General features: G+C 41.3%; 1 protein-coding gene across 1 annotated transcript; it reads left to right on the top strand.

Moving 5' to 3' along the window:
* Window positions 1-7,490: 7,490 nt before the first annotated feature.
* On the top strand, window positions 7,491-51,744 carry LOC309832869 (acyl-coenzyme A synthetase ACSM1, mitochondrial-like; the record flags this gene model as incomplete). Its single annotated transcript, XM_082670883.1, has 13 exons — window positions 7,491-7,682; window positions 18,180-18,390; window positions 20,656-20,863; window positions 22,411-22,551; window positions 23,327-23,486; window positions 25,419-25,498; window positions 27,744-27,867; window positions 30,101-30,181; window positions 30,721-30,822; window positions 46,917-47,044; window positions 48,138-48,237; window positions 49,809-49,928; window positions 51,415-51,744. The coding sequence occupies 13 exons, from the start codon at window positions 7,491-7,493 to the stop codon at window positions 51,499-51,501; spliced, it is 1,734 nt and encodes a 577-aa protein (XP_082527009.1). The 3' UTR covers window positions 51,502-51,744.
* Between the last annotated feature and the right edge of the window lie 339 nt (window positions 51,745-52,083).

Here is a 52,083-nt window from a genome sequence, read left to right as displayed (position 1 = left end):
AGACATTGGGGAGAACTTCCTAGAAGACAGTTGAGTCTCATGACTGTGTGATTTTGAGACATTCAGAAATACCTTTTGCAGGGGTATTTAAGAAAGGATGGATACCTTTAGGACTGGAGGGGCTAGGTGGTGAAATTCTATGAATTTCTCCAGAAAGTGTCTGGAATTCTTCCCAGGACACAGCTGCTGCTCTACATAAACAGGTTTCTCAAGCGTATTATTTCTAGGGTTGCCCAGAGAAAAGCAAATTGCTTCGGGTATCCTCTCCAGATATATCTCTTCTCTTGTCTCGCCAGACCCTGGACCCTGGCTTCTAGGATCTTTAAGCCCTTCTGGCTTCCCTAGATGTCCCCTAACGTGGGTCTCTGTCACTCGTGTCCTCAGCAATTAGTCACTGCCAGGTAACCGGCACCCTCGTCTTGCCCCCGGCCGGTGAGCCTCCAACAGAGACATCTGTTTTTAGGAAGCCCCCATTCCTGCCTGTCACGGGGCTCTTTTAGCAGCTGCATGGCTGGTGGCCAGCACGTGGAAGGAATAACTCTCTAAGAGTGGGCACGGGGTGCAGGGGAGCGGGCGGGAAGCGCTGTGGCATCAGGGGTCCTCTCCCCATCCGCGAGGATACAGGAGCCAAGGTGGCCTGAGATGCTTTTCCTTTGGTGGGTGTTCCTGGAACACAGTCTGTCTCAGCAGCTTAGAGCCCTCTGATTTCCAGCTCTAGTCTTTGTGCCCGAGAATCCACTGTAAGTCAGCAGCCTGGGCATGAGCCACCCTTCCGGAGGCTAGGGTTCCAGGCCTGGGCCGGAGACTGATTTTCTGTGTGGCCTTAAGCAAGTTACTGTTCCACTCTGAGTTTTTATATTATCCACTCAATGATCTGGAAAGGGTTTTGTTTTTCTGACCCTGTGACTCAAAAAGAGCTGCGTAAGAGGTAACATTCACTGAGATGGCCAAGGGGGCAGGCGGAGTGGGATGCTTCGCTGAGGGGGAGAAGATCAGGTGCTCAGCTCTGGACAAAGCATGTTTGACAGGCCTGTTAGACATCTGAGGAGAGAGGTCAAGCTGATTAGGGTGCAGGAGAGAGATCCAGGCTGGAGACACATGTACGGTCATCGGCAAGGCAGCTGGGGTTCAAGCTACAATACTGGATGAGATCATGTATGGAGTGAGTGTGAGTAAAGGAAATGAGGAGGAATCATTAAAAGAGACTGAGAGTAAGAGGGAAATCAGGTGGAGGAAAGGGCTAAAGGAAGTGAGAGGACAGGACGTACATCAAGCCAATGTGAACTCTGCTTCTCCCTTCCTGGTTGGAGCATGAACCTACTGGCACTAACCAATCTTTAGAAGTCAGGGCTAGCAAGGAGAGTGACAGTCCACAGGGAAAAGCAGTCTGCCATCTCTAGGGGCCGAGACAGGTCTTCCAGGTCTTAGTGCTACAATTATCTGTAGATAGAAGGAGGAACTTACCCTGAAAAAAGATAGTCACCTCACTTGCATTCAATATTACCTCAATATCAGGTTCAAGTTGTGCAATGTCAGAAGAGGTGGTCGTTATATCACATGATAAAAAGTTTGGACATTATCTGGACAGTAATGAACTCAGTCAACAATTTATTTCTAAATGATTAGCTTGGTAACCGAGTGGTAAATGTATTAAAGGAGAATTTGAGAAATGCTTAGAAGAAGAATTCCTTCTTCTTGGAACCTGGTAACTTAGTGACTAAGTAAGGCAGATAGGGTTAAGGCAAGGAGACACAGAAGTGTGATGTCTAGGTGTTTGACTAAGTAAACTGGGAGAGGTGGTTGTAAGACTCTGAGAGGAATAAGTTTGGAGGCAGGAACACAGAATTCAATTGTGGTCATGATAATTTATCTATGCTGTCTATGAAATACTGAGGTTAGTGTATATTTAGTAATCAGCTGCATATTTAAGTTTGAACTCTGGGGGAAGTAAAGATTTTAATGTGGTTAGGAAATTATTGAGAGAGAGAGAGAGGGAATAAATGGAATGAGAGAAACTGTTGGGTGTGCATGAGTCCTTGGAGAACAACAATACTTTAATAGAATAAAGAGGAAGAGAATCCAATAATCAATATTGAAAAGAAGACTCAGAAGAGTCTGATATAAGTGACTCTTATAAGTGATAACAGAAAGGTAGAAGAGAGCAATGAAAGGGCTGATTAACTTTGCTGTTTAATTTTAGCTACCCTTAATTAAAACTTCAGTCCACCAAAAGAGCCAGTCTGCCTACAAAAGGAGAGAGAGGGGGAGGAGTGAGCAGGGCAGGGGCATTTGCTCAGAAGAGCAGGTATATTTTCAGACTCTAAGATCCAGCTTTTTGATGGAGTCATGACTTTTTTCAGTCATTCTTCTCTACCCACCCATGGGCACCATTCTATCGTCCATGTCCCTCCAGGGCCCAGGTACTCTGAAAAGAAGAGGGTCCTGGGAGAAGAGAAACAGAGACCCCTGGGGCTGTGAGCTGGATATAGAGCCTGTCCCACAGTGGGTTTGCGAGGTCCAGATGTCCCAGCAAGCCCCGCAGAAGGTATGACAGAATGTGATATCTGAAACGTGTAATGCAGAAAGGGCCCTACTAGGGTCTATCAGAACTAGGCTGATAGGATCTCTGCCATATTTTGATGCTACTATCTCCCCACACAGTTACCAGGACAATTGAGGCCGGAGAAGATTAGAGAACTCATACCAGCTCTTAAATGACCTAGACCAGGAGTGACTTGTGTCACTTCCACCTGCAGCTCATTGTCCAAAAGTGGAATTCAATAGCCTCACCCTCACTATAGAAGAAGCTTGGACATGAGAGAGACGTGCACATGGAATCTTTAGAGAATTCTACTGTCTCTGAGGGACGAAGGGAGAATAAACTCGCTCAGTGTCCCAGAGCTGGTAACGGATAAAAGCTAGACTGAAACCCAGGCTGCCTGGCCCCAGAGCCTGTCTTCTTGACCACAATGCTGGTATTACAGTTCCACACGGGAGATCTACTGAGATCCAGAGGGCACCTCATGCACTGATCCTCCTGTCCCCTTTCTCTTCTCAAAAGTGACTGCCTCCTCTGCTTGAGTAACAGGGTGTTTTGTACTCCATAATCTTTAGCTCACTATGGCCAGTCAGTCAGCCCTGCCTTCTTACTTGCTCCTCTCCATAAAATAAGAGTCTGTCCTGAGCAAGGATTCACCATGAATGCATCGGCCAGAAAGAGCAAGACCCACCCCTCAGAAGCCCGGCTTGCCCCTCAGCCCTAGCAGGGGTGTTCTAGCTGTCTCCAGCGGTCTTTGGTGGTGGCTTTGCGCAGAGGTATTTTTCTCCCTGGTTCAATGGAGGTTGGGAGGCAAAAGGTGCTGGGAAAGTTGCACCAGGATACTAGACATCCCCCATCCCCTTACAACTCCCCAAAATGGCTCTAGAAGAAAACGAACAGTACAAGCCACTACTTGTGACGATCTGGACTTATCCAATGCAACATCAATGTCAACCCAGTGTCTACATGCGTGGGCCAGGCACGCTGCAGACTTTACATTGTGCAAACCTTTCAGAGATCCCGTGGGACAAATCTTATTAACAACCACCCACTCCTCCACTTTTCAGATGAGAAGACAAAAGTTAGAAGAGGTAAATGGCTTGCCATGGGCCATCTTATAAGTGTCTGTGCCAGCACTTAAGCTCAAGACTTTGGGATTCCAAAGACCCTGCATCTTGCCAGTACACCACACTGTTCCTCTTAGAATTCCACGTTAGTACAAACAGCCAACATTGATTACGCCAAGCACTGTGTTATGTACGTTTCATGAATTATTTCATCTAATACTAACAATGACAACAACAAAGAGCAACCATAGGAAATAGGTGTCACTCTTAGCAATCCCATCTCATAGATAAGGAAACTGAAGTGTAGAAAAAGGAGGTCCACGAAAGTCAAAGAGAGCGTAAGCGGCAGACCTAACGCTTAAACCCAAATCTCTCTGCCTCGGATCACAGGCTTTAACTACTAGGCAACGCTGCCACCTGACTGTCATTGAAACGAGAACATTGGAGACCTGGGACTGGGAGAGGGGAGCAGGTTGGCTACAGAGAACTTGTGAAAGTGCTCCATTTGGCTGTATCTGTTCATTCACACTGCAAGGCCTCCCTACCATAACTGGAGATTACGTTATATAGTTTTTCTAACCGATTTTCTCTCCATGAGGGCTTGTGATTGCTTTCTGACCTGTTATACGTGAGCATCTCCTCCCCCTTCTGAATCATTCAATTCCTGCCAAGTTCTCCACCCCAGCTGTGGCCAGGAACCAGGTTCTGTTGTGTGCACAGAGAGAACTGAACTTCTGATCAGAGAGAACTGAACCCGCAAAGTCCCCATCCAAGACCTAACCCCAGTGTTTCCTAGACAGTACCAGGTAAGATGGAGGTGAATGACAGCTTCTTTGGGTGGGTGGGTGTTTATATGTGTGTGTTTATCTGCCACAGGGCAGTAAAGTATATACTGAACTTAAAATCTGAAGACCCAATTTCAAATTCTGGCAGTGCCACTTACAGACCTCGAGCATATCTTGTAACTTCTCTGACACTTCTTTTCCTTTACTGCAAAATGAGGATGGTGATATCGAGAGAGAGGGCTCAATGGGAATATATATGTGATATGCCTAGCACCGTGGCCGGCACATGGGTGATTGATTTAATGTTAGACAGCTCTGAATGTGGTGGGCTGTGGGAGGAGGGTACCGAGAGGGGTAAAAAAGACCCAGAAGTTAGACACTGGAAAGAAAACTCCATTATGCAGAAGTTTGTTTACAGTATATAAGGTGAATGCCTTTTATTAAAAAATATCTTTTTTATATCTAACATGGAAGGGGCTGGCCTCAGAATTTGCTGGGAGTTAGAAGGCACCTCAGCATTTACTGAGCCCTTATTCTGTATCAGACTCAGTGCTGGCAAAGTGATTTATATTGACTATCTTGCTAATCCTTGTGGAAGCCAGATAGTGGGTGTTACTACGATGCCCTCAAGTTTGGAGACATGAATGGTGGTCAAGATCACTCAGCTGGTACCCAGTGGAGCCCAACCTGGCTCTGTAGCTCTAGGATCCCCTATAACACGCTAAGGATGGTGCCTCATAAAATAAACAGCGTTTCAGTCCAAATGCTTGTGAAATCAAAGCTCTGTTGCAAGAACTCTTCAAGGCACTGTGCACCAGTCATATGGGATTAGGGTCCATATAATGACCTCGTTTTAACTTCATTACCTCTTTAAAGATTCTATGTCCAAATACAGTCACATTCTGAGGTATTGAGGGTTAGGACTTCAACATATGAATTTTGAGGGGACACAATTCAGCCCATAATAAAGGATTAATTAATTTCCTCATTATTTCTCTTGGTGTTGTTTTGGTTTTTAGCCACTTATTAAGGGGTTGTTTGCACTGTCCTTGAGTATTTTAAGGAGGATCCTGCAGTGATGTAAACACCTGTGTATAAAAATAGCAACTGAGTCTGGTTTCTTGCTCTCAGTGAGCTCATGCCTGTGTAGAGAGGTATGTGTTGGAAAAAATAGCAGGAAAAGCAGGTTTTAGAACTAGCTCTGCTACTAAACTTGCCTTGAAACCTTGGGGAAATCCCTGTCCCTCTTGGCATGTTGGCCTAGAATGGGGGTTTTAAGCTCAAATGTCGACAAGAGCTGGATAGGTACAGTAAGGGCAGTAGCAAGTAGCTGTAACAACATAGGGAGTAGTGGAAACCCTGTTGAATTGGACAACATTCCATTTAATTTTCAGCTCCAACCAGTTGGTGCCAGGTTGAAATAAAGGCCCAGTGTTGCCAGGCCTTCTGAGTTTTCAAGAGAAATCTTCAATTCACATTTTAAATGAAATCTCCCAAATTTTAAATATTGGCAATTCAAATTTTTTCCTCCAAAGGATGAGGGTCAAACGTCTGAGCCAGCTGGTTATCTTAGGGTCTTTCTTCCCTTAAGTGCTCTGAGCAAAAGACAGTACTGTTTATTGACAGGCAATAAGAAGGAAGGGGACATACTTCAGTTCATGTGGTCTAAGGATGCACACAGACAAGGAAACTCTAAGGGATGAAGCTTTCCCATTATCTGTCCTCTTTTCTGCAGACAGTAGCAGGGTTCCGAGGGCAGCAGCAGAATTAATTGGGGTTTGGTTATTGCGTCTAAACAGGTTGAAAATAAATTGAGTCAAGTTTTATTGATCTCTTTTATGGGTCTCTTGTCAAACAGTATTATCTTATTGCTGAAACGGGGAGGAGGCTTAATTGTTTGCAGTGATGAAGTGCTTGAACCTCAGAGCTATCTGTGAAGTGGCTTTCTTCTCACAAAACAGAAGTTCTAGCTTAAGCCAATTTTCACAGTCAAACTTCAAGAAGCATCCTAATGAATGAGCGTTCTGCTCCCATGTTAGAAGCATTTGTTGGGATCTGGAGTGGCAAAGAAACTTTATTTCACAGGTCAAGTGATGGATTGGTAATAGCTACCTGGAATGCTGTCCTGGGGAAAACCCCGAGGCCAGATCCCAGTCCAGTAAGGAAGGTGCTGTGATATTAGCCTCCTCTGTCCTGAGTGTGCTGGTGCATATTTGTCAGTATTTTTAGAGTCTCACGTGACAGAAACCCAATCTCAGGCAGGAAAAACTGTTGGCTCATAGAATTCAGGACAGGATATTACCAAGACAGGAGTAGAGATGCAGACGGGCCTCAGGAACAATAGTTCTGAACCAGAGACTTGCATGCCTCTGAGATACTCTCTGCCCCTTATTTCCATGTCTCTGAAATCTTCCTTGTTTTCTTCACTCATGCAGAGCAGTTATCTCCACATGACAGGAATTATAGCCACCGACAGTTTCCAAAGTGTGCATTTCGTGGCTTCCACTAAGGCGAGACTGCCTTATATACCCTTTGGTAACAAGCACACACACAGATTTTGGAGAGGGATTATGATTAGCCCAGTTTGGATTAAAAAATCGTGGGAAATGACTGCTCAGCTCTGGACCAGTCAACTTTGAACAGGGGGTGGAATCATCTAAAAATATGTCAGTTTCCATGAGAACCATACATTTGGGCTCGGTGGGAAGAGAGGTCTCCAGAGCAAGGATAACATGAGGTACAGGACTTTCAAAATGGTGAGTTTCTACCAGAAAGGGGATGACCACATGGCTGCCATCCCAGGGGGTACAAAAAGAGAAGGAGACCCTCAGAAATATGTGCCACCCTTACCTGGTAGCTATAGCCCCTCCCCATCATTTTTGGCCTCATCTGGGAAGAGAAATCCCCACCTAAATCAGTAAGTTGTGCCTTCCAAATTCCAGTGAGCTGAAACAAAGTTATCACTCTAGCAGTTAACCAGGAATGTGCCTTCATTTTGTGGAAGAAGTTCCTGCTCTAATGACCGACCTATTAGCCGTCTCTTCTCAAGGCAGGTGGTAGCCTGAAATTCTGTGCCTGCTTCCTGAGGACTGCTCCACCATGCGATGGCTGATGAAATTCCGGGTCCTCTGGGACATCCACAGATCCCGCTGTGGCTTCTACCCTGCCCCTCAGTACCTGCGTTGCCAGTCTTTGTCAGGAGCTGGAGCCCCAAGATGGAATGACTGTGATACACCTGAGGAATTTAACTTTGCAAGTGATGTACTGGACTACTGGACTCAAATGGAGAAGGTAAGGAGGCACCCATGCTGGGGGGTGAGAACAGGATTAACTTCTTGCTCCTAGTAGGTTGAGGGGCACAGAACTAAGAATGGCTTCTGGCTAAGCTTACAAGTATCATGAAAAGCTTATGTTTTGGGCTTCAATTCTCAGCCTGGACACTTACTCAATTCTCTGAGCCCCAGTGGTTTTATCTGTGAAATGGGGATAATCTCATTTAAGAAACAAGACAGCAGGTGAAAGTATCTGGTACACAGTCAGGCAACTGTGACCAAGTGTCAAGTTCTAATCACAGGTCAGCAAGTTGATGTTGGTCTGGATTCTCACCTTCAACTACTGGAACTGTGAGTGTAACTAGAATTCATCTCATCACACTTGGGCTTGACTTCAGCCTACACCGAGAGGGAGGGTACAGGCAACCTGACTGTGCACATGAACATCTGACCATGTAACAAAATTATGTCATCTGTCTTCCTATGAGGATGGCAAGTACATCTGGAATCTTCCCTATCAACTACCTACTTGAGCGTGTGGCTTTAGGGTGTGTCCAGAGAATCCTGTCCCTGTGGTCTCTGCAGAAAAATGCACGTTCTTGGTTTGTCTTTTACCAAGAGACAGACCAAGAGGGGAGCAGTGGTGACACTAGGAGTTGGGGCAGACAGTGGGTGGTGTTCCAGCTACTAAGTCCCAGCAGGTAATGTCCACATTGTGAAAACCCACTAAACACTGTCTTTGTACAGAAGAAAGAATTCACCTGAGATGGAGTCAGAGAGTTGATGTATTTTTAATTTCCCATGAACATACATTCATATGTTAGTATTCAAAGCTTACATGCCTTTCATAGGGACTTTTTTCCTACCTCCATCTTTTTCCTTTTTCTGAATTTCCATAATAACTCCAAGGAAAATAGAGCCCTCAATTATGGAGAGCCCTTTTTCATGTGCCATGTCAAGCACTTTGCACTTATTATTCTGCTTAGATGGACACTTTAATTATCCCCATTTTCCAGTTGAGGAAACTGAGGTTCCAAGGGGTCAAATAACCTGCAGAATTCACAAACCTAATAAGTGAAGGAGCAGGATTTGGGTCCAGGCTGTCTGATTCTATAATCCACTGTTTAACCTGGTCTCACAATCTGATGACGTCCAAACAGCTCTGCCTTCAGACTACAAACTGACTTTCATCATTGCCCAGACCAAAACTGAGGTTAGACCTTTTGAATCATGAGAAATGGCTGGAGAGGCCATCATTTTTTTTCTGTTATTTGTCTTCATAAAGTCCTTATTAGTTCACACATCAACCCCTGGAGATTATCACCATGTAAATATTTGCCCAGGGAATGCCGCGTCTTTGTTGGGTCATTGTCAGTTCCTCCATATCTCCAAACTTCTCCTACCCCCAGCATCTCCACCCCATTTACATTCATTCTCACAACAGTTCTGATCTCTCTGTTTCCACTTTTCCAATTGCCTTGATCATGATCAGTGTCTCTCTAGTGACGTATGGTGTCTGACACCTAGCAATCCCTCAGTACACCTTTGTGGGATACATTAATTTTGAAACTTGCCGTATGAGCTCTGTATGGATTGATGTTGCTCCCATGGAAGACCTTCTAGAGGGCACGCCACCATAGTCCACTCTGGCTTTCTGGGCCTCCCCTTACAACTTAACAAGTGTCATTCAGAAACTGATCCGTAGCCTAATCAACAACACAACCCAAACCATAACAAATAGAATTTATTTTGACTCAATTTTCAACACATTTTACTTATTAAAAATGTTAAGTTAGAAATCCAACATTTTAATGTAACTTTTTTTTAGCATAAGCCAGGCAACATACGTCCAGGGGTGGAATATAGTCACTCATTCAGGCCACCAATTTATAACCCCTGACTATCCTTGGGAATTAAACCCTATATTACTCTAGGCTCCAAGGATACTACACTCCAACTGATTCATGGAGCAGTCTCCCAAACCTATTCATGAGAGGTCACGTTCATGTCCAGAATCATTCATTCTGTCTCTTTGATACTGCATTCATTCATTCAGTTAGGATTTAATGAGTACCTTACATGTGTTTTCAGGATACAAGTTTTTTACCTCTTCGGTTAGAATTACTCCTAGGTCTTTTATTCTTTTTGATGCAATTGTAAATGGGATTGTTTTCTTAATTTTTCTTTGTGATAGTTAATTGTTCGTGTATAGAAATGCAACAGAACCCACACATTTCAAACCTGTGTTGTTCAAGGGTCAACTGTATTTGCTTTATGCATTAGGTGCTCTTATGTTGGCTGCCTATATATTTACAATTGTTATATCTTGTTGGATTGATTCCTTCATCTTTATGAAATGTCCTTCTTTGTCTCCCGTTATGCTCTTTGTTTTATTATTTTATTTCTATTTTTTAAAATTTATTTTATTTATTTATTTTTGGCTGTGTTGGGTCTTTTTTGCTGTGCGCAGGCTTTCCCTAGTTGTGGCGAATGGGGGTTACTCTTCGTTGTGGTATGAGAGCTTCTCATTGCAGTGTCCTCTTGTCGTGGAGCATGGGCTCTAAGAGCACAGACTTCAGTAGTTGTGGCTGTGGGCTGCAGAGCGCAGGCTCAGTAGTTGTGGTGCCCAGGCTTAGTTGCTCTGCAGCGTGTGGGATCTTCTAGGACCAGGGCTTGAACCCGTGTCCCCTGCATTGGCAGGTGGATTCTTAACCACTGTGCCACCAGGGAAGCCCTGCTCTTTGTTTTAAAGTCTATTTCGTCTGATATGTGTATTGGCACACCAGCTTCTTTTTTTTTTTCACTTCCATTTATATGGAATACTTTTTCCATCCCCTCACTTTTTCAGTCTGTGTATGACTTTAGATCCGAAGTGAGCCTCTTCACAGGATATAATGGGTCTTTTTTTTTTATCAATTCAGCTACTCTATGTCTTTTGATTGGAATATTAATCCATTTAGATTTAAGTAATTATTGCTAGGTATGTACTTATTGCCATTTTGCTGTTTTCTGGTTGTTTTGGTAGTTCCTGTTTTGTTCTTCTTTTTTTCCTCTCTTCCCTTGTGATTTGATGACCATGTTTAGTATTATGCTTGAGTTTCTTTCACTCTTCTGTGTGTGTACCTATTATAGGTTTTTGGTTTGTGGTTGTCATGACATATATATATATAGTTTTTTTTTTAAGTTGATGATCTCCTAAGGTCAAATGCATTCTAACCACCCTATATTTTTACTGTTCCTCCCCATGTTTGTTGTTTTTGATGACATATTTTACATATTTTTCTTTTGCATATCCATTAACTACTTATTGTGGGTATAGATGATTTTATTTCTTTGCCTTTTAACATTCTTACATAAGTGGTTCCTGATCTTGGAGAAGTGGCCTAATGTAGGAGATGTCCTATGGGCCCAGCAGCACACTCCCCTCTGGTCACCAGAGTTATATGCTCTAGGGTTATATGCTCCAGGGTCCCCCCCTCTGTGGGCTACGTGGGCCCTTCTGTTGTGGCATGGCCAACTACCGTGGGTGCACTGGTAGTCAAGGCTGGCCCCCAGACTGGTTGGCTGACATTTCCTGTCTCACATAGTGGTTGCCAGCCTGTAGCCAGGGATGGTTCCTGATGTGGCTGGCCATGTGGCCTGGGATGTTCCAGGGCTGATCTTGGCCCTCTGATGGGTGAAGCTGGATCCTGGGATAGCCGGCCATGGGGTTGGGGCACCTGGAGCTGGGGTTGGCCCACTGGTGATTGGGGTCATCTTTAGATTTAATTTAACCCTGAAATTCCTTATTTATATTCCAGAGTTGTTGTTTTTTATTTATTCATTCAGTACATATTCAACAAACATTTACTATGTACCAGGTGCTATTCTAAGAGCTTTAATAAAGAATTTAAAAGTTATCACTTTTTTTTATTGTTTTATTGAGTTATAATTAAAGTATAATTATCAGTGTTTTCCTAAAAAAATAAAAACCAGCAGTTTTTCAGGTCAAACTCAGCATACTAGCATGCATATCGAAATATTTAGACATAAAATCTGGGGTTTTCATTGCAGAAAAGCTTTTAGTAAAGGATTTAATTTTTTTTAATAGATAGGTTATTAAGATTTCTATTCATCAACTTTGGAAAGTTAAATTTTTTTAGCAATTTGTTCATTTCATTCAAAATGTCATAAAGTTATTTTTTGACATAAAGTTATTAATATTTTTATTATTGCTATTTTAATGTCTGTAAGATTTGTAATAATGTACACTTTTTATTCTTAATATTTTTAATATGTTATTCTCTTTTTTTTTCTTGATAAGTCTTCCTAAGAGTTTACCAATTTTATAAATCTTTTCAAAACCAGTTTTGGTTTTACTGATATTCTCTATTGTGTATTTGCTCTCCATTGATTGATGCCTACTGTTATCTTTATTATTTCTTTTCTTGTATCCTCCCTTGATTTAATTTGTTATTCTTTTTTTAGCTTCTTGAAATGGAAGCTTATGTCCTTACTTTTAAGCCTTCCTTCTTTTCCAATATATGCATTAAAAGTATAAATTTCCCACTGCGCACTCCTCTTAGGTACATTATACAAATTTTGATATGTCATATTTTATTACCATTCTGTTCTAAATATTTTTTATTTGCCTTTTGATTCTTCTCTGGCCCATAGATTACATAGAAATGTATCGGTTAGTTTCCTGATAGTTGAGGTGGGTTTCTCATTGTCTTCTTGTTAATGATTTCTAGCTTAATTCCACTGTGGTCAAAAAGTATACTCTGAGTTTTGAAACTTCTGGAGGTTAGTAAACATTCCAAATGCAATGGAAGAGAATGTGAGTTATATCATTGTTGGGGAAAGTGTTTTATCTATGTCAATTAGGATTTAAATTCTATGAAATCTATCATATTCTATCATTAATTTACAGAAATTATAGAAATTCTACTTGTATTTCATTTTAATTAAAAATAAGGGAAATTCACATAAATTCTTATGTGTTTTAACATTCAGAAAGAATCATCTCATTCATCAATCACATGAGTAATTGATCTACTTTTCCAATTTTCCTTCTTTATATTTTAGTTAGAGATTAACAAGGAGTAGCTATGTAGGTTTTTGTTTATTTAAATCAACTGTATTTATCTATAATTTACCTAGAATACAATTCACACACTTTATATGATAGTTTAATAAGTTTTAGAACATTTCTACCACCTCAAAAATTTCCTTTTGTCCTTTCCTAGTCAATACCCACCCATCCCCACCCTGAGCCCCAGGTAGACACTAATTTGCTGTCACTAGTCATTATACTTCTCTTTCCTAGGGTTTCATAGAAATGGAATAATATAAGATGCACTCTTTTGTGTCTGGTTTCTTTTACTCAGCATGTTTTTGAGATTCATTCATACTGTCTTGTGTATTACTTCTTCATTCCTTTTTACTGCTGACTTAGTGTTTTATTTTTTAGATCTATTTCTCAATTTTCAAACCTCACTGCATAAAACTTTAAATCTCATATCCAGTTTAAAGGTTGTGTTTTATCTTTTGAAAACATGCTAATCTTAATATCACATTATCAGATTAATTCTGAGACCCCAAACCATAAATGCTTAAGCAATATCTTCTTCAAGTTGCAAGAGTTAGGAGTCTAAACATTTGTCTGAATAAAAACAAAAATTATTTTTACCTTGATACGCCAAACTTTCTATCATTTTGTAAACTCATACAGAAATATTATATAGTCTGTTCCCCTTATATAGACAGTGCACAACTAGTCATTTATACTTGCTAACATTCCTTAATCTGTTGGAGAATATTTCTTTTCATAGCACTGATTTTTCCATAGATATGAATATATGTATATACATATATCTGTGTGTGCGTGTATGTATGTATATATGTATATAATTCTTATCTCAGGTGAGACACACTCTTTTGTTCCAATCATATGAGGCAAAGATGGTAGGATTATGTTTGCACATATGTGGGAAATAATTTCTGGTAGATTATACACCAAACAATTATCAGTGTTGACCTTCAGGGAATGAAAGTGTGATGAGAAACTTGAAGAAATTTTTCTGTTCAGAAGAAATTTTTCTGTTAGTAAGATTGTGCCTTGTGTGAACTTTTACTCTGAACATGCTTTGTTTGGGGAATTAAAAAAACTTTAAAAAATCGTTTTACTTGGGGAAAATAAAAGACTTGATTTAAACCAGAAAATGAAAGTTGTCCATAAACATTTAAAACTGTTTACATACATGTGTATATGTATGTCTTGTTCACCATTGTATCCTTTTGGTCTAAGAACAGTGCCTAAGAAATAATGAGAATTTGGCAAATATATATTGAATGAATGAATGGATACTATTATATAAATTTGGTTTTAATGTAAATATGGTGTTGCTTTTCTAAATTGATATTGTATTATAAGATTTCTACTGCAAAAATATTCTGAAAGTTTTCTTGATTGGTTTTATCATATTCCATCACATGGAAGTAACAATTCTGTCGAAAGCATATAGTTGAATTCTGGGTTTTTTTATCCATTTTGCCAATCTAGTTCTTTTGATTGGGGAATTTCATTCACTTACATTTAAAGTAATTACTGATAAGGATGACTTACTATTGTCATATTGTTAATTGATTCCTTGATGTCACAGTTTTTGTGTCCCTCAGTTCATCCCTTACTGCCTTCTTCTGTGTTTAGTTGATTTTTTGTAGTGATATGTTTTGATTTTCTTTTCGTTTCCTTTTGGGAATATTCTGTAGATAATTTCTTTGTGATTACCGTGGGGATTACATATAACATTCCAAATTATAACACTTCATTTGAAACTAATAACAACTTAACTTCATTCACATACAAAACCCTACTGTTTTCCGGTTCCCTTGCACCTTTCTATATTATGTTATTGATTTCACAAACTATATCTTTACATATTGTCTACCCATTAACATAGATTTATAATTATTTTTTATGCTTTTGTGGTTTCCATACAGTGAAAGAATAAAAAGTGAAGTTATGAACCAAAATTATAAAAATACTGTTTTTATATTTGTCTTTGTATCTATCCTTATTAAAGAACTTTATACTTTTATATTTAAGTTACTCTCTAATATCCTTTCATTTCAACTTAACTCCTTTTAGCATTTCTTGTAGGGAAAGTCTAAGGATAAAGAACTCCCTCAGTGTTGTTTTTTTTTTTTAATCTGAGAATGTCCTAATTTCTCCCTCATTTTAAAAAATTATTTAATTTATATTGGAGTATAGCTGATTAACAATGTTGTGATAGTTTCATATGCACAGTGAAGCAACTCAGCCATACATATTCTCCCTCATTTTTGACGGACAGTTTTGCTAGATATAGAATTTTTGGTTGACAGTTTTTTTTCTTTATCACTTTAAATATATAATCTCACTGCCTTCTGGTCTTCAATCCACTGGTAATCTTATTGAGAATTTCACCTGATGAGTCACTTTTCTCTTGCTGCTTTTAAGATGCTCTCTTTGTCTTTGTCACCTGTAGTTTGATTGTAATGTCTCTCTGTGGGTGTCTGGGTTTTCCTACTTGGAGTTCATTGAGCCTCTTGTATTTGTCTCTCCATGCCTTTCCTCAAATTTGAGAAGTTTTTAGCCATTATTACTTCAGATAAGTTCTATGCTCCATTTTCTCTCTTTTTTCTCCTTCTGATAGTCCCATAATGTGTATATTGGTCTATTTGATTGTGCCCCATAAGTTTCTTAGGCTCTGTTCATTTTTCTTCTTGTATTTTTCTTTTTGCTCTTCTGACTCAATAATTTTAGATGACTTGTCTTCAAGTTTATTGATTCTTTCTTCTGCCTACTCTGTCTACTGTTGAGTCCCTTTGTGAAGTTTTCAATTCAGTTATTATATTTCTCAGCTTCAGAATTTCTGTTTGGATCTTTTTGTAATTTGTATCTCTTTGTTGATATTCTCATTTTGTGCATATATTATTTTCCTGATTTGCTTTAGTTCTTTGTATTTTCCTTTAGCTTTTTCAGTGTATTTAAGACAATCATTTAAAAATCTTTGTTGGGGGGCTTCCCTGGTGGCGCAGTGGTTGAGAATCTGCCTGCCAATGCAGGGGACACGGGTTTGAGCCCTGGTCTGGGAAGATCCCACATGCCGCGGAGCAACTAGGCCCGTGAGCCTAGTTGTTTTGATTTTCTTCTCGTTTCCTTTTGGGAATATTCTGTAGATAATTTCTTTGTGATTACCATGGGGATTACATATAACATTCCAAATTATAACACTTCATTTTAAACTAATAACAACTTAACTTCATTCACATACAAAACCCTACTGTTTTCCGGTTCCCTTGCACCTTCCTATATTATGTTATTGATTTCACAAACTATATCTTTACACATTGTCTACTGAGCACGTCTGGAGCTTGTACTCCGCAACAAGAGACGCCACGACAGTGAGAGGCCCATGCACCGCGATGAAGAGTGGTCCCTGCTCGCCGCAACTAGAGAAAGCCCACGCACAGAAACGAAGACCCAACACAGCCAGAAATAAATAAATAAATAAATAAAATTAAAAAAAAAAAATCTTTGTCTAGTAACTGCAGCCTATGTCTCTTTAGGGTCAGTTCCTGGAGATTCAAGTTGTTACTTCAAATAGGCTGCTTCTCTTTTTCTTTGTAGACCTTGTGATCTGTTGTTAAAAATTGCATATTTAAAAAAAATAGCCTCCTCTCTCAGTCTTTGCAGCCTGGCTCCATGCAGGGAAAGACCTTCGATAATCTGCTCAGTATGAAAACTTAAGGTCTTCTCTGGCATGTGTCTTTCCTGGTCCTGTGCATGTGCTTTTTTTTTTTTTTTTTCCTAGTTTTGTCTGCTGTTTAAAGTTTTAATTTTCTTAAAAGTCTCCTTAGGGGGCTTCCCTGGTGGCGCAGTGGTTGAGAGTCCTCCTGCTGATGCAGGGAACATGGGTTCGTGCCCCGGTCCGGGAAGATCCCGCATGCCGTGGAGCAGCTGGGCCCATGAGCCATGGCTGCTGAGCCTGCGCATCCGGAGCCTGTGCTCTGCAACGGGAGAGGCCACAACAGTGAGAGGCACGTGTACCGCAAAAAAAAAAAAAAAAAAAAAAAAAAAAGTCTGCGGCTTCTGGGGGACTTAAATATTCTATTCTTTTTTGTCTGTAGTCTCTAATCCCTAGGTAACCACAGGTCTGCAGTTTCCACACACTGTGACATTTGCCACTGTTTTAAGATACCTCCAATATGCCATCATACCCATCTGAGCTCCAAGTCAGTCAAGACAGAAACCAGTGCCTAAGGCCGCCTCCAGACTAGCCAGAACGTTGCACACAAGTTTCAATCTTTTTCATCTATCCCAGGGGAGGGGCTGGGAATTGGGTGGCTTCCTCTGACTACACTGTACCACATCAGAGAGCGGGTGGTGCAAGAATAAGCAAAATCACCACAAAATTTCTTACCATTTTGATTATGACTTTTTATTGTTTGGGCATTTGTTGGTTGCTGTGGGTTTGTGACTCTTTTCTAAATTCCTACAAAGCCATCTTAGTCTATTGTTGTTTACTTGATGTTTTTGTGAGGGGGAAAAAGGCCCTGGAGCTTCCAAGACTGACTTCTTGCACCTCTTGAGGTACCTAAATTTAAAAAATAATTTCCCGGCTTCCCTGGTGGCGCAGTGGTTGAGAATCCGCCTGCTAATGCAGGGGACACGGGTTCGGGCCCTGGTCTGGGAGGATCCCACATGCCGCGGAGCAACTAGGCCCGTAAGCCACAACTACTGAGCCTGCACATCTGAAGCCTGTGCTCCGCAACAAGAGAGGCCACGATAGTGAGAAGCCCGCGCACAGCGATGAAGAGTGGACCCCGCTCGACACAACTAGAGAAAGCCCTCGCACAGAAACCAAGACCCAACACAGCAAAAATTAATTAATTAATTAATAAAAGGTGTTGTTATTAAAAAAAAAAAAAAAGACCTGGCACAGCAAAATAAATGAATAAATATATTTAAAAAAAATAATAATTTCCCCAAATATTTAGGAATTAAATTATCCTCTTTTATTTTGTTGTAATAACAATAACAGCAGTAATTTTATTGAGCACCTACTATATTCCAGGCACTGTTATACACACTTGACCTTTTAAAATAATTAATTTGAACTTTACTACAGGCTAGGTAGTATTATTATACCCTTTTCATAGGTGAGAAAACTGAGGCACAGAGAGTAACCTACTGTCCATGTGGAACTAAGACAGACACATGGGGAATAAAATTGTAAGTCTTCAATAAGTAACATGAAGGCTCTTCATGGTTTTATGTGAACTAAGACGAGGGGGTTACAGTAGACCAGAAGATGTTGGCTGGATCACACCTCCCCCCAACTTCTCTTGGCGCTATAAATGCTTTAAAATGGGATCTCAGACCTTGAGCTACACTCACAGTGGAATGTGACTGTGGTAGTGGATTGGCCACATTAGTGCCCCTTTCCTTTGAATCAGGAAATAACATGTAGCATATGATCCTAACCAGGAAGGCAAGAGAGGTCCAAACCCAGCCCTGTGGTGGGTGAATAATCAAGGGGATGAAGTGAAGTGGAGTTTCAGAGAGATGACAGACTTAACCCGTCGTGCAGCCAACGTCTTCACACAGACCTGTGGCCTCCAGGAGGGAGACCATCTAGCCTTGATTCTGCCTCGAGTGCCTGAGTGGTGGCTGGTGATCGTGGCCTGCATCCGAACAGGTCAGTGACCCAAGCAGACCTTTGGGCTCACCTAGAGCCACTTTGTCCTGAAATGCTAGGTGTTTTCTCTTCCCCCCAATTTTTATTCTTAACAGTCTTTCTTTTTCTCAGACTCACTCAAATATTATTTTACTCCTTCTCATCCACTCTCTCCCTTATACTCACACCCTCTCAAACACAATGTCATAATTCTCGCTCTCTCTCTCTCACACACACACACACTTTCTCTTACACGGTCTCAGACACTCTTGCTTCTTTATAAGATTCATCAATTGTTAACGTTTTGCCATATTCGAGCCCTCTCTCCCAGTGAGTCATTTAAGAATCAGTTGCAGACACTGTAACACCCATAAACACCAGATAAACACTGCAGCATGCATCTGCTAAGATCCAAGACATTTCCTTCACATAACTACAGTAGAGTTATCACACAAGAAGTTTAACACTGATGCAATAGAGTTACCTGATATACATCCATCATCAAAATTCTTCGATTCTCCCAATAATGTCCTTTATAGCATTTATTTGGTTTAAATCAAAAATCCAATGCATTGCATTTAGTTGTTATATCTCCCCCGTCTCCTTTAATCTAGAATGTTTCTCTACATTCTACGCTGTCTACATGACGATGCCAATTTTGAAGCGTCTAAGCCAGTTGTTTTGCAGAAGGTCCATCAAAATGTGTATTTCTGACTCCTTCTTCATGATTATCTTCAGGTTAGACATTTTTAGCCCAGGTACTAGGAGGGCACTATTGTGTCTTCCTTGGTGCCTCACATTGGGGATATATAAAGTTGGTTTGCCCTAATATCATTGATATTGTTTTATCACTTTAGAAAGGTAGTATCCACCTTTGTAGAGGTACCTTTTCCTTTTGTAGTAAGTAATCTGTCGTATAATATTTATGGGACTGTGTGAATATCCTGTTCCCCAACTGTCTTTCCCTTTATGGTTTGAGAATCCACTGATGATTCTTGACTGAATTGAATATTTTAATGGTGGTCTTTTATTAGGATTTTCTATTTATATCATTCCCTCTACATTTATTAGTTGGCATTCTTCTATAGAGATTTTCCTTTCCCTTTTAATTGCTTATCTATGCATTAATCTATACAATCAGTATGGGACTCATGGATTCTTTTTCGAATCACTTCAGTTGTTCTATAATGCATGCTCATACAACAATGTGTCGTGCTCTTGGTCACATATTCTCTGTCTCACGTTTTCTCACAAAGAGTTGATTAATCCGTCAAGATCAAGAATTAACAGCAGTGGCTGAGGGAGTATAGAGAAGCCATGCCATCTGTATAGTGAAGAGATGGTCCATGAGAAACCCAAGACATGACTTGAGACCTCTGGGATAAGAAGAATTAAAGAGGAGTAGAAGCAAAGGACGGAAATTCCAAGAATGGTCATAGCACATGGAAATGCTTAGAGTCAGGAGTAGCCTATACGAAGAATGGTCATCTTGAAATGGAGAATAGAGTTGTGCGAGAGAAAGATGGAGAGTGAGCAGTGCACTCACAGTCAGGATGGGGAGTGTGGTGTATTCCTGGAGAGAGGGTCCAGGTGTTAGTGGGGAGAAGAAATGTGGAGGGGAAAAAGTCAGTGCTCTCTGGAACTAAGCAGGCTAATAATACGGAAGGTGGGTAGTAGGAAGATTCAGGACAGGGCATCTGGTGGAGAAATTAGAATGCAATAGGGGCACACAAAGACTTGAGCTAATTGTTGGTGATGGAAGATGGAAGGGAAAGTAGAAAAGTTCAAAGGACATTGTAGCTAACTTTGGGTATGACGAACGAAGGAAAGAGAGGAGATTCAAGATGACACAAGGAATGATGACAACAGATGACAAGAGATTCACGATGACAGAGAAGGAAGTGAGAGGAGAAAAATGGGGGCAGGGAGGCAGAGTCAGGGACACTGTCCTACTTGTATCTTTCCCAGATCCTGTGTAAATTTTTATAAAGAAGGACTCACCTGTCTACTGGCTAGATCCATTTAGAGTAGAAATTATTAGGGCAGGCTTTTCAAATTTTAATGTGCATAGAAATCCCTTGGAGACCTTGTTAAAATGCAGATTCTGATTCAGTAAGTTTGGGGTGGGGGGTGAGATTCTGTGTCTTAGGGGGTGTTGATGCTGTGGACCATCCTTTGCATACCAAGAAGTTAGGGGATGTCTGTGCAGATAAACCAGATCTGACAGCCAAGGTTGTGAGGCTGTGAAAGAGATACCAGAACAGGCAGTTTCTTTCTCATCCCTAGGGATCGTCTTCATGCCAGGGACCACCCAGATGAAGGCCAAGGACATTCTCTACCGACTACAAGTGTCTAAAGCCAAGGGCATCGTGACCACAGATACCCTTGCCCCAGAGGTGGATTCTGTGGCTTCTGAGTGTCCTGCTCTGAAAACCAAGCTCCTGGTGTCTGACCACTGCCGTAAAGGGTGGCTGGACTTCCGATCACTGATGAGGTGAGTTTCTGGTCTGATGAATGTTCTTTCTGAGGAGTGGCAGGAGAAAGCCACTCACTGCCTAGTGCTGGTACAGAAGCAGCCAGTGGGAGGAAGCTCACCAGGTCTGAGCTTCTCTTCACAGCTATGTCACTGATTTGCTGTGCAACCTTGGGCAGTTCCTACTCCTCTCTTCGCTGCAATTGTTTTATGTATAAAATGGGGAAATTGAACTTCTGTGGCTCTCTCACTAAAATATAATCACCCCTATGCAAAGGAGATGTGTAAAGTCAGAGGGTTATTGTGTTGCATATTCCTTGTAGGTGGGGAATCTGAATATTATTTTTATGTAAATAATAAACAATTAAAGAAGCTGAACAAAAGGTTCAGATGAATTTTTAAGGTGAAACTTGAGACTGAGAAAAAAATGACAGGCAGCTTTGGGAGCAAACACTTTCCATGTCCTAGGGGGTGGGTGTCTATAGGGACGCCTTGAAGGAAAAGTCAGGGAAGTGCTAAAGGTAAGAAAGACCCCTCCATCTCCAAAACTCTGATTCTGCAAGTCTTCAGGCATTTTTCATATCACACACAAACCATGCTGGATTTGTTTTCTTGAAGTAATTCCACAGTTTTTAAAGCTCTTTACTTCAACCCCCAAGGGCAAATATTACAGTGAAATCACATCTTATGCTAGATTCTAAAGTCGGAGAATTAGATTAAAATAGCTTAAACAAAGAATACTCATTAAAACTCGCCTAAATTTCCCAGACTCAGTATGGTATCATTTCTCCACAAGAGCCAGGGCTCCCTCCAGCACTGGGATTGCTTGCAGCCTCTCTGACTGAGTACTGTAGGAAGCTTGCATTTACAATTGTAATAGGCCCAAGAAAGAGGCTCTCAGCCAAGGAGAAGCTCCCCAAGAACCGAGGCCGACGGAGGGAGCTACGAATTCTACCTTCCACCTCTAGCTCATGCTAGGGCAGATGTACATGTATACATTCCTTACACTGTCGTTCTCCCTAGCTTTCTCTTTCCCACCCTTCAACACCAAGTTTATGAGGTTAAATTCCCGTGAAGCTAGTCTGTGTAAAATACAAGGTTAGCAGTGTGACTAAAAGCATAGTATATGGATCACACTGTCTGAGTTTGAATCCTGGCTCTGCAACTTGCTGGCTATATGTCTTCAGGTAAGTTACCTAACCTCTCTGAGCCTCAGTTCCCTCATCTACAAAATGGGCATAAAAGCAGTACTTGCCTCTTAGGGTTGCTCTGAAGATTGAATGAGTTCTTATTTGTACATCATTTAGAGCATTGTCTGGAATCATTGGAAATACTATTTCAATGTTTATTCAATTAAAACTAATACATCATATTTTCTCCACTTTTTAAAATGAAGAAATGTCAGTCCACCTATCCAAGTCACCCATAAACTTTGTTTGGTGCCTAATACTGGGAGTTGCAAACCCCAGTTTTCTGACTCCAAGACTCATATTGCTTCTTTTGCTTCCCCAGAGGATGGAAAAACAGGCAACATGACTTCTGTCCTTTTGTATTGAATCCCTTTGCAGATCAGAATCCCCAGTTCACACCTGTATTAAGTCAAAGACCCTGGACCCAATGGCCATCTTCTTCACCAGTGGGACCACAGGCTTCCCCAAGATGGCAAAGCACAGCCATGGACTTGCTTTGCGATCCTTCTTCCCTTCATGGTAGGAGAGAGGGCACCAGCTTAGAAGCTGGGCCACGGATCTGGGGTGAAGTGTGTATGTATATGTGTATGTGTATGTGCTGGGAAAGGAACTCTTGGTGGAATTGACCCCGTGCTGTTTATCCTTTCTGCTCTCTTTGGTTCAGACCCCTAAGGGTGTGAGAAGTATAGGCTGACAGAGGCATCTGAATGACAAAGGAGGCACATTTGGGTCCTGCCTGAGCACCTTCACAGGAGGAATGGAGGAGATGTGGGTGGAAAAAGCAGGCATTCTGCAAACCACACAAATGACAAGCCCCTGTGTTCCTGTCAGTAGTTCCAGGGTTTGGTGGGGAAAGATAAAATGCTCCAGCAATGTGACCTTACGTGACAGGTCCTCTCCTCTCCTTGATTGTGGACAAATCCGGCATAGAGTTTCCCAGTCATGAACTGTTAGGGAAAAATAATACCTGGAACTAAGCCACTCCAAGCCACTGCCCTAACCTGGAACAAACATAGAGGCTGAAACTGGATTAGCCATTTAATTGGTTTTAAACCAAACTCTTCTCCCTTCTCTCCATCCCCCAACTAGTAATATTCAAACCAGACCACGTTCTATATACTTTGTACCTTATTAACCAGACCAGGGGGACAGAGAAGGCTTTTTGTAGATAGTTGGTATCTGTGCTAATGATAACAACTGAGTAGCAAAATCCTGGAGGAATGCGGGTGGAGAGAAGGGAAGGATAGTATAATAGTCAGAATAGTATCTGAGGCTAACTGTATTTTGGAGTTAGCAGGAAATTACTGCAGCTGAAGACGTCTGATGTTCTCTGGTGCCTGTCAGACACAGGCTGGATTCTGGCTGTTGGAGGGTCCCTGCTTGAACCATGGACAGCGGGGTCTACAGTCTTTGTCCATCATCTGCCCCAGTTTGACCCCAAGGTCATTGTACAGGTAAGAAGACGAACCTTTCGATATCAACAAACTCCCGGAAAAAACTCATTTCGAGTTCAAAAACTGGATCCAACTGAGAAAATACTTGATTAGCAAAGAAGCCTCTTAGTATAACTCTTAGCATAATATAACCCTGGCTCTGCGTTTCTCAAAGTGTGAAGCACTGAATCAATCATCGTATCAGAATTACATCAAGAGGTAACTTTGAAGAAAACACATATTCCAAACCTTTCCCTAGACCTATGGATCAGACTTTGTGGACCTGGGAACCAGAATATACATTTTGAGAAATGAAAGCAAACAGAACAAGCTCAGGTCTCCTGGATCCTGGATCCTGGCTCTACCAGGGCCGGGTAGCTGGTGTGTGAATGTTGTATTTGTGTGGCTACTCAATTTAATGACATATTTAGAAACAAAGGCCTTGGAATATGACAGATCTAGTTTCGTATCCCATGATTGACATTTATTAGTGGTTTGCTTACCACTCTGAGCTTCAGTTTCCTTATCTGTAAAATGAGACTCCTAATGGTTACTATCGCCACAAAATTGTTGGGAATATTAATGAGACGACATAGGAAAGGTGTGTAAAGGGCTTAGCCCTGAGACTAGCCCAGAGCGAACACTCAGTAAGTGGTAGCAGTTGCTGGTATGCATACACCATGATAATAACTGAGGTCACCTGCGTGAACTCCTTCAACGTATTTCTCTTCACTTAAAAATTGTCTTTGTGTCTCCGCTCACTCCCCTGCTTTGTCTCAGAGGCAGACCTGCCCCTTCACCTCTCAACGTCCAACTCCCTCCCGACACCTGCTGCCGATCCTGTTCTCTTCCCTGCCCTTGTGTTTGGAGCCCCTCTCTATTAATCTTTAACTCATTAAACCTTTTCTCCTGTATTTGCAATCTCTCACTTTTCATTGACTCTACTCCCTCAGTCCATAAACATATTCAAAGTTCCTCATCCTAAGAACACCTGCCCTTCACGCTGGTACACCTCGGACCAGCCCCGTCTCTCCTCCCTTAAGGTCAGATTGCTCCACAGAACATTCTCCACTTGCTACAGCTACCGCCTGTTCCCCCAGCTCACCCCTGAACACCGTAGTCATCCAAGGCTCTGCCCTCAACTTTCCCTCCCCTCTAAGCAGCTTCCTGTACTTCCATTTCTCCAGCAGGTACGTCCACTCGGGTGGCTCCCAAAACTGTCCAGTCCTCCCTCCAGGCTAGTTTCCACCTGTTTTTCTGCTGGTTGGTTAAGTTCATCTGCTCATCCCTCCAGCACCTGAAACTGTACCTCCCACTTCTCATTCCCTGCCCCTATGTCAACATCTGCCTCTCCGTCATTATTTTCTGCCTGCATCCTGCCGGTCTCTGAGGCATAAAACTGCACAAACCACAATGAATCCACCTCTCTCCTTCCCCCACCAGGTCTAATTCTCCTTCCCCTACAAGGGGTGTCCCCACAGTCTCAGTGTATTTTAAGCTTGAATTATTTCAAAGAACTGAGTCTACAAATTTACCCCAAACCCTGCATTTGAAAGTTCAATTGTTTAATTTACTTTACAATTATTACTTTCGTGTATTTTTAAAAATAAACTTTTTAAATTACTTGGTTTCAGTCTCTCCTATTGAAGATGGGAGATGATGACTAAAACGAAAAATGTTAAATTAAAATTTTACCATTCAAATTCACAAAACAAAACTTTCCCTTCATTCCCTCCCTACCCATCCCCTCAACTTAGACTTTCTTGTGTTGCTCCAGTCGTACCTGACAAATGCCATGTACGGAATTCATGCTCAATGTAGGTATACTGAAAGAATTAACAGATGAATAAATGGGCTCTCCTAGAGGAGAGGTCAGAATTTAAATGCTAATAACAAATCTATGTTTTAAATCTTAATTGCAAAAATAAAATTTTTTCTCTCCTAACTTTCTAGACTTTATTCAAATACCCTATTACCCAATGCTTTGCTGCGCCCTCTGTATTTCGAATGATTCTGCAGCAGAATTCCACCAGGTATGGTAGATGTGGTTGCGGTTGGTAACAGGAATCTTCGGGTAGGATTTTAAGTAATCTGATGCACTGTGGTCTGACTGATTTTAGCTATGGTTCTTTGAGGATACTGTGTGTGTGTGAGTGGTGGGGGGTAAATGTTGGTGGTGATATTTAGCAGCTAGTCTAATTGGTTCTTTAAACAGGATTCAGGGAACCAAACGAAACACTGAGTGAGCCTTGCATCATTGTGGGTTTTTACTTTTATAAACATTTTGTTATGAAATAAACATACAGAAAACTATATAATATATACATTTACAGATTAATGAATTGTTGAAAATAAAACAGCTATGTAACTGCTCACCGAAGGCCCAAAAATAGGACATGGCCAGTGTCTCTAGAGACCTCCTCATGCCTCTCCATGTCCACTAAAGGAATCCACTGTCTTGGCTTTTATGGTTCATTTCCTTATTTTCCCGCATAGTTTACACAGGAAATATCCCTAGGCAAATTACTTTACTTGCTTTTGAGCTTCATGTAATCGTACATTATTCTGTAATATCTGCTTCTTTTTTCAACATTATGTTTCTAAGAAGTGTCCGTGTTGTTAAATAATGCTGGAGTTAATTTTCATTGCTGTATAACATTACATTTTATGAAAGTAGCACATTTTAACTCAGTTCTATTATTGGGCATTTGGGTAGTTTTCAATTTGGGACTATTGATGATTAATGCTGCATTGAATTTTTGAACATGTACATAAACACGTAAACACATGTTGCTGTAGATCTTCTCTGGGAGAGGAATTGCTAGGTCACACTGACATTGCACCTACTACCTTATTTTCCAAAGTTTTGAACCAAGGTATGCTCACCCTAGCAGGGTAGGAGAATTCCCATTGTTTCACATCTTTGGCAATATTTGTTTTTGTCCAAGTTTTAATTTTTGCCAATCTGATGGGCATGTAGTATCACACTGTAATTTTATTTTTGCATTTCCCCATGTTTGTGGATTAATTTTTAGCTCACCTGAAATCTGCTCTTTGAACCTTATGGTTGTTTATGTATCTTTTAGCGACTCTGAAATTGAAATGGCTACCTCAGAATCAGAGCTAACATGTTTTAGACATAAAAGACTTAAAATACCAAGGAGTTCAATTTATGAAGATAACTGAAATACAGCTTGATTTTATTCATGAACCCTCAATCTGACAGAATTATGTTTCCAACTGTATTTCAAAGCTCATATTACAGCTACTTGTTGCAACGTTCTTGAGATGGTGAACAAACCCCATACAAATTCAACCAGGGCATGAATATTACCTCTATTGGAGACTCTGCCCATTTTATGTACTTTGGATAAAGCTCAAGAAGAATGAGGAACATACCCTCAATGAAGCCAGCCCTGCTGTCCATCACTACAGGCTCTGTATATATGAGGAGAGGGTGACAAGGGATTCTGCCACCTCCCTCATCCCTACGAGCTGGCTCAGCTCAGCCCCGTGCAAAGTGGTACTAAGACCCCAATCACTTCTACCCATCTCCTTCAGGGAATCCATCATTATTTTGTGATGGTTTTTGTATTATTTATGGAAATCTTCATGGGGAAAATAGATGAGAGGATTTACATCGCACAACGTACCTAGCAAACTCCTGCAAATATTCACAGCAGACTTTTCTGTTCTCTCCCAAATTCCTGCTCTCAGGCCTATTACCTGTGATCCTTCTTCTCTTTACTTACATGAATCCCGGTCTTCCTTGATGTCCCGAGCAATTCATTTCCAACCCCTAATTTGCGTTCTCCAGCCAGAAACACAGAAGGCCTTCAGTTCACATAAGCCCACTCTTCCCAGAAGGCGGTACAGTTCTATTACCATCCTAGCATATCCTTGGGGTCTTATCCCTCAGCCCTTATGGTTTACAAAAATATCCCTCTTAGCCACATAGAATGCTTAGAATGTGTTCCAAGCACACTTTTCTCCATCTTGTTACATCAACATCCATATTCAATCCTGATCTCCCTGATTTAACCCATTAGCCTCACCACCACCACCACCTACCCCTGCCAGGTGAGTTAACAGGTACCAACAGGAAATGATTCCACTTGGACTTGACCACCAGGAAAATGCCCAGAAGGCAAGTAAGAAAGCGAAGAAGCAGAAGGATGAACGATCCAGATGACAATGCTCTGAGCTCTCCCTGGGCCTGGGGCAGAGCGCCCAAGCCCAATCTGCAGAGGCTCTGTTGACACCTTGCCTTCCCCTCAGTCTCAGGTTCCCCACCCTGGAGCACTGCTGTACTGGTGGGGAGGCCCTGCTGCCCGAGGAGCAAGAGCTGTGGAGAAGACAGACAGGCGTTCTGCTCTACCAGGCCTACGGACAGTCAGAAACGGTAGGTGAAGGGTCCCTCTGGGCCAGTCAGGATGTGCTCGTCCACTGAGCCCAGCAGATGAGCTGAATCCTGCTATGAGTGTGTGCAGAGCACACAGTATTGCTCAAAGCCAGTGGGAGGCTCCAGAGCTCTAGGCTTATTTGTCCCAAATAAATTTGCAGAAAGGACAGTTGCAGCTCATCAACTTGTCAAAAGACCCATGTGATGAAAACTATTGGACAAAAACTTAGAAAGGGGTCTAAGGACATGGTGCCACTGTACCTGTGATAATTAGTTATAATTAAGGGAGCCCAGGAGGGGCACTGGCATAGAAGGCACTCTCCAGAGACATGGAAGCCACCACTGCAAGTCCTGTCCACTTCACCGTCCCTTCCTAGGCAGCAACCACAGGAGCAGGCCGGAGCTAGCCCCGGAAGTTCACTAGTTCATTTCTGGGTGTTTATGAGGAGAGCACACAGCTTTGATGGTGAGAAACTAGCAGGAGGAGAGATCTTCTATATACACGCCACACACACACACACAGACACACACACACACGCACAGACACACACACACACACACACACACACACAGACACACACACACACACACGCACACACAGTGTGATCCCAAAGAGGATCACTGACCAGTCAGGTGGGCGGGGCATCATGCATGTCTTGAATCTCAAGGACTTTATCCATGATAGTGTGGGCAGGTATCTCACTTCTAACACATTTTCAATGCATTTCCGATGCTGGGCAGAGCCACTTTCCCCTACTTCCCTATCATCCCTTTAGCTGACAGAGGTATGATTGTCTTCTCAGGGCCTGTAGCAAAATAGCCGTTTCAGTCTCAATTGACATACTTGTCTGACATTATTTTGCATAAATAAATAAAAAAATAATCAGTTACTGGGTCTGCTTCCAGTCTTGAGAAATGTTAAGACTCTAGGACTGTCCTTGCTGGTCCACAGTTTGCATTCAGACAAGAAGGGTGAGGTTAGAACTATGCGCTACACCCATGACGCCAGTCCCTTCGCATTAACTACTTGTAACAACAGAATACTCCCCGATACCCGGATGGTGCTTTATTTCTCCAAACATTTTCACACCTATTCACTCATTTCTGCAACATTTTCCACATTAGAGTGTGAGCAGTGACATAGCAAAGGGGAAAGTACTTCCTCTCTCAGGAGCTCAGACCCCAGTTCACATCTCAGCCTTGCCAGTTATAGGCTTCGAGACTGTAGGCATATCACTGAATCTTGCAGAGTCTAGCTTCCCCATCTCCAAAATGGAAATATAATGACAGTCTTGCAAGGTTATGATAAGGTAAAAGAAAGAAAGTATACAAAGCTCTGGGCACAGTGTCTAACCCCTATTGCAGCTATGGTTGTCACTGTTGTTTTTAGGTAGGTATTGTGTTTAGATGCTGGGGGTGCAGAGATGGATGGGACAATCTCTATTCTCTGAATGCTCATTATCTACTGAGGGAAACAGACAAGCAGGAATACAAGTGTGGGGAAAAATATCACAGAAAGAGAATCTCCCAACTTCCATTTATTAGGGCTTGAATGATAGCTAGTAGTAGTTGTTTACTGAATACTTGGTGTGTGCCTGGCACACACTCACAAGCACTCTGAGCGATAATGTTATAATTACCCCCATTTAACAGAGGAGGAGATCAAGGGGGATTACTTGGTACATAGCTAGTGAGTGGTGGAGTCAGGATTCAAACCTTGGTCTCTCTGTGTGTAAAGCGCTTAACTTTAGGAAAGTGATAATTTAGAGAACCATAAAGAAGGAATAAGGTTCATCAGGAAGACATGGGGGTAGGGGAACAACGTGAACAATCTGAATAATCTCAGCACAGCTCTGAGAAGCAGTTGAGGCAGCTACAAGTAAATGGTTGTGAAATATACTCATGGCCCTCCCCGGCACAGGGACACATGTGTGGCATACAGTGGGCACTCCACACCCTATGTTACATGCCCACAGCCGGGCTCACTCCTCTGTTTCTTCATGGCCTCTCCCACTGGACTCTGTAGCCCCAGCACCGGGCTCAGGCCCAGTCCATGTCAGGTGCAGCAAATGTCTGCTGACTAGAGTCGGGTCGATGCCTTCTAGCTTCCCCATGAGGGCTCTTTAAACAGCATCAAAATGACATCTGTGAGCAAGGATGCTGTGTTTGATTCTTGCTGCTTTGTGATTAGCCTGGAGTCTTGGCCAACCACAGTTCTCTTCTTTGCAAACAGGGAACAACTTGTGGCACTCTCCGGGGGATGAAGATCAAGCCGGGTTCCTTGGGGAAGGCCATCCCACCCTACGATATTCAGGTCTGGTGGTAAAGACATTGGCAGACATTAGTGCTCGGCTGGGGTTGGACCACTGTGTGACACGAGGTGACAGAACCAGTCATACCTCCAGATTCCCCCTCCTCTTCTCCGCCTACTTTTCCTCCAGTTTCCTGGGGAGTTTTCAGTTGAGAACTGCAATGTCCTGGGCGTGAGCGCAGCTTGCCAGGACAGCCAGAGGCCTCATGCACCGAGCCTGGGAAAGAGTACTTGCAGTAGCACAGGCAGCTCTCTCCACTGCTGGTGCCTTTAGTTTTTCCTGATCCGTGTTTTCTCGCTTGAAGACACATTTGTGATGTCTATATATGCATGAAACACATAGACCCGTGGCTTGGGTTTTACCATTTGCTGATTTCAAAGACTTTTGACAGTTTTATTCTATTTTCTGACAGGGCTCCTCTACCACAACCCCCTCCCCCAACTACCCCCACTGTGTCACATGAATGAGCCAGGCAGTGTTTGGGTGGGGCAGGAGTGTTGGGGATCCCTGCAGGGTCGGATTCACAGGTCTCTTGCTCCAGATCATTGATGACAAGGGCAACATCCTGCCACCCAACACTGAAGGAAACATTGGCATCAGGATCAAGCCCACCAGGCCCATAGGCATCTTCATGTGCTACGAGGTAAGGACACCCCATCTGCCCCCACACAGCCCAAGAATCCTTGCAGGGAGCTGTGTAGGTGCTAAGGGACTGGACTCAACTCTGCATCTTGAGACTTCTTCCTTCTTCCTTTATTCACTCCAAGTCAATGAAACCTGTTCTAATTAATCTCAAAGCTCATAGTGTGTTCCCACATCCCTTTCTGTCATAACCCATCTGGCACTTATGGGCTGACTCCTGGGGTAGAAAACAGCCTGGCTTCAGAACCACCAGACTTGGGGTCCAGTGATCTCTTGTGGTTAAGAATGCTGGCTTTGACTGGGTTCACATCATACCACCGCACTTACCAACAGGGTGCAAACAAATCTATTATACTCGCTGAGCCTCCAGGGGCGCTATTATCCCCACTTTAAAGAGGAAGAAACTGCAGATTGGAAGCTTAACGTGTCTTTCCCATGTCAAATAAATGGCAGGCCTAGGATTCAAAGTGGTGTGTTTTGGACCCCAAACTCTAAATGAGAAATCCAGGGACTACAGAAACCTACAATAGAGTATAAGGAAACCTGCTGTAACTCTTCATCAGACAAACCCTAGCTAGCAGTGGCCACTAAGAGGAAAACCTCAGCTTCCAAGATGGACCGTAGAACGGTAGACAGACCCTGAAATTGATCTCAGACTCCATCTCCTTTCTACAGAGTCACAGCCACTGGTGTCACTGTTGTGCTCACACTGTGGCCTTGGGTGGGTGGGTGGGGCCCTGTCCCCCTGTGGTACTATTGTCCAGAAGCAATCATGCAAGCCTTAGCCTTAATTCTCAGTAGCACAGTGTAAAGGTTGGATAAAAGGGAAAATGAACACAGAGTAACAGGTATCTAGATCAGCAGTTCTTAATACTGCCTGCACGTTAGAATCATTTGAGGGATTCTGTTTTTTTAAATACTTGGATCCAACCACAGAGATTCTCATTAAATTGAACTGGGATGGTCCAAAGCCATGACTTAAAAAAAATTGTACATAACATATTTTATTTAGCACAGATGTCTTCACATATGGCCACACTGATTTCCTTCATTTCACATGTTCTCATGGCATTGAGACATGTCACTCTACCTTTGAGATTTGTGGGCTTATATTCTGTTCTTTTATTTTCTTTTTATTGAGGCATATATATATATATATGATATAAAATTTACCCTTTTCACCATTCCTGAGCATACCGTTAGCTCAGTAGCACTGAGTAAAATTTACAATATTGCACAACCGTCACCACCATGCATCTGCAGACAATTTCCTCCATCCTCAGAAGCAATTCTGTTCCCATTAGACAACAGCTGCCTAGTCCCCACCTCCCCGCAGCTGGTAACCTCTAATGGTACTTTTTGTCTTTAAGAACTTGCCTATTTTAGTTACCTCATATAAGTGGAATCATACAACATTTGCCCTTTTGTGTCTGGCTTATTTCACTTAGCACCATGTTTTCAAGGTTCATCCATGTTTTAGCAAACTGTCATCTTTTGAGACTGAATAATATTCCATTGTATGTATATACCAAGTTTTGATGGACATTTGGGTTGTTTCCACCTTTTGGCCTTTGTGAATAATGCTGCTATGAACACTGATTGTGCAAGTAACTGTTTGGGTCCCTGCTTTCCCTTCTTTTGGTTATATACCCAGAAATGGAATTGCTAGATCATATGGTAATTCTGTTTAACTTTTTGAGGAATTGCCATACATGTTTTCCACATGCACAAGGCTTTTCATTTCCTCATATCCTTACACTCACTTGCTATTTTCAGTTTATTTTTAATAATGGCCATTCTAATGGGTTTGAAGTGGTAACTCATTGCGGTTTTGATTGACATTTCTCTAATGACTAGCATCTTTTCATGTTCGTATTGGCCATTTGTATATCTTCGGAGAATTGTCTATTCAAGTTCTTTGCCCATTTTTAATTGGGTTGTTCATTTTTCTGTTGTTGTTGTTTCTAAGTTGTAAGAGTTCTTTATGTAGGCTGGATATTAATACCTTATCAGATATGCAGATTATATGCTTTGCAAATATTTTCTCCCATTGTCTTTTCACTTTCTTGATAGTATCCTATGACATACAAAGTTTTTAAATTTGGTGAAGAACATTTTATCTATTCAATATTTTTCTTTTATTTCCTGTGCTTTTGATATCATATTCAAGAAATCATTGTGAAATCCAAGGCAAGATTTTCCTCTGTGTTTTCTTCCAAGAGTTTCATAAGCTCAGCTCTTACATTTAAGTTTTTGATCTATTTTGAATTAATTTTTGTGTATGATATAAGGTAACTTCATTCTTTTGCATGTGGTCATCCACGTTTCCGAGCACCATTTGTTAAAAAGACTGTCTTTCCCACTGAATGGTCTTGGCACCCTTGCCTAAAATCAATTGACAGTATATGTGAGCGTTATTTTTTGGGTTCTCTATGCTCTTCCAGTGGTCTGTATGTCTCTTTTTATGAATGTATCACATTGTTTTGATTGCTATAGCTTTGAAGTAAGTTTCTGAAATCAGGAGTGTAAGTCCTCCAACTTTTTTCTCCTTTCTAAATGTTGTGTTTGCATTTTGGGATCCCTTGAGATTTTATGTGAATTTTAGGATGGGTTTTTCTATGTCTGCAAAAAACACCACTGAAATTTTGATAGACATTGCATTGTATCTGTAGATAATGTTGGGCAGCACTGTCACCTTAATATTGTCTCAAATCAATGAATACGGGATGCTTTTCCATTTATTTATGTCTTCTTTCTCTTTTTCAGCAGTGATTTTTAATCTTCAGTGTACAAGTCTTTCACCTTCTATACTAAATTTATCCTTAGTATTGTATTCTTATTGATGTTTTCTTAATTTTCTTTTTGGATTGTTAATTGTTAAGATATAGAACTGCATCTTAAGTTTTGTGCATTGATTTTCTTTCCTATAACTTTGCTGAATTCCTTTATTAGCTCTAACAATTTGTGTGTGTGAGAGAAAGTTTTTTAGGGTTTTGTACATGTAAGATCATGCTATCTGTGAACAGATCTAGTTTTAATTCTGTTTCATTTTGGTGCCTCGTTTCTTTTTCTTGCCTAACTGACCTGGGTAAACTTCCAATACTTTGTTGAGTAGAAATGGTGAGATCAGGCTCTCCTGTCTTGTTCCTGATCTTAAGAGAAAATCTTTCAGTCCAGTGAGAATGATGTTAGCTATGCTTTTTTTTTAAATATATGGCCTTTGTCATGTTGAGGATGTTTCCTTCTATTCCTAGTTTATTAAATAAACAGTGTTTTTATCATGAAAGGGTACTGAATTTTGTTAAATGCTTTCTCTGCATCAGTTGAATAGATATGGGGTCCCCCAGCCCCCACTGTCATTCTATAGCATGGTTCATTACATTGATTGATTTTCATATGTTGAACCAGGAATAAATCCCACTTGGACATGGTATATAATCCTTTTACTATGTTGCTGAATTCTGTTTGCTAGCATTTTGCTGAGAATTTTGCCCCAATTATTCATAAGAGTCTGTAGTGTTCTTTTTTTGTAGTATCTTTGTCTGGATTTGGTGTCAGAGTGATGCTGACCTCATAGATTGAGTTAAGGAGTTTGTTTCTCCCCTTCAATTTTTTGGAAGAGCTTGAGAATAATTGGTATTAATTCTTCTTTAAATGTTCGGGAGTTTTCATCAATGAAGGCATCAGGTCTGGGGCTTTCTTTTCAGGGTGGGGAGGGATGAGAGTGTTGATTACTGATTCAATCTCCTTACTAGTTATAGGTCTATTCATATTTTTTATTTCTTCATGATTTATTTTTGGTAGATTATGTGTTTCTAGAAATTTGCCTCTTTCATCTAGATTATCCTGTCTTTTGGTGTATAATTGTTTTAGTGTTCTCTTACAAACTTTTCTTTTTTGGAATGTAAAATGGCTAGTAATATCTCCTCTTGCATTTCCGATTTTAATAATTTGAATCATCTCTTTTTTTCTTAATATAGCTAAACATCTGTCAAATTTTGATCTTATCAAAGAACCAACTTTTGGCTTTATTTGTTCTCTCTATTGTTTTCCTATTCGCTATTTTGTTATTCTTAGATCCAAACTTATTTCCTTCTTTTGCTAGCTTTGGATTTAGTTTGCTCTCCTCTTTCTTGTTACTTAAAGTGTTAAGTTATTGCCGTGAGATTTTTTTGTTTCCTAATGTAGGTGTTTAAAATTCCTAAGCAACACTGCTTTTGTTACAATCACAAGCTTTGGTATGTTGTAGTTTGGTTGTTATTTATCTCCATGTAATTTCTAATTTCCCCTGTGATTTCATTTTTGACTTATTGGTTGTTTAAGACTGTATTGCTTAATTTTCTACATATTTGTGAATTTCTCACTTTTCTTTTTGTTGTTAATTTTTAATTTCATTCTATGTGATCAGATAAGATACCTTGTATGATTTCAATCTTCTAAAATGTACTAATCTTTGTTTTGTGGCATATTATGTGACCCATCCTGTAGAATGTTCCATGTACATTTGAGAAAAATGTGTGTTCTGTTGTTCTTAGGCAGGGTATTTTGTATATCGGTCAGATCCAATTGGTGTGTAGTGTTAGTCAAGTCCTCCACTTCATTATTGACCTTCTTTCTGGTTGTTCTATCCATTATTGAAAGCAATATATTGAACTCTCCAAGTGTTATTGTAGAACTGTATATTTCTCCCTTCAATTCCATCAATGTTTATTTTATATAATTTGGAGTTTTGATTTCTCCCTTTAATTCTGTCTATGTTTGCATCATATATTTTGGCACTATGCTGTTAGGTGCATATATGTTTCTGAATGTTATATAGTCTCAGTGAATTAATCTTTCTTTTCAATATATAATGTCCATTTATTGTCACTTGTGCCAGTATTCAACTTCAAGTTTATTTTGTCTGATATTATTAGATAGCCACCGTTTTGCCTCCTATTTGTAGGGAATGTCTTTTTCCATCTTTTCAACCTACTTGTGTCTTTGAATCTGAAATGAGTCTCTTATAGACAGTGTAGAGTTGGATCATGTTTTATCATCTATTCTGCAAATCTCTGCCTTTGGATTGGAGAGTTTCACCCATTTACATTTAAAGTAATTATTGATAAGGAAAGACTTACATATGCCATTTTGCTATTCATCTTCTGTATGTCTTAATGCTTTTTTGCCCCTCATTTCCTCCACTACCATCTTCTTTCTTATTTAGTTGATATTTTTTAGTGACATATTTTGCTTCTCTTCTAATTTCCTTTAGTTTATATTCCTTAGATATTTTCTTCATGGTTACTATGGGGATTACATATAACATCCTAAAATTATAACAATCTAATTTGTATTGATACCAAATTAACTTCAATTACATACAAAAGCTATACTTCTAAGCATTATGGTGGTGTGAGACAATCCCTTTGTCTCTCTCCTTTAATCTACAACTAGTAAAACATCCATAACACGACACCGGTTCCTCTGCTCAACACACCAGGACACAAGAGAGATCTACACATCTGTAATCTGAAGGTGGATGGGTTGGAACACACAGAAGAGGCAGAACCAGTGCCCATGATACTGGCCTCCTGGCTATCATGGCTGAGCCACAGCCCCAGAGAATCCAGCAGCAGCAGCAAAGGTGACACACATGACTCTGGCTTCCAGCTGCAGCAGTGCCCATGGCCACAGAGAACTGGGCAGCAGTAGAAGTGAGCCCCATGACCCCAGTCCCTTCAGCCACAGGAGCACATGAAACTCCAGACCCCTGCTTGTGGTGGTGCCCATGAACATGACAACCTCTGACCCCAGCTTCTACCCCTCCCTCCAACTACCCCCACTGGGGCAGCAGTGGCCGCAACCTAGGCAACCCCAGACACAGCGGAAACTTCTCCCGTATCAGTGCTCCTGGTGGTGATGCCAGCAACAGAAGTGACACCAGCAACAGCAAGGCACCAGTGACCCCAGGAGCACAAGAAGCAATTATGAGGGCATGGGGCCACACCTTCCACAGAGACAATGGAAGATGGAAAATGCAGATTCTCAAATAACACAAGAGGCAGCTCTGGAAAGACGAACCAAAAACCTGGACATGAAAGGAACCTAAGTGTCCATCAACAGATGAATGGATAAAGAAGATGTGGCACATTGGGCTTCCCTGGTGGTGCAGTGTTTGAGAGTCCGCCTGCCGATGCAGGGAACACGGGTTTGTGCCCCAGTCTGGGAGGATCCCACATGCTGCGGAGTGGCTGGGCCCATGAGCCATCGCCGCTGAGCCTGCGCGTCCGGAGCCTGTGCTCCGCAACGGGAGGGGCCACAACAGTGAGAGGCCCGCGTACCGCAAAAAAAAAAAAAAAAACCCACAAGAAGATGTGGCACATATATACAATGGAATATTACTCAGCCATAAAAAGAGACGAAATTGAGTTATTCGTAGTGAGGTGGATGGACCTAGAGTCTGTCATACACAGTGAAGTAAGTCAGGAAGAGAAAAACAAATACCATATGCTAACACATATATATGGAATCTAAGAAAAAAAAAAAGTCATGAAGAACCTAGGGGTAAGATGGGAATAAAGACACAGACCTACTAGAGAATGGACTTGAGGATATGGGGAGGGGGAAGGGTAAGCTGTGACAAAGTGAGAGAGTGGCATGGACATATATACACTACCAAACGTAAAATAGATAACTAGTGGGAAGCAGCTGCATAGCACAGGGAGATCAGCTCCGTGGTTTGTGACTACCTAGAGAGGTGGGATAGGGAGGGTGGGAGGGAGGGAGACGCAACGGGGAAGAGATATGGTAACATATGTATATGTATAACTGATTCACTTTGTTATAAAGCAGAAACTAACACAACATTGTAAAGCAATTATACTCCAATAAACATGTTAAAAAAAAAAACTTGTGCTGTAGTGCCACCTACTTAAAAACAAAGGAAAAACCTCTAGTTACCAATTATTGGTTTGTTAGAAACAAAGTAAGCAAAACTTTATCTATTAAGAAAGGTGGTGGATACTTCAAATGCACTGGCACAGGAACATCTCATCAAGCACCATGAAAAATGACAGCAATGCAGTATACCAAAAAGGAAATGACAATTCTCCAGAAACCAAAGTGAAAATCACGGAAGAGCATGCTTTAACTAATGGAGAATTCAAAATAGGTATCATGAAGAAACTCACTGGGCTACAAGAAAACTCAGAAAAGCAATTCAATGAGCTCAGGAATAAAGTTGATGAACAGAGGAATACTTTACAAAAGAGATTGGTTACCCTAAAAAAGAAACAAACGAATTCTGGAGCTGAAGAACTCAATAAAATGAGATAAAGACTGTACTAGAAACCACTGGAAATAGAGCAGACCATATGGAAAGGAGAATTAGTGAGCTCAAAGATAGAAATCTAGAAATGATTCAGGTAGGGGAGAGAAATAAGGTTTTAAAAAATGAAGAAACTCATTAGAAAACATAACATAAGGATAATTGGTATTCCACAAGGAGGAGAGAAGATGAGATCAGAGAGCATATAAAAAAATAAGAAATAATAGCTAAGAACTCCCCAAACCAGGAGAAGGAACTGGATATATGACTCCACAAGCTAACAGAACACCTAATTATCTCAGTGCAAACAGACCTTCTCCAAGGCACATTATATTAAGCTATCAAAATCAATGATAAAAAAAGAATTTTAAAGGCAGTGGGGAAAAAAAGACATTGTCCTGCAAAGGTACCCGCATTAGCCCATCAGCAGATCTCTCAGCAGAAACTCTACAGGCCAGGAGAGAGTGGAATGACATACTCAAATTGTTGAAAGATAAAAACTGTCAGCCAAGACTTTTCTAACCAGCGAAGTTATCCTTCAGATATGAAGGAGAAATAAAGGTTTTCCCTGACAAACAAAAGTTGAGGGAGTTCATCGCCACTAAACCTGCCTTACAAGAAATGTTGAAAGGAGCTCTTCTACCAAAATGAAAAGACAAAAGTACACAAAACTTTGAGTAAACAGATAGAATCAGAAAATTGCAACTCTATATAAGTTGTTAAACAGTTATAGCATAAAAGGGGGGAAAGCAGTAAAAATAACTAAGGTACTTCAATCTGGTAACACACTTACTGTATAAGAGAAGATAATTTGAGGCACACACGCACCAAATATAAAGGGGGAACAGGAAAACGATGGAACCTGTATAGGCAAATGAGATAAGATGTTATCTACAGAAAAAGGGCTGTTTTATTTATGAGACATTTTATACAAACCTCATGGTAACCACAAAACAAAACATAAAAAAAGAATAAGCTGAAGAAAAACAACATAGAAAACCACCAAACTAAAATGGCAGAAAGAAACACAAGGAAAAAAACAAAACAAAACAAAACCCCAAAAAAACCCAAAACAAACAAACAACAAAAAAGTGGCAATACAGAGCGACCAGAAAACAAAAGATAAAATGGCAGAACTAAGTCCTCATATATCATCAGTGATCACCCTAAATGCCAATGGATTAAGGTCACCCATCAAAAGAGACACAGTGGCTGGATGGATTAAAAAACAAGATCCAACTATATTCTGCCTCCAGGAGACTCATCTCAGCTCTAAAAAAAAATAGGCTCTGAGTGAAGGGATGCGAGATGATACTGCAAGCAAAGGGCAGCCAAAACAATTGGGTGTAGCTACATTCATAACAGACAAAAGACTTCAAGCCAAGAAAGGTAAGAAGAGCAAAAGATGAACATTACATAATAATAAAGGAGATAACCCTTCAAGAATATATGATATTTATTAATATATATACAGTCAACCCTCCAGATCTGCACGTTTTACATCCACAGATTCAACTACCTGCAGATCAAAAAAAATTCAGAACACAATTCCAGAGAGAAGCAAAAAGCAAATCTAACTTTGTTGTGTGCCGGCAACTATCTGCATAGCATTTACATTGTATTAGGTATTATAAGTAATCTAGAGATGATATAAACTTTACAGGAAATTGTTTGTACGTTATATGCAAATTATAAGAGACTTGAGCATCCTCAAATTTTGGTATCTGCAGGGGTTTCTGGAACTAACGACTGTATACACCTAACCTAGGAGTACCAAAATATATAAAGCGATTATTAACAGACGTAAAGGGAGAAATTGATGGCAGCACAGTAATAGTAGGGGACTTTAACACTCCACTTACGTTAATGGGTAGATCATTTAGACAAAAAGTCAACAAGGAAACAATGGCCTTAAATAAAACATTAGACCAAATGGCCTGAATAGACGTATATAGAACATTCTATGCAAAAGCAGGAGACTACACATTCTTCTCAAGTGCACATGGAACATTCTCAAGGTTAGGCCATGTGTTTGGACACAAAATAAGTCTCAATAAATTTAAGAAGACTGAAATCCTTTCAAGCATCTTTTCTGAATATAACGGTATGAAACTAGAAATCAACTACAAGAAGAAAGCTAGAAAAGTCACAGATATGTGGAGACTAAACAACATGGTGCTGAACAACTACTGTGTCAAGGGAGAACTTAAAGGAAAAAATTAAAAATACCTTAAGACAACTAAAAATAAAAGTATAACATACCAAAATCTGTGGGTTGCAGCAAAACTGGTACTAAGAGGGAAGTTTATAATGATGCAGGCCTACGTCAAGAAGCAAAAAAAGTCTCAAACTATTTAACCTTACACTTAAAGGAGCTAGAAAAAGAATAGGTGAAGCCCAAAGACAGTAGAAGGAAGGAAATATTAAAAATAAGAGCAGAAACAAATGCAATAGATACTTAAAAGACAAGAGAAAAGATCAATGAAAGAAAGAGCTGGTTCTTTGAAAAGATAAACAAAATTGACAAACCTGTAGCTCAACTCACAGGAAAAAGGAGAGAAGGCACTGATAAAATAAAAAACAAAAGAGGCGTAATAACAATGGATACTACAGAAATACAAAAGATTATGAGAATATTATGAACAAAAAATGGACAACCTAGAATAAATGGAAACATTCTTAGAATCATGCAACCTTCTAAGATTGAATCATGAAGAAATAGAAAATCTGGATAGACTGATCAACATTAAGGAGATTGAAACAGTAATTGAAAACCTCCCAGAAAGCCAGATGGCTGCACTGGTGAATTCTACCAAACATTCAAAGAAGATTTAATACCTATCATATTCAAACTATTCCAAAAAATTGAAGAGGAAGGACGGTTTCCCAACTCATTTTACAAGGCCAACATTAGACCGATACCAAACCAGACAAGGATAACACACACAACAAATAAAATTGCAAGCCAGTATCTCTGATGAACATAGATGCAAAAGTTATCAACAAAATATTAGCAAACTGAGCTTCCCTGGTGGTGCAGTGGCTGAGAGTCTGCCTGCCAATGCAGGGGACACGGGTTCGAGCCCTGGTCTGGGAGGATCCCACATGCCGCGGAGCAACTAGTCCCGTGAGCCACAACTACTGAGCCTGCGCGTCTGGAGCCTGTGCTCTGCAACGAGAGGCTGCAACAGTGAGAGGACCGTGCACCGTGATGAAGAGTGGCCCCTGCTCGCCGCAACTAGAGAAAGCCCTCGCACAGAAACAAAGACCCAACACAGCCAAAAATAAATAATTTTTTTAAAAAATTAGCAAACCTAATACAACAATACATTAAAAGGATTATACACCATGATGGAGTGGGACTTATTACAGGGATCCAAGGGTGGCTCAATATATGCAAATTAAGCAATGTGATACACCACATTAACAAAGAATAAAAATCATATGATTATCTCTACAGTTGCAGAAAAATCATTTGACAATGTTTAACATCCATTTATGATTAAAAATAACTCTCAATAAAGTGGGTATGGAAGGAATATACCTCAACATAATAAAGCCCATTTATGACAAACCCACAGCTAAAACCATACTCAACAGTGAGACACTGAAAGCCATCCCTCTAAAATCAGGAAGAAGACGAGGATGAGCATCCTCACCCCTCTTATTCAACATAGTATTGGAAGTTCTAATCACAGCAGATAGGCAAGAAAAAGAAATAAAAGTCATCCAAATTGGAAAGGTGACAAATTTTACTTGTCATCTTATTTGCAGATGACATGATTTTATATGTAGAAAACCCTAAAGACTCCACCAAAAACTATTGCAACTAATAAATGAAAAGAGGAAAGTTGCAGGGTACAAAATCAGTATACAAAAATCTGTTGCATTTATATATAATAACAATGAACTAGCAGAAGAATACATTAAGAAAAAAATCCCATTTACAATCACAACAAGTAGAATAAAATCCTTAGGAATAAATTTAACTAAGGAGGTAGAAGACCTGTACACGAAAAACTATAAGACATTGTTGAAAGAAATTGAAGAAGCAGCAAAGAAATGGAAAACTAGTTCATACTCATGCATTGGAAGGAATAACATTGTTAAAATGTTCATTTTACCTAAAGTAATCTGCAACTTCAGTGCAATCCATATCAAAATTGCAATAACATTTTTCAAAGAAATAGAACAAAGAATTCTAAATTTGTCTGGAACCACAAAAGACCCCAAGTAGCCAAAGCAATCCTCACTGAGAAAATAGAACAAAGTGGGAGGATCACACTTGCTGATTTCAAATCATACTACAAAGTTATACTATTCAAAATAATTTGGCAGAAAAACAGACACATAGATCAATGGAAATATTTGAGAGCCCAGAAATAAACTCACACATATATGGACAACAAATTTATGACAAGGGAGCCAAGAATCTACAATGGAGAAAAGAAAGTCTCTTTAATAAATGATGTTGGGAAAGCTGGACAGCCACAGACAAAAGAGTGAAACTAGACCACTATCTGACGTCATACACAAAAATTAACTCAAAATGGATTAAAAAACTTGAATGTAAGACCTAAAACCATAAGACTCCTAGAAGAAAACATACACAGTGTGCTCTTTGACACTGGTCTTAGCAACATATTTTTGGCTATGTCTCCTCGGGTAAGGGCAACAAAAACAAAAGCAAACAAATGGAACTACACCAAACTAAAAAGCTTCTGCACAACAAATGAAACCATCAACAAAACAGAGAAGGACAAATACCTGTGATTCCACTCATATGTGGAATATTAGAAAAACAAACAAACAAAACAAAAGCATAGATATGGAGATCATATTAATGGTTATCAGAGGGGATGGGGGTTGGAGGGCAAAGTGAGTAAAGAGGGTCAATTGTATGGTAAAAGATGGAAACTAGAGTTTTTGTGGTGAGCGTGCTGTAGTGTATAAAGAAGTCAAATTATAATGTATGCATGAAACATATGATGTTATAAACCAATGCTACCTCATTAAAAACATGTAAGCATTAAAGAAACAAAAACAAGAAACTCTACTTCCATAGAGCTTTGTCCCCTCTTTCTGATACTGATTCCATAAATTATATCTTTGTACACTGTGTACCCAAAAATATAGACTTAGAATTTTTTTATAAATAAAAAAAAATACTATAGAAAATTAAAAGTGGAGTCACAAATCAAAATTACAGTAATATTGGCTTTTACATTTGCCCACACGCTTAACTTTTCCAAAGATATCTTTATATGGATTTGACACATGTCTAGAGTCTTTTCATTTTAACCTGTAGGAACTCCTTTACCATATCTGCTAGGGCATGTCTAGTGGCAATGAACGCCTTCAGCTTTTATCTGAAAATATCTTAATTTCTCCCTCATTTTTAAGGAGCGTTTTGAAGGCAAGATAGAGAAGTCTTGATTGACAGGTTTTTTTCTTTCAACACTTTAAATATGTAATCCCACGACTTCTGGCCTTCAAGGTTTCCTATGAGAATCAACTGATAATCTTACTGAGGATCCTTGTATGTGATGAGTCACTTCTCTTGCTGTTTTCAAGATTCTGTTTGGCTTGCAATATTGTGATTTTTATGTTTCCTGGTGTGGGTCTCTTGGGATTATCTTATTGGATTTCTTTGAACTTCTTGTATTTGTAAATTCATGTGTTTCATTACATTTGAGAAGATTTTGCCCCTATATCTTCAAATACTATTCCTGTCCCTTTCTCTGTCTCATTTCCTTCTCTCATAATGCACATGTTTGTCTGCTCGATGGTGTCATGCAAGTCCATTAGGCTCTGTTTGCTTTTCTTCAATTTTTTTCCTGTTTGCTCCTCAGACCCAATAACTTCTATTGTTCTGTCTTCAACTCTCTGATTCTTTCTTATTCCTGTTTTAAACTACTGCCAAATACTTCAGTGAATTTTTTGTTTTAGTTATTGCCCTTTTCTAGAATGTCTGTTTGGTGCCTTTCCATAATTTCCATCTCTTTGTTGATATTCTCATTTTGTCCACATGTCACTTTTCTGACTTCTTGTAGTGCTTTGTCCATTTCTTCCTTTACCTCTGTGACCACATTTAACAAGCTTGATTTAAACTGTTTGTCTAGTAAGTCTTATGTCTGGGCTTCCTCAGGGATGGTTTCTGTCAATTAATTTCATTCCTTTGAATGGGGCATGATGTTTTTAAATATTTATTTATTTTATTTATCTATTTTTTACTTTTGGCTGTGTAGGGTCTTAGTGCAATACACAGGATCATTGTTGTGGCATCTGGGATCTTTTGTTGCAGTGTGCGGGCTTCTTTCTAGTTGTGGCGTGTGGATTTTCTCTCTCTAGTTATGGTGCACAGGCTCCAGAGTGTGTGGGCTCTGTAGTTTGCAGCATGAGGACTGCCTAGTTGAGGCAAACGTGCTCAGTAGTTGTGGTGCACGGGCTTAGCTGCCCCACAGCATGTGGGCTCTTAGTTCCCCGACCAAGGATCGAACCCGTTTCTCCTGCATTGGAAGGTGGATTCTTTACTACTGGACCACCAGGGAAGTCCTGAGGCATGATTTCTGTTTCATTGTATGTCTTGTAATTTTTAGTTGAATATTGGGCCTCTCACTATTACAATGTGGTAACTCTGGAAATCAGATTCTCCTGCTTCCCTGGGGGTTGGGGTGTCTGGGGTTTTGTTGTTGTTCTTGTTTCGTTTTGTTGACTGTTGAAGCCTATAACAGTATGTTTGTTTTGAGACGTTTCCAAACTCTTCTTGCAACGACAATTATTGGCCATGTGTGATCACACTGAAGTCTCTGATCATTTAGCTCATGTTCAGCTAATGTTTTGACAGAGATTTTCTTGAGTGTCAAGAGGTCAAACAAACAAAAATACCAATCACAACAAAAAGGAGAGAACAACCAATGTACAAGTTAGGTCTGTGCTGGGGTACTCCTTCACCACTTAGCTCAGCTTGCTCTGCGCCTAGAGATCAGTCTGAGGTGAAACCTTAAGGTCTTCTTAGGACTCCTGTGAGCACACGTCTTGCTCAGGTATGTGCATGGTTTTCTAAATACCGCCATGTGCACAGCTGTCTTGAATATCCTAATTTCTTGAAAGAATCTCACCCCAGCTTCTCCTCCAGACCTTGATGATCTATTGTATATCTCCACCCATAATTTCTTACCTTAGGTACCTTTTAGTTTTGTAGTCTTCCAGGTAGCTTCTATGAACAGTGCCTATTGCTTTTCCCACTTATATTCTGAGTTACATGAACTGCGTGCCTTGCTCAGTCCTCCCATTATCCCCAGACAGGTTACAACAGGTGTGTACAATAATTTGCAAATGAGATCTTCTCTGCTGTCTCTAGTTGGAGCAGGGGCACTGGGAACTGGGCTGTCATCTGCTCAAGACCAAAACTGCCATGCAGGAGAAAGGCTGGAGCAAGGGTGAATAAAATGTCACAAAACTTTGTACCATTTTTAAGATGGCTTTTTCTTGATTGGGTAGTTATAAGGTTGTTTTAAGCCTTTGACTCTTTCCCAGATGTTGTACATAGTCAATTCAACTTCTTGTACTTTTTTTGTAGTTTTTTGGGGGAAATGAGACCTTAAAGCTTCCTCATTTGCCATGTTTTCTTGACATCACCCACCAGTAGCACTTTTTAAAAGTAGTCAAGGTGAAGAACTCAATTAGGTGCCTCTGTAGACTCTGACCCTCTCTGTGTGGTAGATGTGATACTATTCTCCTACCATTCAGGAGCTCTTCAATGGCTCTGAGACCTACTTCCAAGAAGTTCAGGCCCGGAGAGACAAAGGAATTCCTTCCTTGAGTGTTGTAGTCCCATCTGCAAGGTTCCAATCTCTGACCCTACCTCAGATGATTGACATCAAGAAATATCATTTCCTTCAGGGAAGACATGTCCACAGGGATGTGTCAGGTCAACTGTATCAGAGTACACTGAGATGGACAGCAGTTCAAATGGTACATGATTTGGGGGTGGGACTTTTTCTGTACCCTTTGATGTGGTGTCTCCTAAATGTCAGTCATTCAAGTCCACGTCAACTATTTTCTGCCACATCCATGCACCATGTATATTATTACTTACATTATTTTTCACTTTAAATCAAATTACTTTAAAGCATTTGTTTAAAACAGAATTTGATCTGGTATCTCAAGTGGAAAACGTATCTCTTGCCAAAAACCGGAGGCAATGGGCTTCCCTGTTGGCGCAGTGGTTTAGAGTCCGCCTGCCAATGCAGGGGACACGGGTTCGATCCCTGGTACAGGAAGATCCCTCATGCCGCGGAGAAGCTAAGCCTGTGTCCCACAACTACTGAGCCTGCACTCTAGAGCCCGTGAGCCACAACTACTGAGCCCACGTGCCACAACTACTGAAGCTCCCACACCTAGAGCTTGTGCTCCAAAACAAGAGAAGCTGCCGCAATGAGAAGCCCGTGAACTGCAACAAAGAGTAGCCCCGCTCGCTGCAACTAGAGAAAGCCCACGTGCAGCAATGAAGACCCAACGCAGCCAAAAATAAATAAATAAATAAATGAAATAAATAAAAAAATATTGTTCTTAAAATTGGTTGAACATTGTTCACTAATCGACCACGGGCATGCATTGAGTGCTTGCATGTAATGAAAGTAGACTCAGAGAGATTATAAAAAATGCCCAGGTGCCAGGTAGAGCCAGAAGCAGGATTCAAACCCAGATCCGAGCTCATTGTTGTAGCTCATCATCTCTATAAACTCACTGTTTTTGACAGAGGAGTGTCGTTGTCTTTGCAGAGTAACCCGGTGAAGACAGCCGAAGTGGAGTGTGGGGACTTTTACAACAGTGGGGACAGAGCAACTATTGATGCAGAAGGCTACTTCTGGTTCCTGGGGAGAGCTGATGATGTCATCAATGCCTCCGGGTAGGTGTGGCTGACGCTGAACCAGAAGGTACCACCCTCACGAGCCTGGTGGGAGGTAGCATGCCCAGACATTCCTTCATGCCTTGGTGATGGACTCTCAGCCTAACTCTGAACCAAAGTAAGACATCGTGCAAGTTAGAGGCACTGGGAAGGAAGACTTGACTTTGGGCCCTATTTGTTGAGGGACCTTATTATGTGTGCTCCTGTAGTGAACCACATGTCACAGAAGCACATAACAACAACAAAAACAATAATAAAATTCACCTTTCTGGAATACGTATTATGTGACCGTACTCTCTGTAGAGCTTTATACGAACCACCTCCCAATGCTGTAAGGTAGATGTGATTATGCCCATTTTATTTTATTTTATTTTATTTTATTTTGTGGGGGGAGGGTATGTGTGTGGAGGCCCCAAGTGCGCGGCATGCAGGATCTCAGTTCCCCGAGCGGGGATTGAACCCGTGCTCCCTGCAGTGGGAGCACGTAGCCCTAACCCCTGGACAGCCAGGGAATTCCTATGATTATGCCCATTTTACATGAGCAAACGGAGTCAGTGAGCAGTGAAAAACGTTGCCTGAAGTTTCAAAGACAGTACAGGGTGCAGGCCAGATTTGAACAAAGGCGGTCTGACTCCAAGTCTGTTGTTCCTAACTCTTACATGGTTTATAAAGGAAAAAATTGACACGTTACACTAGAATAACATGTTTTCTTGGGAATTTCAGGAAAATTGAGTTTGTTGCTTTTCATTTCTAAAACCAATGCTGATACAGTGAGGAACAGGCTGTAAAATTTGTACAAATGTTTAAGCTAAGGAGTTTTCACGGCAGGGGAAGCTGCTTGAGCTTGAGCCACCCCAGAGCTCTGGGAGGATGAAGCATTCACCTCCTCTCTCACCTGGGGGCACCTGAGCCCTGTATTTCTTAGCATGGAACGTTCAGGACTTCACGTTTCAGTCCCATTACACAGGCCCTGGCGCCCTGTGACAGATACCCTCCGTGCCAAGGGAAGATGTGTCTCTCCAAAAGATGCGATCTGAGGGCCTGGGTCACCCTCGCCCGGGAATTGGCTCAGAAGGAACCATTGGTCCTGCAGGTACCGCATTGGGCCGGCAGAAGTGGAGAACGCCCTGGCAGAGCACCCAGCGGTGGCTGAGTCCGCTGTGGTGAGCAGCCCGGACCCGATTCGAGGGGAGGTGAGGAACGGGACGTGGAGGTCATCGTGGCTGGGCGTGGGACTGGGAAGGCAGGTGAGGGGAAAACTTCCCGGCCATACCTACCCAGCCTTGGACCTAGGGTGAAGCGAGGGCATGGTTGATGTGCATGTGCGCTTACACGATGTGGTCAGCAGGGGGCACTGTGGCCTCATCTGTGACTGAAACGATGCTGATAGAGAATGCTGCTGCTGCTGCCATCTAGCAGTTAATCAGCTCTTACTGGGTGTCAGCTCATTTATCCCTCACAGAACACAATGAATTAAGGACTCTTTTAATACCTTTTTGCAGAGAAGGAAACAGAGGCATAAAGAGGTTAAATAACTTGCCTGGATTACACAGCTAATAAGTGGTGGGAAATTGAGCACTCTGGCTCCAGAGCATGCATCCTTGATTCAACAAGTGTTTATTGAACACCTTCTATGTACAATCTCTGAGAAGTTAAATGAGGACATGAATAATAATAGGAAACTAATAAATTACCAACGTTATTAAATGCCCACAAGGTCTTAACTATTATTAAATGCCCATAGAACTCTACCTAAAATAATAGTGAAAATGGTGATATTAACAATGATAGGAATACAAATACATTTAAACAGGCTTCACGGGTTTTTTTGTTTGTTTGTTTTTTGTTTTTTTTTTTGGCGGTACGCAGGCCTCTCACTGCCGTGGCCTCTCCCGTTGCGGAGCACAGGCTCCAGACGCGCAGGCTCAGCGGCCATGGCTCACGGGCCCAGCCGCTCCGCGGCATGTGGGATCCTCCCATAAGAGGGCACGAACCCGTGTCCCCTGCACCGGCAGGCGGACTCTCAACCACTGCACCACCAGGGAAGCCCTGGCTTCACGTTTTATGTGTATTATCTCATGAAATCTTTACGTGAACCTGATGAGGAATGCACCTGTCCTCTCCCCATTTTGCAGAGAAGGAGATCGAGATTAACATAGGTTAAGTAATGTTCCAAGGCAAAGAGTGGAAATTGGAAGCATTGAGATTTGAACCTGGGATTTCCAAAGGCTCTGCTGTCAGTTTGTTTTCCCATTAATTTCGTAAGCATTTATTTTATTTAAAAAAAACTTTTTTAATTAAAAAAATTTTAAAACTGAAAATTATTATTATTATTATTATTTTTTTTTTTTTTTAACGCGGGCCTCTCACTGTTGTGGCCTCTCCCGTTGCGAAGCACAGGCTCCGGACGCGCAGGCTCAGCGGCCATGGCTCACGGGCACAGCCGCTCCGCGGCACGTGGGATCTTCCCGGACCGGGGCGAGAACCCGTGTCCCCTGCATCGGCAGGAGGACTCTCAACCACTGCGCCACCAGGGAAGCCCTGAAAATTATTTTTAAAGTTTTATTTATTTATTTATTGGCCGTGCAGTGTGGCATGGCATGCGGCATCTTAGTTCCCTGACTAGGGCTCAAACCCGCGGCCCCTGTGGTGGGAGTGTGGAGTCTTAAGCACTGGATCTCCAGGGAAGTCCCAGGCATTTACTCCTTAAACTATGCTCTGGTTGTCCCTCTCTCTGAGCCTCCACTCTGCTTCTTCACTGCAGGTAGTGAAGGCTTTCATTGTCCTGACCCCAAACTTCCTGTCCCATGATCGAGACCAGCTCACCAAGGAGCTGCAGCAGCATGTGAAGTCAGTGACAGCCCCGTACAAGTACCCAAGGAAGGTGAGCGAGAGCAGATGGATGGGGTCTGGTCCCTGTGAGTGGTTCTGGGGGCTCCACTGCCTCAAGTCTCATACAGTGTCTGGGGTGAAGCCTAAGTAGCCAAGAGCACTAATATTTTTCTCTGCAGAAGAAGCATTTCAGCTTAGGGGTGTGAGGGAGCCCACTGAATCGGATGGAACCTCGATCCTGTGTCAGAAACTCATCCTTTGCTGGAGTGTCAGCCTAAAGAAAAAAATAAGACAATTGCCCAAGGATATCCAGGAAGGTTATTTATAATCTTTCAAAATTTGAAAAAGACACCCAAACCAGCAACTTCCAAGCTATTAAAAAACATTCTGTCGTGAGAAATAGATTCTGTATTGCAACCCAACACCCATATACACACATAGCAAACAACAAAGAACATAATGATATTTACCCTAACAGTATGTAATACATTCTGATATTTTTTGTTCAACTTCATTTGTTTTAAATGCTGTGCACAAGCTATAAAACTGTGCAGCAATAGAGAAATGATGAAATTACTCATGGAATTTAATATTATTCTGTAATTTAAACTGATGATGCAGATTTCTAACATAAAATATCATAATAATATATTATTGAGATAAAAAAGCAGGCTAAGAAATAACATACGTAGTGCTATCTGATATGTTTAAAAACAAGTTAAAATTTCCTTCTTTTGTAGTAATACTTTGCTGCATTGTCTGAATGTTTACAATCAATACATATTATAAAGCTATATAGCTAATATTTATTGAGCATTTACTGTGTGTACTAGACTCAATGCTTTACATGCATTATTATTTCATTTAATCCTCTCCACAACCTGAGATAATCATCCCAGTCTACAGAGAGGAAACTGAGGCTTAGAGACTCAAAGTAAATTGCCTGAGATTAGAGTAAATAGAAGCTGGAATTCAACCCCATGTGTATCTGACAAAAGAGTTCATGCTGCTAACATTAGCATCTGATGCTTTATCGAGAGTAGAGTAGAGGATGCGTACCAGTCAGGAAGGGCTACATGTTACTGTGGGTAACAAAGAGTCCCAAAGTTGCAGTGGATTATAACAAGGACGGTGTCTTTCTTGCTCACGCCACTTGTCCACCATAGCTTTCCCGGAGCCTTTGCTCCACATCCCCTCATCCTGGGACCAGGATAAAGGAGCAGCCACCACGTAGGTACCTCCCAGAGCACTAGAAGAGATGGACAGAGGGGTGGCCTGTCTCAATGACTCCCACCTTTTCTGTTAGAGGTGGCACACTTCACTCCTTCTCATATTTCACTGGTCAAAGTACATCAAAGGGCTGCATCCAACTTCAGGAGGTCAGAGGAGAATCTGACATAAATGGTGGACCCCATTAAGGCCCCCACATGGCGCCAGCCTGTCTGGGGGACTGTGAGAGGGCCAAGGAGGAGAGCTGAGGGTTGATAAAAAATGACGGGGGGACTTAGTCAGAATGTGTTTGCTTTATCCTCAACCAGGTGGAGTTTGTCTCAGAGCTGCCCAAAACCATCACTGGCAAGATAAAAAGAAGTGAACTCCGGAAGAAGGAGTTTGGTCAGATGTAATTGGCAGTAAACTCAGAAACCACTGTGTGATGCTGGCCAAAGGCCTGGCGGCCTCAGGTCCCTCACGATGGTGAGGGTGAGGAGAGGAGCGCTGAGAGAGTTGACTTGAGAGAGCCAGGAGTGTCAACATTCCAGCACTTGTGTTCGTTTAAATTAATATCAATCACTGTCCTTCCTCCAAGTTCCCTGTTCCTTTCAGATCGCCCAGCTGAGCGCTCAGAATGGGGCTGAAGCAAATTAAATACTGACTCAGCATCCACAGTGAGTCTGTTGTGCGATTATTCTGGGAAAGATCCAGTGCTAAATGCTGTCCCTCGTAATTCCCCCAACCCCCATCAGAGACTGCCCCAGGGCCTGATTCTCCCTCCTGGTTCCAGAGACTCTGTGACCCAGTCGACGACCAGGACATAGAGGTCTAGGAGGAACAGTCCATGTGGCCCCCGGGGTCTGCTCCTGCCTGGCTTGCCTCTACCCAACTGGGGGTGAGGTGGGAGGAAGGGCAAGTGTGGTGTCTGGGGAATGGAGAAGAGGGGAGGGCAGCCCAGCCTGGTGACGACACTTGCCTGCCACACCACCCCTCAC

The sequence above is a fragment of the Grampus griseus genome, assembly GCF_964374135.1.
Source record: "Grampus griseus genome assembly, chromosome: 14".
Taxonomy (NCBI): Eukaryota; Metazoa; Chordata; class Mammalia; order Artiodactyla; family Delphinidae; genus Grampus; species Grampus griseus.
The sequence above is the reverse complement of the archived record's forward strand: the minus strand, read 5'-3'. Positions and strand labels throughout refer to the sequence as shown.